This window comes from Emys orbicularis, chromosome 11 (genome assembly GCF_028017835.1).
Source record: "Emys orbicularis isolate rEmyOrb1 chromosome 11, rEmyOrb1.hap1, whole genome shotgun sequence".
Lineage (NCBI taxonomy): Eukaryota > Metazoa > Chordata > Testudines > Emydidae > Emys > Emys orbicularis.
In genome coordinates this window covers 16101624-16173712 of record NC_088693.1, presented here as the reverse complement: position 1 = coordinate 16173712, position 72089 = coordinate 16101624, and positions in this window count along the sequence as shown.

Below are 72089 nucleotides of genomic sequence, written 5' to 3'. Positions count from 1 at the left end.
AATATTTTCAAAGTTAAAAAGCAAAACCTACATATTTTCCTATAGCATGGAATACCAACATTACAAGTGAGATTAATGCATGCAAAAATTTACAAGCATTTCATAGAGTCTAAACACTAAATACGTTCTTATAAGACTAATACCTATTTTGATCAAAACTAACATACATCTGAACTGGTCTGGTCTCCATGAGTACCGCTAAGGGAAATAGCTCTGACTCTGGTGATCTGGGCATGCACACAGCTGGAGCAGAATGGACATGTGCAACACATGTCAAAGAACAATAGTTATAGAACAGGTTAGTAATCTTTTTTCCCCATTATATGAAAACAAAGATTGATTGGAAACAGAAATGAAATCTCCAAGAACAATATTAAAATAATTTGCATATCACTGCACAGACTACTTTGAATTAAAGCTATAGACTGTACGAGGACAAATATTTCTCTACAGCTGAATATTGATTTTGATTTTGGTTGGATGAGCTAACACTTTTCCATATTTTCTCAGATAAAATTACACAAGTGAAATTCTAATTTTTGAAGTGTCAACAAACACTAACTGCACTCAGTGATGTGGTTTTAGGGGTTTCACAAGAGGTTTCATTACTTGCCTTCCCATGTAAAATGAACTTATGTTTCTTTTCCTGGCAGAGAGCGGTTATTTCATACCAAATCTGATTAACCAAGCAAAGCACAGTTTTGGGCTATATTTATATAGTCCAGAGTTAATGAGAATATCCTCAAGAATTTGGGCCCAGAATGTTTTTTCCCCAAACCCAAGGGTGCATCACAATACAAATACAGAGACAGTGGGTAAACTTTTGAAAAGTGCCTAAGTAATTTAGGAGTGTACGTAAACTTAGGCCAGATTTACCAATGTGTTTAGGCAGATACAGATGTAGACAGACACCTAGTGGGATTTACAAAAGTGACTGAGTGAGGCACCTAACTCCCATTGAAAGTCAATGGCAATGAGATGCCTAACATCTTTAGGATTCGTAAATCCTATCAGGTGTCTGTCTATACCTCTAGGTATCTAAATATCTGGTAAATCTGGCCCTTAGACGTCTGAGTGATTTAGGCTCCTAAATCATTTAAGTGCTTTTGAAAATTTTACTTACTATACCTGCCCTTGAGTCTTTAGAGATTGGTTTGACCTAGGGTTAATCTGGAGTAATTCCATTGTAAATGAGATTGGACAACTGAGATGCAGATGAGGAGTTTGTAGAAAATATATGAGAGCATTGCTCCTGTTGTCGTTTGCATTTTGTCGATAAACATAAGGCTTTGTCAGATAACTTCACATAATAATATTCACAAGGAGCCATTTATCAAGTAAAGTAAGACTTGGAGGGGAAGGTTATAAATTGTTCTAAAAACACTGCAGGCACTAAGGGTGAGAACGCCACTGACATATGGTCTGAACTAGAGAAAATGGGCAAAATTTCATCTCCAATTATACCCATGCAGTTGCATGTGCCTAACTGAGGGCAGAATTTGGCTTTGTTTTATTTGGAGCATGGTGTTAGATCTAGAGCTTGGCCAGATTTACGGTCATCAGTAATCGCAGTGTAAAGCTCTACGTCGGTATCTTGGGGGTGCACAAAGGGGAAAGGGTGACCATGGGCCCTCCCTCTTTGTCCAGCATCAGATGTGAGCCCACAAGAAAGAGTGTGAACACAGTCCCATATTAAAGAAAGTCACAGCTCTGTTCTTGTGTGCACTCTGTGTCCAAACCCATGGGGGCATTGTGGCTGAGTCAGAAATAATGCCTCTGGGTACTTCTGCTGATGCAGAGTCCTGATGCATTCCTCTTACCCTACAACTTGGGCTGTGGTTTAACACTAACAAGGCAGTGTTTTCTATGGGCTATCCTGAATAGCTAAAATCTATGTTAAGCAATGCATGCAGTGATACATTGCTTTGGGATTCAGGTTTAGAGGATATTTAAGGAGATTTCTATTTATCAACAGCAGGGAAAATTGTACAGCCACCTTTGATTTTATTAGACTTTTTTATATAGTCAATATATCTTGCCTGGGTAATAGGCCCGTGCCTCATAGCACTCCACACACGAATTCCTACTAAGTCAATACTGGTTTGTCCCTCTCTCTCTCTGGTATTTCTAAGGTGTCTGTCATCTAGATATCTAGCTTACAAACACTAGTACAAGTTTCACGTGAGCAGTGCTTGCAGATTTACCAATTTACCCATACTGATTTTAGTGGTTACAAAAAGGAGGAAGTAAGTTATTTCTATAAAATCATAGAAATTACATTTCTTGAGACAAAAAGCAATGGGTCAAAACCTACATTGGAATGTGTGAAGATTAGAACCAAGACCTTAAGCAGGTATTTGAAACTGAGTGAGTTTCAGGGAGTATGGGTCTCGAACCCAGATCTACAACTCCTTACAGTGCTAGTAAGCACCCAATATCCTGCTAATGGCTACTCGGACAGAAGGACTCCAGTCCTGGAACCTTACTGGCAGAAAGCTGGGAGTCCTGATTGATCCACAGCTTCTGTATAAACCCAGAACAGGAACAGGAAGTTATCCATGCAACTGGGATCCACCTTGCCCTGAACTGTGTGTCTCCTGCAGCTTAACTTGCTGGTATCCTGACCAGTTCTGACTCTGGTTATCAAGCTGTGGTTCTGCTTTAAAGTTTGTCTCCTGCTTCTGATAACCGGTTCCTGCCTGTTGACACTCAACTCTTGGTTTTCTCTCTGGCCTGTCTCGGACTCTGACCTCCCAGTATTGGACCTGGCCTGACTCCTGCTTAGACCACTAGGTAAGACTGCCCATGTCCTGGTCCTGACACTGGGAGCCAGAGGGCAGCGCCTGTGGGTGGAGGCAGCGCACAGAGCTGCCTGCCGCGCCTCTGCCTAGGAGCAGCCGGAACCAGTTGCCACTTCCAGTGAGCCACCAAGGTGAGCGCCCCCTGGATCTAGCACCCTGCACCTCCTCCCACACCCCAACCCATTGCCCCAACCCCCTGCCAACTCCGCACCAACCAGACTATAAACCGGAATTTCAATGAAGATCAGAAATGCCGGTTTATAGAGCTTTCTGGTTGGTGAAGTGCCAGATACTGTATGATCATTATGAATTACTATTAGACATGTTCTGGGCTTGATACTGCACCCCCTGAATTCAGTGACAAATGTTGCATTTCAGTGGGAGCAGTTTTAGGCCCATTATCTGTGGTCTCATTTGGCTCTAACACATTTGCTGTCTGACTTGTATATTTCCTATTTTTACCTGATTTTACATATACTAAAACACTTGCCATTTCCCCCCTAGTCTCAAGACGCTGAGAGCTTAGAGAAGCTATTTTTCTCATTTTAGTTAACTTTATTGAGTAGAAGATGGCAGTAGTTTTGTAGCCTGATTAAGAAGAGAGATCCAGATTTTAGAGTACAAAATCAGAGTCACTTAAAAATAGCTTCAAGGTTATCCCAAGGTAGAGACATTTCAGAACATTGCACAGCTGCACTCAGGCTAAAGTTAATTACTACAAATACTTCAAGGAATTATGTTGTTTATAAAACTGGAGAGAATGCAGTCATGAGAAGCCAGCTTCAGGAGTAACAGTGCAAAACCAGGCAAGAAAATTATTAGGAAGATTGGCTTGCTTTTGTAATGCATCTTTAACTATTAGTAAAATTGTTTTCAATGATCTACAATGCAAGGCATCTTCCCCATCAACCCAGCCACTGCTTTAGAGATACATGCTCCAGTTCTGTTATTAACTATCAATAGATACGTATGGTTTTTTGTCTCATGCTACTTTTTATTGTATTTAAACAGTATATTTAGTAAATATAGGGTTTTTTTTTAAATGTATACAGTCCTGGTCCTATAAAGTTTCTCCAGTCTTATTTGGGATTTCCTGCCCTGCATCAATGCTCTTCAGACACGACAGAAGAAATTGTAAAGGGCCAGAACAGTACTCAGTAAATTCCTATGCTGTTGATAACATGAACACAGAGATTAGGAAATGAAGGCAAAGAAAACATGCCGTGTGAGCAGTGAAATGAATTGGATGCTTTATTAAGTCTATTCTATCTTTAACTTCTAATGAAAAACAAACAAACCACAAACACCAATTATAAGGTGGTGTCATGGGGTGTTCACACCACACTAGGTAGCTGGAAAGGGTCTAGTTAACTTGGAGGAGAGTCAGGGCTCTTAAGGCCTAATGGCTGATGAAGCCCAGCTGAGGGAGGAGCTGAGCTAGGTATAAAGAAAGGAAGTTGGTGGTAAGAGGGGCTGCAGTAGGGAAGGGCTGATGTCCTACTCTGGGCTTAAAAAGGGAAAGGAGGAACCAAGGAGGAGACTAGGAGCTAGGCTCTGAGGGAAGGGTCCACCCAGAGGAGGTTGGGGAAGGAGCATGTGCAACAGCAATGGAATCTGGGAGTGAGTAAACTGGGGAGGTTGCTGGATAGAGGGTCTCTGTGCTAGTGGGTGGGCCTGTGTTCCCTTACTAGCCATTGGGGGAAGTGGCACAGTGTGGGCAGTGGAATGGAAGATTGCCTGAGATAGTCTGTCCAGTGGGACTTTGATACCCTCGAAGGGAAAGATTACAATGACCTGGTTGGAGGGCCATGCTATGAAGCAGCAGCATCCTGAATGATGAAGAGCAGTAACCTGACTGAGGGAGGGAGTGTCTGACTGGTGGTGAGCTAATCCCCCAATGAGCCACAAGGGGGCATCAGGGGTAAGTAGTGAACCCCATTACAGGTGGAAAGTATTGTTTCCTACTGAACTCTCAATGAAAGAAGAAAAGCTGTTTGTCATTTAAAGCATTTACTTTGTAATATTAAGAATCTCACTTAAAAAACCAACAATCACTTTGAAAGCTGAATGGATAAAGCTTAATGCTTGAAGAAATAAGAGGGAACCATTCATGATTTAATCTAAGTAGGCTGCCCATGCTACAGTATTTGAGCAGAATATATTTCATAAACAGGGTTAGAATATTATATGGAAGCAGCCTGCTATCATCTTTACTTTCTTCCTTTAACAACTTTAAATATCATTTATATAGGCTGTAAGAAGAACTGTATTTGGGCCCTGCTGAGGAGAGAAACAGGGCTTAACCTAAGATACTGTATCCCTTTTAATAAACCTGACTGAACTTGAATGAGGGCAAGGAGATGCATTGTTTTATCACTGGGCTGTGTGGGGTATTTACAATTACAAATGAAGACATTGCATAGGACCAGAGTGTATATTTATAGTAAGTTAGAATGTTTTGTCACCTCTAAGACAGGAATTATAAAATCATATTCATACATCTCCAGGGAATAGGATTTCACAAAGTAATGTACTACTGGCTTAGAATTTTCTGGAGGAAAAAAACTTAAATATCCAAGACATGCAATAGTCAGTATGAAGATTCAAAGTGATGGGGCAGTTAAGTACCACATAAGAAAAATTGCATTTTAGTGAATTCATTCGACTAGATAAATCAACACTAACCTTATAAGAAAAAAATAAAGTTAAAATAGATGGAAAAACTAGTGCTTTTTTATTTTAAAGTCCATTTGCTGTGCATTGGATTGCTTTATTGGGTTTATAAATGTACTAATTTTTTTATTCAATCTGATTAACAGTGGTGATCACCAATAAAAGTTCATCATTACTAATAGTCACACTACTGTGATGTCTGGGGTACCACAGCATTTTCCCTCTGCTTATTCCATGTTATGGTAGTGGTGGGCAAATTGTGACCCCAGAAGATGTTTGTTGCGGCAGTCATACCCCTTGTTGCTTGAGTACCGTGATTTTGTTGGAAGTTCATCATTTTAACTTTAATGCTAAGAACAATAGCTTCTCTGGCTTGGCCAAATATCGTTTTCTCTTTTAGCCAAACCACTGACTTGAAAATACGTTAGTAATAAAACACAACAATTATTCTTCATTGGACCAAACACAGAACCTTAGATCTAAACAACTCTTCCCGTCCAGCCCTGTGTTTCTGGATAACAGGGTTCCGATTTAAATCCTCTCATCCAAAACCGTTCCTACTGTTTTCAAATCCAAAACAGGCAGGGGCCTGTGAGACTACCACTGTATCCCAGCAAATCAATCACACAAGACAAGTTGGCAGATAGATACTCATTATATATTGACAATATATATTGTCATTCTCAATATATTTCCCCTGCACTTAGAGCAACTGGCATCCGTTGGGTGGCTAATTTAATATACTTCTATTAACAGGGATGTTGACAATTTTCTTTTAAAACTAGAAAATAAAATGTTTGCCTTGCATTTCAGTTATCAGGTTCAAATCTGATTGGAGACATATTTCTACACCTGGCCTAGTAAATGGGAGGGCAAAAGCAGTTTAAATCTAACTTTGCACATGCTTCTACTGAAAGGTGTGTGTTGCTTCTCCACAGCCCTGGATTTGTTCAGTCCCTAGATTTATTTATTAAAATACAGTCAGTAGATGTATATGTCTGAACTGTTCTTTCCCATGGCTTTTCTGTACAACTCTTAACTTAGCTTTTTTGTACATTTGAAATCTTGAGGATAAGATGTAATTTTCATGACAGTCCTATGTAAGTGGCCTCAGTCATGTGAATGAAAAATCTCAATTACTCAGTGTGTGATATTGGACTAAAGGCTTTAGATTTCCTTACCCTATATCTGCTTGTAGCACTTAGTGAAACGATTAATTTCTCATGAGTGATTCTGTCAGCATCCTAGGATGTAAATATTACATTTCAAAGAGTCCTACCCACACAGCATTCTAAGTTGTAAAAACAACAAATGTTTTCCTGTGCCTAAGAATATTTGAAATGCTAAGCCACCTAAAGACTTCTTTTCTTTCTCATCATTCACGTTGTCCTTTCACAGACAGTAACACAACTGGGCTTAGAATATAACATGACGACAGGCAACAGCAATATAAAAGGTTTCTTCAGAACTGTTCCTTTTATCATGCTCTATCCTTCAGAGTGTTTCTCTAGTCTAAATTTTTTACAAGGCTCAAATTCCCCTGTGCAATTATGGAACATGAAATGTAATTCTCTTTGGAACTCTAAATCTTTTAGAGTATTTTGTCCAAAACCAATTTTTATTATCTGCCAAAACTGCAAACTGATGTGTCATAGAAAAATGTTTAGAGCATCATTAAAATAGCTGTTGAATATGAATGCCCTTAAATGGAGACTGTAACAAGCTTTAATTTAAAAGTGTAAGTATTATAGAACATATGGATTTTGGATTTCTTCTTAGACAGTATTTGGGATGATTTTTAATCAGCACTCCAAAGGAATTTTATCAATTTTCATTTGCTTTACAGAAACCAGGAACAATACTAAATTATCATATTTGTTATGTGTATCTAAAACATGTTACCATTGATGTTATAAGATACTGTTTTATCTGTATTTATCTTTACTGTATAAATATTAATATACAGTTACCATTTTACAAAGACTACAACACAGCCACATGTGTGTTTGTAAGGTGTGTACTACGTTCCTAGGAAATTTGTGCTAATTCGGTATCGAATGTGGCTCTGTATTACAATGCCATGCCATTTTTTGCCATAAGTAGTGTTGGTCTTTCTAAATAATTGGCCATAAGAACTTAATAGCTTACTATAGTCTGAAAATACACTTGCATGGGGTTTGTCTTATTGGAATTTCCAGTAGTGGATATGTGGCATACAATCGCTGGAAGCCAGATCTGGTGCAGTTTGTTTCCTTTGGCCTTTGTCTGTGCTGGCCTTGGTGAATCTCCTCCACCTTCAGGTTCTTTGCGCCCTGTTGTTGCTATTCTATGAGAGAAGCATGAAGCTGCTTTATGAGGAGCAAGGGTTTCTTTGCTCTCCTCCATCCTCTACTGATGCTGCTGCCCTTGCATGCGAAGAATTCAGGGGATTCCATTATGAGGAAAAAGAAGCTAGCATGGTAGTTCTCAGTTAGAATGATGAGGGGGCGGAAAGCAAGCACCATTCACAAAATGGAGCAGTAGGAGATGGTGCCGCCACCACCATCTTCCTTACACCCAATAGTCCAGTGATGAGGACACTCACCTGCGAGAGACCTTGCTCTGGAACAGGGACTTGAACCAGATTATTGGCTATTCTGGTGTAGGTCTTTCTTTGAAGCTATTTCACTTTGTATACGATCCTTGCATAATCACTGGGCCAGACAGAGCGAGTGAGGAAGAGTGCAAGAATGATTCTATAGCCCAGTGGATAGGGCATTCCCCTGGGAGATGGGACACCTCGGTTCCACTCCTTGCTGCACTGAATAGTTAATTATTGATAAAAAATGGAACAGCTTCAACAGGAGAGAAAGTGAGAGAGACCACCTCAAAATACTCCATAGTCTGGCACTCACATGGGATACAGAAGACCTGGATTCAAGTCCTACATCCCAGGTGAATGACATAACCACTGGGCATCTTTTATGAGGGAGTCCCCACCATCTCAGTCTTATCTCAATCTAGCTGCTCTCCTCCTCAGTTCTATGGCTCTAGCCCTTCATTTTCCCCTTCCTATTAAAAAAGGGTAAAAAATACCCCAAATGAAACAAAATGTTTCAGATCAAACTAAATGTTTTATTTGACCCAAAATTATTTTTGATCAGACTTTCAATTTTCCCAAAATACCCCCCACCCCAATCAGTTTGACCCAAACCAATTTTTTTTTTACTTTTTGGAACTGCCAATGACGAGAATATTTTTTCACATACCCACAGCCGTGGCCCAAGTATGTTTTGTGTAAACAGCCATTTGATTGTGTCAGGGTTCCCTCCACGCTCTGAACTTTGGGGTACAGATGTGGGGACCCGCATGAAAGACCCCCTAAGCTTATTTTTACCAGCTTAGGGTAAAACTTCCCCAAGGCACAAATCCTTTCCTTGTCCTTGGATGGTATTGCTGCCACCACCAAGTGATTTAGACAAAAATTCAGGAAAAAGGGCCACTTGGAGTCCCTGTTTTTCCCCAAAATATTCCCCCAATCTCCTTCACCCCCTTTCCTGGGGAGGCTTGAGAATAATACACTAACCAATTGGTTACAATAGCACAGACCAAACCCTTTGGTTTTTAGGACACTGAAAATTAATCAGGTTCATAAAAGAAGAATTTTATTTTAAAAAAAGAAAAGTAAAAATTACACCTGTGAAATCAGGATGGAAGGTAACTTTACAGGGTAAATAAAAAGATTTAGAACACAGAGGATTCCCCTCTGCCTCTGCTTTCCAGTTACAAAACAGGAATGAAATTACCTCAGCATAGGGAAAATTCACAAGCTAAAGCAAAAAATAATTTATTGCATTTCCTTGTATTAATTACAATTTTTGTAATCTTAGATGCTCATTTCAGGTATGTTTTCAAGAGATGTTTTTCCTGCCTGGTCCCTCTCTCCGTCCAGAGAGGGAACAAAGAGAGCACAAACAAAACCTTCTCCCCCGCCTCCGAGATTTGAAAGTATCTTCTTTCCCCATTGGTCCTTCTGGTCAGGTACCAACTAGGTTAATTGAACTGATTAACCCCTTAGAGGTAAGGCAGTTCAGTACAGCTGCCCTGTGTATATTTGACAGATTGTGATTAGATCGTTTTCAAGCATGCTTTAATTGTTCCTGTAGCTAAAACACATTGTATAGGGAAATTGTTTGAAAAATTCATGCATGAGTTGGTTGTTAATTTATGTCAAGACAGACTATCAGGAAATAATATGCAGCCCTGAAGTGTAAAATTTCTATCTGTCATGAAGACAGTGTCCTCTGATTACAGGAACTCCGTGCTATTCAATGGAATCTACCCTGCAGGGCAAGAAAGTACCTTCAGGGCAGGTGAAATTTTTAAAATCCAGTGTAGTATTTGAGTTCTGTTAATTTGATACACAACCCCTAGTTTGCATTAGAGTATATGAATATGTATGTCTTCATTCACCACTTGTGCTTTGCTCCATTTTATTTGCTGTCTTTATTTCCATGTCAGAGTGCATCGCAGTAGGCCAAAAATATCCGTAATTATAAGGTAAAAAGTTGCTGTTTTAAGTGTATGTGAGCAAAACTTAGGCCATTTGAAAACTTTCCACAATACAAGCAGCTGTCCTTCATGTTATTAAAGACTGATTATGCCTTTCAATTCTGCTTTTATAACATGTTTTGCTAAAATGGCAAATCCTACATCTATTGTGGGTCCCCCCCGGGTGATGTCATGCCACAGTGAGTGCTCCAGGAATAATCTAACCTGCTGCATTGTACAGCTAGGGTGAAATTCACCTCTTTGAAGGTGGTCTAAGCAAGGACCTCTGCACTGTGGAAACCCTGAATGGGGAGGGAGATGTAGATGTGGACTTTGCACCCCCTGTTTAAGGAGAAGATGTTTTTGGGTTTCTGGATGCAGTTTCTTGTGGTTTGAAGGAGCAGATTCCATGCTGCAACTCTCTGCCCTGCATATATCTGGTTTACTTTGTGCAGGAAGGTTTGAATTTCAGTCATAGCGCATGGGGAAACAGAGGGCTGTATGCACATAGGCCTTTTCCATAATGTATCTATGGAATGTATTAATGATGGAAACAATAGTGTATTATGGTAATGTAATAGGTTAATATGGAAATTCTATAAACCCATCAAATTTCATAGTGTGCCAAACTTTCTATTAGTTTTAGAATAATCCTGTAGAATTCTGTAGAACCATAGGATGGTTCAAAAGTTTTCCATAAGGAGTAGACCACAACTTAAAGTAAAAAATATAACTTTGCCTGAATTTACCCATAATTTTGTATCCTCACCAAAGAAATACAAGAAAAATGTCCCACAAAACCCAACTATAGCACTTCACAGCCCTACTGCTTTCTCAGGGGTAATCATTCAGACCTACTGAAAGCTAATTTGGCTTACGCGCTCATTTCAAAATACATTTTAAGTAAAACAGCAAATTATCTTAATTATGTTTCATATTTAACTATGTTATCATTTTCCTGGGCAAATGAAGCTAGACAATTGTTTGAAAGTCACAATAATTTGCATCTGCATTAGGAAAAGTCGAGGATATCAAATTATTGGTGACTTTAAAAAAAAAAAATAGTCTAACTCGAGTGCCCTAACCACTGAGCTAAAGGCTATAAGAAGGGCACCATCACCATTTACTCTTCCTTTTCTGGCAATTTTGTGCATTTAGACATCCTTTGCTTTTGTTAAAATGCTTGAAATGAAAATAAAAAATTGCAAGTTGGGTCAAATGAAACACTCCCTTCTATCTGACTTAAAATTTCTTCTGACACCTTGATTCACTGAAAATGTTTGAAAAAACTGGTGTTTAGTTCAACCCAAAACAAACCTTTTTTTAATTGCCAGTGAAGCAAAATATCCATTTTCCAGCTCTATCCATTAATACTCCAGTAAAGGGTTAAGATTTTAATTACTCCTGTTAAAATACACTAAATTACAAAACAGCAAGCAGACATTCAAACTTTTGTGTGTGTGGTGTTGTTTTTTTTTGGGGGGGGGGGGAGGGGGGATATCCAACTACTTAACATTTTTTATCTTAAATAAAGAACGCTTATATGGATGCATAAAATATGAAAGATTAAGTTAAGCCTGTGAGGTCCCAATACAGACCTAATGTTATGTGTACTCCACAGAAATATTCCCATTCTTCCACAGAAAATCTTGCATATTTTACTTTTGCATTCAGGAAGAAAACTCCTACTGAACCATGTCCTGGGGCAATAGATGAGTCAGAAATAAGTGCATGATTTCATGCTGAATATAGAAAATACATAAACTATAATGGACACATTTTTTCTTGCCTTCAAAGGACCCTTCACTTTGCATGAAGAATATAGACTTCAGGGGGTCCATATTTTAAAAAATATATATACTTTCCTGATTTATGGGTGTCTCTGCAAATGTCAATGTACAAAAATAACAAGCTGTTAGCATGTTCAGGGCCAGCTCTAACTTTTTTGCCACCCCAGGCAAAAAAGAAGAGCGCCGCCGTACTCCCCCCGTGAGTGCCGCGCCGCCGAACCCCCACCAGTGCCGCCGAAATCCCCGCCCCCCCGAGCGCCGCGCCGCCCGAAGCCCCGCCCCCAGAGCGCCGCGCCGCCCGAAGCCCCCGCCCCCCCTCCGAGCGCCATGCCGTGCCACGCCAAGCCCCCGCCCCCCCCTCTGAGCACCAAGCCCCCGCCCCCCCTCCGAGTGCCATGCCGTGCCAGCCCCCGCAACCCCTCCGAGAGCCGCGCCAGCCTCCGCCCCCCCAGCGCCGCGCCAAGCCCCGCCCCCCTCCGAGCGCCGCGCAGCCCGAAGCCCCGCCCCCCTCCGAGCGCCGGGCCGCCCAAAGCCTCGGCCCCCCCAAGCGCGGAAACAAAAAAAACCCCCTCCAGCGCTGCCCCGACGAACCAATAAATAAATAAATAAATAAAAACCCAAGTGCCGCCCCGCCCCAAGGTGCCGCCCCAAGCACGTGCTTGGTCGGCTGGTGCCTGGAGCCGGCTCTGAGCATGTTCATTTAATTTTAGTGTCTCATGAAAGTATAATCTAGTTCGATCTCTTACTCTACAAAAATCAGTCCATGCAAATATTCTAATACTTTTAGAAGAGCTATCAGTAGCAGAAGAAATCATAATTTAGTATTAGTGTATTAGTGCTCTGATGCCCTGATTCAGGAAGTTATTCAAATATGCATGTAATGTAACTATATAAGTAACTTTCTTGAAGGCAGTGACACTACTCACAGGGTTAAAGTTACACATGAGCTTAATTACTGTAGTGAATTGGGCCCATATTGAGCAAACTTACCCAGACTGTACAACAGACACTTGTTCCACGATCTGTTCTAGGTGGACCTCCTGGAAAAATTATATTAAAGTAGATTTTGTATTTTCATTACAGCTGTGCCTGTCTGCTTATCTGTATCCATCTCCATCCACTTTTCTTACTTTGCCCAGGGAGCTTACCATTTTAGTCACTGTCTTTTTGTTCTGTCTTGGTGCAGCACCTAGCATAATGGTGTCCTGGTCTGGCGCTGGTAGGGGCTACCCCAATACAAGTGGTAAATAATAATAGATTTGCACAGTTCTTGAGAAGCAAAACCAGCAGGTTGAATTTACCTATGCTCTTGTCACTTGAGGCTTGCTTGGAATTTTGAGATTAACAGAAACTGAAAATGTGCCCGTTTTCTACTGAAATTGTTTCATCCTCACATCCTGTCTGTCTCTCTCATATGAGTCTGCCCAGTATCTTCTCTTTAACTTGAGTTATCTTTTGGGAAGACCCTTTTAGCTCAGCCTCACCTCCAGATGTTGTTAGGTTGTCAATCTTCATTGGGAGGAGAAAATATATTAATAATAACACTACTTGATATAGCATCTTTTCTATGCAGATCCCAAAGCTTCAGACCCAGCCCTTCTGCTTATAGGAGGCAGATCAATGGTCCATCTAGCCCAGTATCCCATCTTCTGACAGTGGCCAGTGCCAGATGCTTCAGAGGGAATAAACAAGTCTGGACAATTTTGAGTGATCCATCCCCTGTTTTCTATACCCATTTTCTGGCAGTCAGAGGTTTCGGGCTACCTGGACTTTGGGATTGTTTCCATGACCATCCTGACTAATAGCCATTGATGGACCTCTCCTCCATGAACTTATCTAATTTTTTTAACTTAGTTATACTTTTGGCCTTCACAACCTCCCCCTAGCAATGAGTTCCACAGGTTGACTGTGCAAAGAAGTACTTCCTTTTGTTTGTTTAAACCTGCTGCCTGGTTCTTGTGTCATGTGAATGGGTAAATAACACTTCCTCTATACAGACGCTCCCCAACTTACGCAAGTGTTCTGGAACGGAATACTTGCGTAACTCGAATTTTGCGTAAGTTGGAAACATATCTCTGACCATTACGCGCCAAAAAAACAAAAAAAACTCCTATTTCTAGTGTATGGAGCTTTTTCCGTAAGCTTGAATTTGCATACGTCGGGTTTACATAACTCGGGGAGCGTCTGTACCTTCATGGCTTTATAGATCCCTCTTAGTACTCTTTTCAAAACTGAACAGTCCCAATCTTTGTAATCTCTCCTCCTTTAGAAGATGTTCCATACCCCTAATCATTTTTGTTGCCCTTCTCCGTCCCTTCCCAAATTCTAATATCTTTTTTGAGATGGGGCAACCAGTATTCAAGGTATGGGCATGCGATGGATTTATACAGTGGCAGTTGTTGTTGTTGTTGTTGTTTTTTAATCTTATCTATCTCTTTCCTAACAGTTCCTAACATTGTTAGATTATTTGGTTTTGGTTTTTTTGACTGCACACTGAGTGGATGTTTGGGAGAACTATCCACAGTGACACCAAGATCTTTGAGTGTTAACATCTAATTTAGACCCTATAATTTTGTATGTATAGTTGTTTTCCAATGTGCCTTACTTTGGACTGAGCAACATTGAATTTCATCTGTCAGTTTGTTGCCCAGTCATCCAGTTTTGTGAGATCCCTTGGTAACTCTTTGCAGTCAGCTTTGGACTTAACTATCATGAGTAATTCTGTATTGTCTCCAAATTTTGCCCCTTTCTGTTCGCACCCATTTCCAGATCAAAATGTTGAATAGCACAGGTTTCAGTACAGATCCTCGGGAGACCCTGCTATTTACCTCTCTCCAGTGTGAAAACTGACCATTTATTTCTATCTTTTCTTTTCTATCTTTTGAACAGTTACTGATCCACGAGAGGACCTTCCCACTTACCCCATGACTGCTTAGTTTGCTTAAGAGCCTTTGGTGAGGGACCTTGTCAAAGGTTTTCTGAAAGTCCAAGTACACTATATCAATTGTATCATACTTGTCTACACACTTTGAATTTTAATAGATTGGCTAGGCATGATTTCTCTTTACAAAAGCCGTGTTGGCTTTTTCCCAACATATTGTGTTTATCTCGGTCTGACTATTCTGTTCTTTACTATAGTCTTTAAACAATTTGCCTGGTACTGAAGTTAGGCTTGCTGGCCTGTAATTGCCAGGATCGCCTCTGGAGCCTTTTAAAAAAAAGTTAATGTTACATTAACTATCCTCCAGTGATCTGGTACAGAGGCTGATTTAAGCAATAAGTTACCACAGTTAGTCATTTTACAATTTCTTATTGGAGTTCTGATGACTTATTAAATGGATCAGTTTGTTCCAAAACCTCCTCTACTGATACCTTTGTCACCTAAAAAGAATGATTCAGGCCTGGGGCTCTCCCCCACATCCTCGGCAGTGAAGACTAATACAAAGAATTCATTTAGATTCTCTGGATTGTATTGTTTTTCTACAACTGTGAATTTGCTTGAGCAGTGTGTTTAGAACCCTCCTTGAAAGCCATCCTACTGTGGTTTGGCCTTTTTCCTTTCAAAAATGTTAAAATTTTGTGTACACTATGAATCCAATAAACATACAAATGTTAAGAGGGTTTATATTTAACATCCTGTTTTATTTGACTATCTTGTGAAAGAGCTGTTGGGTAAAATTATTCAGAGAGACAGTGGATGGCACTGTTGGTTTGCAGCTATAAAGTGGTAAAGAATGCAAGTTTGATAGGACAACATTTAAAATTATTCATAAAATATACTGATGTCTCCTTAAAACAGAGGAACTGAGCCTAAGACTATCAAATCTGTATAAGAGCTGTGGACACCAGATAGGGATTTAACTTTGAAGACTTTTCATTATCAACAGTATTCAGGCAAAAATAATGAGACTGAATTATGTTCTAAACCCCACATTTTTGATCACGCTGAGTTTATGCCTTTTAACTGTTAGTCTGATACTGTGGATTTGTCATGAAAAGAGAGACCGGCTAATGGGGGTTAATAGCAGCAAAGCAAGTTGTCCAGTGGCACTAGAATAGCAATGACATGCTATCCAAGGCAGGGCAGTGAGCATTTCTGTCTCGTATGGCTTCCTACAACAAGATCAGTTACATTGTGAAACAGAAGGGATGTGTTTGAGAACACTTGGAGGCCACTTATAGATGAGGTTTAGAAAAGATGCTGCTGCTTAGTGTTTGTATTTCCATCCCGTGTGTACACACACACACGAGTCCACTGAGTTTGCATGGTGTTGCAAAATGATGGTGACTCCCTTGTCATTATATTTGATAACCCTATTATTCCTTTCTTACCTTTTTTGGCAAGGTGAGATAGGTTGCTTAAATACATGGAAGTTTGGGGTTGGGTTTATCAAGGAGTAGGAAACTGGGATGTGTGGTGAGTATCTGCTTTAAGGCCTGATCCAAAGTCTATGAGAGTCCTTCTGCTGGCTCCAATGGGTTTTGGACCAAACAGCCAAATACATTGTATTGTTAGCCTGTTGGTTTTTGGAAAAAAGTATTGTGTATATACTCCGTGATACTGTTGTAACTTCTTCCGAGAGCTGTGAAACATGGGAATGGCTTTCTCCTCTTGAATGTATCAAAGCAAAATAATAAATACAAGCTATAAGGAAAAAAATTTAATGGGCTCAGGTCTTGTGTTATGTTACCATACATTAAAATTGGTATCTTCAATTCCTATTGTGTAACTTTCATTTCAAAGGGAGAACAAAGCAATTAAGGGAAAATATCACTCAAAAATGAACATGGTTGTCATTCTCACTAATTCATTTTTCTGAGAACAATAGTCTCCAAAGAAAGACAAGAAGTTATTTGCAAAAGTCTTATTCAATTTTAAAATTTATGGCCTTATTAATGTTACAACATTTCTACAATCCACTACATATCTGAGCCCTTGAGAATCATATAGATGTTTGATAGCTGGGAAAGCTGCAAGGTTATAAATCTCTATAGTCTTTGTGAGAACAGAATGTCCTTTGTGGTTTATAACGTGATTATAAGAGCCCATTTGAAATTATGAAAATCTATTGGTTGACTAATTAGCCACAAAAATAAACCTAATGGATGGAAAGAAAGAGGAAAGTACTCTGGTGAATATCAGATTGAATTTATGTAGGTATAAATAACACTTTAAAGAGTTTTCATACTGAATGAAAGAACAGGATATTAACTCTTAAGTTATTACTTGAATAGTTAATGCTTTATTAATTATGTAGGTTTGAATGAAGGAGGATTAGCATCAAGTCAGGTTAAGAAGAAATCCAATATTAACAAGGTCAAGTGCAACCTTTTCCTAATTTGATTGAAATCATTCTTAATATCATAGCAAAGGAAGAGACTTGAGGATGTCACAATCTAAACTGGATACTTTTTGTCCATTATACCACTAATGCAAATGAAGTGTGTGTACATACATGTGCGCGCGCACACACACACACACAGCTTCCCTGTTCAATTGAGCAGGCATCATAGTCCTGGTAACCCTTTAGTATTTAATGGATGCAAATAGGAAATATGACTTCCCTCACTTTTTTCAATATACAAGCAAGATTTTAAAATACTGATCCTTCAGTCTGATCTACATGGGTGTCCTGTGCTGAGCCTGATGAAGTCAATGGGGTTCCATGTGAGTGCAGAGGATGCTCCCTACCCCCATTAGAACTGGCCTTTGAGGTTTGGATCTGAAGTTTGTTAGCCTAACAGGGGTGTGTGTGTGTGTGTGTGTGTATTGAGGCCCCTGGATGCTACTGTTACATAAATATTAAATGTGTGCTCTGTGCTGTAAATGAAAAAAGTGCAATGCTCTTGTGAAGATAAACCAACCTCTAAACATGGGAGGATACAGTGAGCTGTTGATAGGAACAGGGTCCTTTGACCAAAACTGGGGAAGTATAGGACTTAATTATAATCTAACGGAGTGGGGATGGGGGATCTGAAAAAGGCTGGGAAAATTGGGGCAAATGAGGTAGGGATTTTTAAAAATTGCATGTGCATCATATTCTCTCTCCATTCTTTTGTCTGTGTCTCTTGTGATTTTGTTTTGGGCAAGGACTTCTTCTTAAAAACAAAACCAAACCCCCCCCCACTTTTTGGTACTAAATAAATAATAATGACTTAAAGTGAAGAACCGGAAGAAGAAGAAATTAAAGTAGGGTTGTCAATTAATCACCATTAACTCACACAATTAACTCAAAACAATTAATCACGATTAATCACAGGTTTAATTGCACTGTTATACAATAGCATACCAGTTGAAATTTATTAAATATTTTGGATGGTTTTTCTACATTTTCAAAAATATTGTCTGTGTTGTAATTGAAACGAAAGTGTATATTTTTGATTACAAATATTTGCACTGTAAAAATGATAAAAGTGCTGTAGTGCAATCTTTGTCGTGAAAGTGCAACTTACAAATGTAAACTGTTGTTGTTGCATAACTGGAGCCGGCATTGCAAGATATTTACATGCCAGATATGCTAAACATTCGTATGCCCCTTCATGGTTTGGCCACCATTCCAGAGGACATGCTTCCATGCTGATGACGCTCATTAAAAAAATAATGCGTCAATTAAATTTGTGACTGAACTCCGTGGGGGAGAATTGTATGTCCCCTGCTCTTTTACACCCACATTCTGCCATATATTTCTTGTTATAGCAGTTTCGGATGCTGACCCAACACATGTTGTTCATTTTAAGAACACTTTCACTACAGATTTGACAAAACGCAAAGAAGGTACCAATGTGAGATTTCTAAAGGTAGCTACAGCACTCAACCCAAGGTTTAGGAATATGAAATGTCTTCCAAAATCTGAGAGGGATGAGGTGTGGAGCATGTTTTCAGAAGTCTTAAAAGAGCAATACTCCAATGCGGAAACTGCAAAACCTGAACCACCAAAAAAGAAAGCCAATCTTCTGCTGGTGGCATCTAACTCACATAATGAAAATGAACATGCGTTGGTCTGTACTGCTTTGGATTGATATTGAGCAGAACCCATCATCAGCATGGACATATGACCCCTGGAATGGTGGTTGAAGCATGAAGGGACATATGAATCTTTAGCACATCTGGCACATAAATACCTTGCAATGCCGGCTCCAAAAGTGCCATGAGAACACCTGTTCTCACTTCCAGGTGACATTGTAAACCAGAAGCGGGCAGCATTATCTCCTGCAAATACAAACAAGTTTGTCTGCCTGAGTGATTGACTGAACAAGAAGTAGGACTGAGTGGACTTGCAGGCTCTAAAATTTTACATTGTTTTATTTTTGAATGCAGTTTTTTGTGCGTAATTCTACATTTGTAAGTTCAACTTCCATGGTAAAGAGATTGCCCTATCGTTCTTTTATAAGGTGAGCTGAAAAATACTATTTCTTATCATTTTTATAGTGCAAATACTTGTAATAAAAAATAAAGTGAGCATTGTACACTTTGTATTCTGTAAAAGCAGCAAAGAGTCCTGTGGCACCTTATAGACTACCAGATGTATAGGAGCATGAGCTTTCGTGGCTGAAAACCCACTTCTTCGCATGTATTCTGTGTAACTGAAATCAATATATTTGAAAATGTAGAAAACATCCAAAAATATTTAAATAAATGGTATTCTCTTATTGTTTAAAAGTGCAATTAATCATGATGAATTTTTTTAATCCTTGACAACCCTAAAATAAAGTTTTTACTTATATTTTGAATCTATAATCGAATGCTGCTCTAATATCACATTATCGTAGGAATGGAGGGCTCTTCTTTCACCCTAATCTCAGGTACTAACATGCAGGAAGATAGAGTAGTTACTGTTGAGTCATGGTGACTGGTGAATCTTGGTAGCTCCAACCAATGTGTAAGAGGAATTGGCATTCCTCTCTTGGGCAAAAGGAACAACAGGCTGGGCTAGAGGAGGTCCTATAGAGGACAATCCTAGGAATAGCAAAGATTGGGGAGATTTTAACATGAAGTTTATATTTTGTTTAAGCTATCGGTGAATCCAATCTCCAGGAAGGGCGTAGATTTGGACAATAAATGGTATTTGTTACACTCTTTAGTTTTGTGTCGCAACTTCACAGAGATGCATGTGGCTTTGTTTCTAGAAGAGAAAACAAAAGGCTTTTTATGGGCAGAGGTGACACTTCTTCTTAGACCCTCACCACTTGAGAGGATGTAGATCATCCTCACTGTTCTGAAAAGCTGACAGGCAGGTTAGTGGGCACAGACTAAAATAAAACAGTGCTGTCTGGGACAAAACAAGGGAATGGGCACTGGTGCCATCTTAGAAGGAAAAAAAATGAAATATCTATATGAAACCAACTTCAAAATGTAAAGAGAACACAAAGCCACAACCAGTCCCCACTCAAAGTCCCTTCCAAGAGAAAACTGAAAGCAGCCTTTTGAAATACCAGGGGAAATAGGATGTGTTAACAGAAAAATCTCAACACTGATATCTGGCAGCAGCGAAGCAGAAATCTATAGGCTCGTGCCAAAACATTGTGTTGTAGAAATTTAGCAATAGTAATTAAAAATGTTTCAGCAGTGAAAAAAGTCAGCTCCAAAGTGACTCTAGTCCCAATTGAAGACCTAAGTGAATCATTTGTCTAAACCAGACTCCCCTCTCCATCTGTTTACAAATATGATTATTTGTTTGTTTATTTCAATAGCCCAAGATTTGGGGGAAATTGCAATATGGACCAAGGTAGGAAAACTAAAAAAACTGGGTAGAGAGTAGCCTGAGGAGTTAAGGGAACTTATCTAGCACATAAAATGTCATTAGACAAAAAAAGAAGAATAAACACAATTAGGCTTTAAGATTCCTAGATAGATGGCACTTCCATGGCAAATTCCTGGGGAAGAATCCATTTGAAAGCATCAAATTCCTCCAGACCACCAGCTGAGTAAAATTCTAGCTATCGCTTTAAACAAAATGAGCATTTGGGAATTTTAATTGAGAGAGAATGGAAGTATTAAATATTAAACATATGCTAAGGAATTGTTTGAAAAACAAACGTATGTATTAAGGATAACCCTCTTAAAACATACTGGGCTAGATCCTCAGATGTAAATTGACATAGTTCCATTGAAGTCAATGGAGTTACTCCTCTTTAAATCTCTGAGCAACTGGCCTATAGTACATAGTGGTGGACTACACCTTATGGATGCAGTGTGCATTAACCTGTTTGGACCAAATGCTTGTTCAGCATAACTTTGTTGACTTTAGCGAAGCTGAAACAAAGTACACATCTTGTACAATGAAAACAATCAATCACTGGAACAACTTACCTAGGGATGTGGAAGATTCTCCATCACTTGAAGTCCTTAACACATCCAATTTTCATTTATCTTTTTATTTAAAAAAAAATGTTCAAGCTCAATCAGAATTGTTCTGCCAAAAGCCCACCAGTTGGTGAAATTCTATGGCCTGTGTAAGGCAGGAAGCCAGACCATAGGATCAATAATGGTCTCTTTTGGTCTTAAGTTATGAATATAAAAGAGATTAAATACCATTTATTGGAGCAATTTAAATAGCATACAAAAACTTTCAGATTAAATATAAATCCCTGGGGATATGTAAATTTGGATTGAGTGTATGAAAACATGGCATAAATCTCTGATTTTTAAATTGTAAGAGAGGAAAGCAGGTTCTGTTGACTTCTTTCCTTCAGAGCCATTGTAGATTCCCTGGCCTGGATGTTTCCTTACCATATCCAAAAACATAATAGATCATCTATCCACCAAATGCTTCTCACATTAAGCTCTTTGAATTCTTTGGATGGAAGGTGTTACATAAATAACAAGTAGCGTATTAGTAGATATCAGTATTGTTAGTTATTCATGTGAGTTAATGGGACTTTTCATTTGGCCAGCATATACCATATATGTATTATATGCACCCTATATATATATAAGCATTAAGCACCAATAATTTTAAACACAAACATTGTAACAGTGGTGTAGCCTAAACTGGTTTATACCATAATCTATTCCATTTATGCTAAGTGCACAATACCTTGCATTTGCTGGAGTAAGCATTTGGCATAAGCAGATCTAGGGAAGTTCCTTCCAGGACCAGTATCTAGAATACTAGTATCCAAAGCAAAGATAGGGAAAGAACAGAACAAGAAGTTAGGGAACTGGGACAAACTGATGGGTTGGATTTTAGTGATGTGTAACTTGTAAAATCATCATATAAACACTAGCAGCTGAAACGTGTAACTTTGGGAGCGCACCTTCTGTGTAAGGTGAATTGCTGCACAAGACGGCTTCCTGGAGACCGGTATCATATAGACCCTTTTTTGTGTACTATATCTTTCATTTAGAGCAATAACTCTGATTGACACTGGTTATTTGCCCTTTTCAATATATTTCATAAGGAACCAAAGTGTGGTCAAACAATTGACTATAAAATATATCAAAACAACTGGCTCTCAGTGCTTTTCATTTAAGGTGAGCAGGATTTGGTGATATGGATTCAGTAATTGTAAAGCCTTTGAGACATTCAGATATTTCCTTAAAATCTGGAAAGAAATCAAAAAGTTCCTGAGAATCAGATGTAGGGCTTGATCTTCACTTGGTGTAAATCAAGTAACTCCATTTACTTCAATGTAGTTACACCAATTTACACAGGCTGAAGAGCAGGCCCAGGATTCCTGTGCATTTGCTTTGTGGGACTACCATGCTCATAAGTAATTTCAAGAACTTTTGGATAGAGTTTTACTGAAAATATCTGACCACTTAAACTTGTATGCAATCCTTCTGAAATATTAGCAATACCTACAAATCGGACACTGAAGTACAATAACCTTTGCAAAAGTCTTCCACTCTACTTCTTGTAATCCAAAGAAATTATTCTTCAAGATGGTGATAATTTAGTAAAAATAATTACTTGAAGATACAAATCTCTGCAAAACATTTTAGCTAGGCTATTCAAAAGCATCACTTCATAAATGAGAACCTAATTGAGTGTCTAACTTCCCCCAAAAAAGTAGGTCAAAATTTTGAGAAATATCTACAGTGTTTGGGTGCCCAGTTTGAGACACTTGGGACCAAACTTTTTGAAGTGATGATCACTCACAGCTTCTACTCACTTCATCTGGAATTGTGATTACACCACACCTCCAGAACTCAGGTCCTAGATCTCTCAAGCTGGGCACTCAAATTGATAAGCTCCATATTTGTGGCTATTTTTGAAAATTGAGACAGTGAATGGTCAATCTCTGCAAAATATTAACTCTGTGGTGGGCCCTCAGGCTGGCTACACAACAGCTTACTCACTTATTTCTACACCTTCAAATCATTTACTAAATGCAAGTCAAATTAAAACAATTTGAAACCCTATCTGTCAGTAGCTTAGAGCTGTACAAAGGCAGAACTCTTTACTTTCTGTAATTAATTGCCTAGGTGAAATGGTAAATGAAAATATAGAATCATAGAGCTGTAGGGCTCAAAGGGACCTTGAAGTCATCAAGTCCAGCCCCCTGCACTGAGGCAGGACAAATAAACCTTGATCATCTCTGACAGGGGTTTGTCCAACTTGTTCTTAAAAACTCTAATGCCTGGGATTCCGCAGTTTCCCTTGGAAGTCTATTCCAGAGTTTAGCTACACTTATAGTTAGAAATTTTTTAAATATCTAACCTAAATCTCCTTGCTGCAGATTAAACCCATTATTACTTGTCCTGCCTTCAGTGGATATGGAGATCAATTGATCATTGACCTCTTTATAACAGCCCTTAATATATTTGAAGGCTGTTATCAGGTCCCCCCTCGGTCTTTCTTTTCTCAAGACTAAATATTCCCAGTTTTTAACCCTTTCCTCATCTGTCAGATTTTCAAAAGTTTTTTTCCCCTTTCTTTCTTTCCTCTCTCCAATATGTCCACATCTTTCATGAAGCGTGCTAGCCACCCGTCCTCCAAGAGTTCTCAAAGATAATTATTAACAGTTCCAAAATTGCTTTGGTTAGTTCCTTAAGCACCCTAAGACGAATTTCATCAGGCTCTGCTAACTTGAATATATCTAACTTATCTAAATATTCTTTAACCTCTTTTTCCTCTGTTTTGGCTGGTCACCCTTCACCATTTTAGTGAACACTGAAGCAAAATAGGCTATTAAATACTTCCGCTTTCTTGATATCTTCAGTTATTAGCTCTCCTTCCCTGCTAAGTAGAGGACCTACATTTTCCTTCATCTTTCTCTTGCTTCTTATGTATTTAAAGAACCTCTTATTGCCTTTTATATCTCTTGCTAGGTGTAACTCATTTTGTGCCTTGGCCTTTCTGATTTTGTCCCTATATGCTTGTGCTATTCTTTTGTACTCATCCTTAGCAATTTATCTGTTTTCACTTTTTGTAGGATTCCTTTTTGATTTTCAGTTATTAAAGAGGTCCTGATGGAGCCATATTGGCCTCTTTCTATCTTTCCTTTGCAGCAGGATTGTTTGCAGTTGTGCCTTTAATTTTGTCTCTTTGAGAAACTGCCAGCTCTCCTGAACTCCTGTTTTCCTTAGATTTTCATCCCATAGAATCTTACCTACCAGTTCTGAATTTATCTGTAACTCCTTACTTAGGCTGTTGAGTGTATATCATCACAAATTCTAATTTTAGTAGATATTCTGTACTAATAGAATTTATTTTGGCATATGCCAGAAATTGTGTAGCAGGCATCACTTGGGGGCCAGCAGTAGGGTTGCTAGATGTCTGGTTTTCAACCAGAATGTTCGGTCGAAAAGGGACTCTGGCTACTCCGGTCAGCACAACTGACCGGGCTGTTAAAAGTCTGGTTGGTGCCGTAGCAGCTAAGGCAGGCTCCCTACCTGCCCTGGCTCCACGCAGCTCCTGGAAGCAGCAGCATGTCCCCGCTCCAGCTCCTAGGCATGGGGGCAGCCAGGGGGCACCAAGCGCCATCCCTGCAGCTCCCATTGGCTGGGAATGTGGGGCAGCTCGCAGAGCCGCCTGGTTATGCCTCCATGTAGGAGCCAGTGGGGGGACATGCCGCTGCTTCCAGAAGCTGCTTGAGGTAAGCGCTGCTCGGAGCCTGCGCCCTGACCTCCTCCTGCACCCCAACCCCCTGCCACAGCCCTGATCCCCTTCCTTCCCTCTGAACCCCTTGGTCCCAGCCCAGAGCACCCTCCTGCACCCCAATCCCCTCATCCCCACCCCAGAGCCCACACCCCCTGCTGGAGCCCTCACCCCCTCCCACATCCCAACCCACTGCCTCAGCCCAATTAAAGTGAGTGAGTGGGGGGGGAGAGCGAGTGACAGAGGGAGGGGCCTTGGAGGAGGGGCAGGGGATGGGACAAGGGTGTTCGGTTTTGTGCGAGCAGAAAGTTGGCAACATTAGCCAGCAGGCCATGGCTCATCAGGGTCACAGACTTCTGTGATGGCTTTGCTGGGCAATCTGAGGACCTGGCAATTGTCCCTTGATGTTCTCCTGGTCAGGCAAAGGGGGAAGGAATGTCTCAGTTTTGTTTAGCTGATATATTTGACCACCGCCCTGGGCCACTTCCTACCTCCCCCATTCTTTCTTCAGTTTGGGGATTGATCAGAGCACTTTGATTCCCCCCCTCTCCCATAGAGGGTTACTCACACATTCTCTGTAATTCAGATAGTCAGTTCAGGCTTCCCAGCTCACTTGTCAGTGTCCAATTATTCCCGTTTGTCAGGGAGAAATGGGGAGGAGAAAGTGGCAGGTCCCTGGTCTCCCAATCAGGTCTTACCCACAGTCCAGACTCTTCCTCTAGATCTCTGTCCAAGAAGCTAGAAACTGGCTTCCTTTCTGCAGGGAGAGTCTCCATTCTCCCCTCCCCATGCTGACTGTGAGTGCCCCTTTTAAAGAGTGCCTCCATTTGGACCATGCTATAAAGCTGCTGAGGGGTGGGGACTTCTTGACAGTACTGCTCCACTACTCCCTTAGGGCACGTCTTCACAACCCGCCGGATCGGCGGGTAGCAATCGATCTATTGGGGATCGACTTATCGCGTCTAGTGAAGACGCGATAAAATCGATCCCTGATAGCTCTGCCGTCGACTCCGGAAATCCACCGCGGCAAGAGGCGGCAGCGGAGTCGACGGCGGCGCAGCAGTGGTTGACTTGCTGCTATCCTCACAGCCAGGTAAGTCGACCTAAAATACGCAACTTCAGCTACGCTATTCACGTAGCTGAAGTTGCGTATCTTAGGTCGACCCCCCCGCTGTAGTGTAGACCTAGCCTTAGACTTGGGGTGGGGGTCTGTAAACCCCATCACGCCTTGGCAAAACATTAACCCCAAACTTAAACTGTCTTTAAGAATCCAGCCACAATTTGAAACAAAAAACCCATACAGAGGTAAAGACCATATGACCCATTTAATTTAGATGATTTTGCCACCATTATGGGACAGAAGAACTCTTGGTCCATATATTTGGATTCTGTAGCACTGGCAGCTACAGAGCAATGCTATTACCCTTTTTTTATCCTATTGTACTGTTAAGTTCTGATACCAATATATAATACTCTGTGCCATATTCAGACATGCTTGTTGTTTTTTATTCATGGACTTAGTTTTACTGCTGCCTGCTTTAAAAGATAACAGCAATTCAAGAAACTTGGCAACAACTACTTTATTTTTTTTATTTTTTTTTTGAGTTATGGAGTAGATAAAACACTAAAAAAATTGTAACAAGCAATGCTGTGCTGACAGTGGGATGGACTAAATGACATTAGGTCTTTTGCAACTCTAATTTCTGTGGACCTGATTCTACTTGCACTAGTGTAAATCAGGAGTAATGTTACTAAAATCCAATTATGCTGGTGTAAAATCAGAATGAGCAAGATTGAACCCTATGCTTCGAGGATTAAATGTATGTGCTTTGCCAATATGTGGGTGTGATCGAAGGTCTTGATCCTGCAAAGGGCTCAGCACTATAATCGGATCCAGCAAGAACATAAGCGTGTACTTAATTTTAAGTCAATGGGACTAGTCACGTTTACAGTGAACCACATGCTTAAGTGCTTTTCTGGATTAGGTTAGTGTGCTTAGCACTTTCCAGGATTGAGTCCTAGGAGAGGAGTATGTAAAAAATCTTCCTCTACTTGTGTGACCTACATAAAAGTCAGGCTGAATTCTAGTCCTGTAGCTCAAGAGGGGCTGTTCCCTCCCTGATGGATGCCAGGTGCCTTAAAATGAGGAGGCAGGTCCTATGTCTTTTCCCCCTATTGGTTGGTCACACAGTGGGCAGAAAACTGCATCCTACAAAGGTAGGTAATTAGTGTTCATGGGAGCTCCAGGGGACCTTATTTCTGAATGCAGAGTGCCTCCAGATGCTGCTCCCAGGGTGGTGTGCTCTACCCTGCCCTTCACTCTGGCCTGTGCCTAAATATCTCAATCTTGCCCCCCCCCCCCATTCTTTTTTACCTGTCTTCCATTCACGATTATGGCTGCATGAACAGATCAGCTTTCTTATCAAAGACTGTATTGGAGAAGAGTATTGATTTCTTCTTCTAGTACCAAATCAATTCTTCTTTTTCTACAAGTGAATTCTCTTCAATAAGTTCTATTACAAGGGTGTTATTGAGGGGAGAAAATCCTGTATGGCCAGAGATAAAACTGGGTGTCCTACAAATATATTCACATCTGGTGCTAGAACTAATGCTTTGGGGAAAAAACAATTCTGAAACAAGTGAGAAGTCTTTGGGGCTGATTTTCTCACTCACTTCCACCAGGTTTCCTCTGGTGAACTCCACTGACTTTGGAGGAGTTACTCCCAATTTACATGGGTGTAAATGAGTGGAAAATTAGGCCCATCACCTTTTGATTATTATTTTTTGGCTGCATTATTCAAGCACATAAACACTTTTAACCTGTTATAAAGCCTGATTCTTCTCTCCTTAACACTAGAATAAACCAGCAGTGACTTCCACTGAAGTCAGTGGAATTACACTGGTCATAAATTGGCATTATGTGAATGGAGAGTCTGACCTATAGAATTTAAAGCATGCTTCATGGCAATAATAAAAGTAGTATATAGTTTAAAAACATTCTAAACAGAGCAAATATTATATCTTCACAAAAGTGAAATCCGTGTTTGAAAAATGGATTTCAAAAAGGCTAATAACATATTGTATGTGAAGTTTTCTAGAGACTTAATAGTGAACCTTTTCTACAAAACCAAAATATATATTTTTATATACAGCGGAACATCAGCAGATGGCAGTAGTGTTTGCTGAGTTGGATGATATGAATGTTGGGGGTGTGGGGGAGGAATGTTAGAAATAAAAACAAGCCATTTTGCATGTTTGCCAAACCAGATAACATTCTAATTTATAAAGACTATAAACAATCATCCCACTTTAATTGTGAGCTTTATTGATTATTTGGTATGATAGTAAATAATTTACTATTTTAATTCAAGAACATTGAAAGCCACATGGTATATCTATTGGTAATGTATTAACAGCAGTGCTCTGAAAGATTTTTTTTTTTTTCATCACAACTGTCTAATTTCATCTTTGACCAAATTTCTCATCCATGCCTCTGAATGGTTGAAATCTAGGTCCAATTCAGCCTTCATGCTTTTACTAGATTCCACGTGAATGAATCCAAACTGCTAAATGTGCAAATCCAGAGAAATCAGTGTGTGATTGTTATGTGCTGTCATTTTAACTTGACCAATATTGAGTGTGTATAGGAAGAAAGTGACAAATTTTATTAATATTTTTGCTAAATCAAAAATCTATTTTCTTGCTCTCTTTCTGTAAAATAGTGAAAAGGGAAGCCTTGAAATGTCTGTGTTCAAAGTATCCAGGGCTGATCTTTGCACTGTGAAGCATCTCAAGCTTAATTCAAACTGTATCTAGTTTCTAAAACAGATGAAATTTCTTATGGAAGCTTGGCACCAATTATACTTTAAATGCTTTGAAATAACTCAGAAGTATAATTTTTATCATGTTAAAGGAAGTTAAGTCCAGAAAGGTTGAGCCATGTTTTATTAATGAACTGTGTAATTGCACAATAGATGTTTATGTACTTTAGCATATAATGTGGTGCTAATGAAGATATCCTGGTCTTTTATAACTATTAAAAGAAAGTATTAAAATGCAGTGGCACAAAATGCTGTAACACTGGGCAGGAATGAAGTATGTAGTTTTCCTTAATTACTAATTATTGTCCTAGACATGTGGGAAGAAAGAAAAGATGCAAAGGATGTAGTTTAATTAGGTTGTCACTTGAACTTAATTGATCTAGGAACTCTCTCAATAACTCATAGCACAGGTCATGAGTCCTTCCTTAATCTTTTCTACCTCTTTCCTACCACCAACCCATTGCTGGGATCTCACCACCCTTACCTCGTATGGAACTAGGTTCTTTCATCACTGTACAGACATCCACATCTACTTCAGGGGATGTCTTTCCCCTAAGTCCACTTCCAATTCCAGTTTACAGGACACTGGACGCTTTACGGAACAAGTACCTGAACTGGGCACCTGCTAAAAGGAAGCAGTGGCAAACAGTTTGGCTGCCTTCCCCGACCCTCAGCCAGGTTTCCAGATAGTTAACAATGCCCGCCCTCCCTCCCTCTCTCTCAAATGGCCAAAAATACATCCGCCGTCTTGTTGGAGAGTGGTACCCCATGTTCCGTGAATAAGTGAGGTACTGACTATACCGTGTTTGGTGGGTGATTACTGATCCTTCCTGTTCACAATGATTCAAACATCTTCTGGTTTTGTCAACCCATGGAGGCCTGGTGGTTCCTTGCCAAACCCTCCTCTTCAGCATACCAGTTTACTGTCGCCTCCAGGGAAAGGTCCTGCTCTGCCCTAAATTTCTTTGTTCTAATGATTAAAACAACCACCTTATAAATCCAAGTAGTTTTCTCTCAGCTATACAACAATCTTTAGGTAGCTGCTTCCTGATTGCCCCTCTTGCTACGAAGGAACCACTGCTCAGTTTCCAACCAGTCCCAAACAAAAATCCCTGCCTGTAAGGCTGTAGTTGTTACATTTTAAGAGCGTTGGCCTTATTCTTAACAGCACAAATTACAAGCTATCAAGGGTTTTTTACATGTATTCACCTCACTGCCAGTTAATTAATACTACTACCAAATAGTCAATACAAATGTGCCTTGCTGTCCCTGTGCAGGAATCATAACACTCTCAAATTACTCAGTTCCTTCTCTTGAATAGTTTGTTTGTTTATTTATTTTATTTTATTTATTTATTAATTAAGGTAAAGGCCAACAACATATACAAGACAAACTTGTACTTCTGTTTCAGTGAAAATACCTCTGCAGTAATTTGGTTACTTCATGGACAGCTGCTACTAACCTAAACATTGAAGTGCTAAGCCATTAAACTGGAATTGATAATGATCACTATGATGGATGAAGAAAGCATTTCTGATCCTGGCACCAAGTTGGGGCTCATGACCAAGGGCTGGTCTTCACTACGGGAGATCAACACAGCTTCAATTGCTGCAGCAGGGATCGATTTTAACAGGTCTAGTGAAGACCCATTAAATTGACGGCAGAGCACTCTCCAGTCAACCCTGGTACTCCAGCTCTCCGAGAAGATTAAGGTAAGTCGATGGGAGAGCATCTCCCATCAATGCAGTGTGGTGAAGACACCAGGGTAAGTCTAAGCCATGTCAACTCCAGCTACGTTATTCATGTTGCTAGAGTAGTATAACTTAGGTCGACTTACCCCCATAGTGAAGACCAGGCCTAGGGCTAGTTACCATTGGCTGTCCATTCAGCCAATCGACTCTGGTGCTCGAGGAGGTCCCATCATGGCAGAGGATGTGCTTCATTGGGCCTGCCAAGGAGTCTGAAGAAATTCTTTTACTAAGTTGGGCCCATTACTCCTCTTGAGTGAATCATGTTCTCTGCCCTGATGGAGTAATTGCTTTTTGACCTTAATAGCCAAGGACAAAATTATCATGTCCTACCACACCATCAACAGTGAGCCTGCAGGGTATTTTGTCCATGTCTATCAAGATCAAACATCCTCTCCCTCTTTTCATCCTTTAATATATAGAATATCTGCAACAGATGTAATCTATGTGAAGGAGATTAGAGAATGGATGGCAGCAGCTGTGTTTTGAGTCAGATTTGTTTGTGGTAGAGTTTTTTTTTTAATGTGCTGCACTAGAGGTGAATAAAGTGTACTACCCCTCCCTGCCCCATATGGCATCCATCAAGTCATATGTGGCTAAATAACTGTCAGCCTCCCAAATCTTGATGCCTCCACTTGGAAACAGGCTGTGAGGAATTTTCTACCTACTTCATAGGAAGGATTGATTAGTTTTGGAATGCATCGGCTGCCACAGTGGCAGCAGACCTTGTCTGAATACAACAGGAAAATGCATGTTTTTCTCATTGTATTTCAGCCAGTTTCACCCATGAGGTTTTAGAGATATTAAGGGAACTCTGGCCTGCAATTAGGACCCTTGCCCTTTATGGCTTGTTAAAGCAAGTGGGCAATATACCGGCTCTATTGACAGTGGAAATTATTAATGCCTTCCTGTGGGAAAGTAAAGTTACAGCTTCCATCAAATGAGCAATTGTTAGACTCTTAAAGAAATTATCACTTGATGCTGGCAATCCCCTCACATAGTGCCCTGTCTCCAAGGTGATGTCTATACTGGCAACTGAACGACACACCTTTTATCTTTCAGAGGTGTTAAAAAAAAAACCTCCCCTCCCCCCCCCGAAAGACGACAAACATTTTTCTGACGACAAGCACTGGTGTGAACAGCTCTTTATCGGCAGGAGAGTGCTCCTGCCACTAACGGCGCTCGTTGGGGGTGGACTTTTTTTTGTTGGCAGGAGAGCTGACAAACAGCAGCTACACGGCGCGCCTTTTAGTGGCACGGCTGTATCAACACAGCCCTGTCGCTAAAAGCTGCGTAGTGTAGACATAGACTAATCTTCCTTTTTTGGGAAGGTTATTGAAAAAGTTGTGACAAGATATTACCCAAAGGGTGCTTATTTCCTAGATCCCTTTCAGTCTGATTTCAGATTCATTTGTATTATACTTTGGTGAGAGTTGATCTCCTAAAGATGATGGGCAATACCAGTTGTTTTTGTTAATTAACTAACAGCGGTTGATACCATTGAGCAGGATGTTCTGTTAACTGACAGGTCACTAGCTAGGTAAATGGTTCTCTTTAGACTGCTTCCTTTCCTTCCTCCCTGAGAGGTTAGTTTAGGGTCATTTATCTTAAGGAGAATCTTTTGCAAGGTTCCACAGGCTCTGTTTTATCAACCCAAAGTTGTTTGTACATTAAGTGATTTGGGCTCAAGTGTATGCACACATTTTTATCAGATCTGGCTGCTATAAGTGTCTCTGCTTTCCCAGTGTCTGACAGTTACTGAGCCTTGCATGAGAGCAAGCTGTTAGAGAAAAAAGAAGCAATATATAATGGAAGCTGATGGAAAGGGTATCGGAGGGTTATGAGCAAAATCACAGAATAGTGGGTCAGTTAGGGAGAAAGTGGAACAAGAAGTGAGACAGGAGATGAGAGGAGAAAGAAGTACTTGGAGAAAGGGAGAGAGTCAAAAAAGGAGGAAAAACAAAATGGGAAAGTGAGAAAACAGAAAAGAAAATAAATGCAGAGAGAAATCTGAAAGAGGCAACACAAAAGAGGGGACTCACTGGTTCTGCACTCAGATTAAATATACAGCTTTCCCCTAAGTAAATATCTCTCAGGTTTCCTTTATTGCTACTCATAACCCTTCTGATTCAGAACTGCCACCTCTTAAAAAGATCTGTGCTCTCATTCCTTGGTTCCCTCCCTGTTCTGTCCCCCTCCCCCGCCCCCTTCAATCTCTCAGTACTCACTGATCCAAACAGTAGGCATGGCAGATGATAGATTTGTCTACAGAAGATGCAATACTTAGCAGCGTAGTACTAGTATGTTCTCACTTCAGACCTTGACTGGATCAGCCCTGATTCCTTAAAAAACCAATACAGATAGCAAGGGCAACATATTTTCTTAATGGGCACCACTTGGGGTAGTAGAGGACTCCTTTTATTAGTTAGACAAATCAGGACCTGCTCATTCTGTACCAATGCCAAGTACCTTTTAGAGTGGTCATTTTGCTGATCTGACCTGATTGGAAGGCTTTTTTTCTTTCCCTTGTGAAGATGAATCCATTCATTCTACAATTTTAAAAAGTAGCTTATAAAGATATATAAAAGGACATTCTCTGGGCAACAAAGAAAATGTTAAATTAGGCTTTGATGATAGAGCATTTCACTCCAGGTAGATTAGAAAATTGAATTGCAAATAGCTCATACAAAATTCCTAGTTCTATTTCACATCTTATTGTGGTACATGCAAAATGCTAGTGCATTGAATTCACATCCAGCATAGACTGACTGCAGTCTGTGGAGATCTGACACTTTCTCATATTATTTTTCATACATGTGATGAGAAGGAGATTAATTTCAAACCGGAACAGGAGTAGGATGCAATGTGAATGCTGGAACTTTTGTCAAACTGACTAAAACCTGTTTTTGAATATATTTATTTGATTGGCAAATAACCATGATGCCTCTCTTCCCCCCCCCCCCCCCCTCTCACTCCCCGATCCCATTATTTTTGGTGGATAAACACTCTGGACTACAGGAGAATTTATTTTTACACCTCAATGAAAGAGAACCAAGGCACAGTGTTCGCCAGGGCTAAACGGATACATGAATAATGAATGAGCCACAAACAATACTGTATAATATGTATAAGGATTTTTTTATCACATCTAAGATTAGAATGACATTATGGAGTCTAAATGGCAACACCGAACTGCACATTGACATTTGGCACTGAAGTGAAGCTTAAAGCTAAAATTTGAACTTTAGCCAAACCATCAAATGCACACATGAATGGACCAATTGCAAGCTTCATTATGGGCTAAATTAACTGCTTTACATTCTCTCCCTGAACTGCAGTTAACAGAAAAGGAAAGTCTCTTTTTTTTCTTTTCTTTTTAGTTCTGACTAAATTAGAAAAAAAAATAGCTGGAATATTAGTGACAAGAAGAGGTGGTTTGAATGGCAAGTCTCCAGGCTGTATAGATGTTAGTCACCTGTTAGGATACATTTTCTCTGACTTTACCTTTAAAAATAGTAACACATGTCTTTCATATATTACTTTTGCTTCATTCTGCAGAAGATTTCGGCCTAATCAGTTGTGCTCTCACAATGAGGTTTCGTTGGCATATAAAGCTTAGATGGATTTCTTAGTTTTAGCTCTGAATAAAATGCAAATTAAACTTTAAAAAAATCACCATGAAGTATTTAGGAGTTGATCCTGTGCCTATTGAAGTCAATGGGGGATTATCAGACACCTAAAGAGAAACAACATATTTTTCATTAATAAATAGCCTGGTATAATGACTATCACATTTGGTCATTTTTCCCCATGTATTATTGTTTTGTGTGTGTGTGAATTCTCTTTGATTTTGAACTTGGTTAGCTCAGCCAATATAGTTCAGTTTCATTCAGTCTCTTCCCATCTTATTAAGTGTTATTTCTATGACCACTACGTAGACATTAATAATGCAATAGCAGTTTCAATAACAAAGCTAGGTTTCTGAATCAGTAATAAAAACAGATCTGATTAACATGAGTCTTAAATTCAGATCCTCACAATAGCAATAATATGCTATATTTAATATTCTTTTTTGGATCCTAGCCTTTAAGATGTCAGTTAAAGTCATCTAAGCATTCAGAGCATTAAAAGTTAATTCTTTTAATGAGATAAAGCAAAGATCTGGCAGCTAGAAAGAATGATTTCTTTGGGGTATACTGAGCTTAGTCTGTCTCAAACCTCTTGAAAATGTTAATTGGCACCAAATAAAGAACAATGTCTGAGTTCTTCCTTAGAGACTTCGATTTGAGACAAGTCATTTTGCACGTGAATGGAATATGTAAGTGTAAAGAGATTTAAATATCTGATTTTAATAGGTTTCATCCCACTGGGAGAGACACTTTTGATTATCTATGACCTATACCAATTATCGTGATTCTCCCCGTAGGCCAACCATAATTTTAATAACTAATCAAACTAAGCCTGAAGGTTCTGTAAAATGCCAAATATGTACTTGCACTTTTGCTAGTTCCGGAACTAGTACTTGCTACCTGACCTTCCTTCAGTTTTCTTTCTTATTCTCAGCCCATTACAATCCTTAACTTTTTAGCAAAGGATTTTTCAAAAATGAAATGAAATGAATTGATAACTACAATCCCCCTTTTGATGTTGGCTTCTGAACAAGCAATGGCATGTGTTTTGGAAGCAGCCTTATATTGGGTTTAAAATAATGCTAACTTCGGACTCTGTTTAAATGAAATTAGATCCATGGGTGCTGAGCCACAAAGCATATAAGAATCAGTAGAGTGGGAATTTAATGGTGTAAATTAAGCTGCTTCTATGGCAGTAGCCCCATTAAAATCAGCATGTGGTTGATTGTACCAGCCTCACCTTACACATGTTAGGTCAGTACCATGTCTTTTCTATTATCATGTATACTGAGGAGTTTTTCATTAACTGTAGGAGTCCAGGAAGTCCCCTGAAATCAGAGAATAGAGGAGTGCTCTTCCAAGGTGACAGTCAGGCCATCTCATCTAGAGTATCTTGAGGGAACTGAAGTGGGAGACTTCTTTTAGTCTTCAGAATGGTTTATTCACACCACTGAGCAACATAAGTTATGCTGACATAAGCTGTAGTGTAGACATAGCCTATTATAAATCTGGAGTAACTGAGATCAGAATCTGACTTGATGTCCCCCTCAAAGGTGTAATTGGGGGTTTTCTATCAGTGCTGTTTTGTTACATTCTGACTGATCTCTGAGGTGGAGTTAAAATGTAAAACTCAGCTGGGGGTGGGAAGGTCTGGGGGGGAAAAAACAGAAGTATTTATAGCTTATACCACAAATTAAACAACTCATGTGCACCTTAACAATATCTCTAGACTACCCCTCATTTGTGCCTGTGGAACTAGGAACAGTAGCAATGAGGAGGACTGATACCTAACTAAACATACTAGGATTCTTTTCTTCCATTGTGCTGTTGCCTCATTCCTCTCTAATTTTCTACATTTTCTCCCAGGAGATTGGTTCCCATTCTACTGAGGTGGAGCCCATCCAGACTATATTATCCCCTCTCACCATAGAAGGTGGACCAATATTCCACAAAACCAAACTTGGCTGTCTAGGTTCCCAGCCTCTCTTATTCTCAGTAGTGTCTGTACTTGCCCCTCCGATCCAAGAAACTTTTCCTCCAGCACAGCCACCAACTTGCACTTCATGCACAGGAAGTCCCCTCTGGTTTCAGGGAAAAAAGAAAATGTGGCACTTCCATTGCAGGTCACCCCCACTGTTCTAGTGCTCACCATCTTGAAATTGCACATAGAGCTGAACCTAGAAGGAAAGCCTTTCACGCTCCCTCTCCAAACTCCCTCTAAAACTCTCCTGTTAGTTGCCTCTGTTCATGCATCTCAAATTTGTGTTGGGCATCCCCCTCCATATTTGATCTCTGCCTATGTCTGGACCCCTTTGGGCTGCCTGAGTGACACATAGTGGTGGGAACCTGGCCATAGCTGCTAATTTAAGAATTCATTCATCTACATTAATTCTCAACACTTGTGTGTGTTCCTTAGGGATCAGAGCCATCTGTTATAAATGTAAGACAGTCCCTAGGTTGTGCCAGCTTAAGTTGAAGTTGAGGTTTGGGGTTGATCGAGAATCAGGGAGCTGTAACTAGCTTCCTGACAACTCCCCTCTACCAAGCAGCTCTTGGTGCAAGAGACAATATGGTCTGCAGTAACCCACACTGCTGTGGGAACTTTTCCAACTTTGTAAGCTCTTTATACTTTCAGGATCCCATTCTATCCTTACTTACTACTTCTGCCAAGTTCCAGGACCTTTTCTCAGCTTAAATATTGGGGTCCTCTTTTCTCCTCACTCTTCTCTAGCTTCTGTCTCTTCTATATACTTTTCCTCCTGCTGATAGTGCCCTCTTTCGCTCTAGCTATCCCTGTACATAGTGCTGTTCTTCCTTCTGCTCATTAGCTTTCTTCCCCTGCTCTTGTCTCTCATCAAGTTTCTTCCTCGTGGCAATACAAAACCCAGCACATTTTTATGGCTGGCTTTATCTGAATGATTTCTTGGCCATCTTTTAAACCTCTGTATGTTCCCATTTTTCTGCACTTCATCAAGCTGAAGTATGTCATAGTCCATTCTGCATGCTGCTATGGAAAATTACAACAAAGATGGGCAGTCTTTTTGCAACACCTGTACTTCCAGAAATGCACGTGACTGCACTCAGAGAACACAGTCCTGAATGATTTGATTCAATAAAGTCCATAAAGTTTTACAGGTTTCAAATTTACTCACACAAGCTCAAATCCATAAAAAGTAACACTTCCATCTCAAACCAATTAGAGACATCTAGGAGCCTAACATTTTAAAATATTAGTTTTTGATATTTATGGGTAATTTTATGGGTACAATAGCTATTTTTTGCTACTGTGTGGCATATCTTGGTATGCTGTACCCCGGGTCAGCCTTGGGATGTGCGGAAGAGCCATCCAGAGGGCTTATTTTTCTTCTCCACCATTCTTAACTGACACACAAGAAAAAAGGGCTTGCATAGCGATTTCAGGTGACTGTGCTGTCAGCCTCCTCTACTGCCAAAGTGGTGTCTTCAGTTCATGCTGGGGTACATGAATAGCTGCTCATATTTGAGATTCATTAGTGAAGGACAGTAGGAACCCTGTCGATAAACTGGGGATCTGAGGGATTATCATTCTTCCCCCCCCCCCATATTATGAACACTTCCATCCACTGGCAGTTCTTATGTTCTTTCTGGTAACTTTTAGTCTCTCTCTCTCTCCATTTCTCCTGTTACTCACCTATAGAGCCTGTGTCTCCCATCACCCCAGAGTGACTCCATTAAATTCCAAGCAGTTACTTCTGATTTACCCCAGTGTGAGAAGGAGGAGTAGCCCCACAGAATCCTCGGAACAGGGAACCCTCCCCTTCTTTTCCACAGATGCAGAGTGTATCTGCTAGGGTGATGCAATAAAATAACAGAACATAATTAAGGTATATCACTAACCTATTTATACTTTGGTATTACCTAGAAATTGTTTGTCTTTCTTTTCCTTCTTTCTTTGCATTTCTTTCTTTTATTTTCTCCCTTTTGTCCAGGTCATTCTGTTGCATTTGGAGCTTAAATATTTTTACAAATATATTTAAAAACACACCCACAGATGAGATCAGCAGCAAATACTCTTTTGATGACTTGTGAATATACAAAGAGACCAACCTAAGAGAGGCTGTGGAATGAGGAACTTGTATTTTGTAAGACTTGACATAGATCACTGTAGTCAATCTATTTCCAGACACTTTCTCTCTCATTTGTCTATAGTTTGCATTCTCTTTAAAATTCATTCTTTTGCATTCCCTTTTCTTTCATTGAAAGGCAGTGTCCGCTTTCCTCATCCTTTTTTAAAAATTTTCATATTCCCCATTCCTCCCTTGCTCACCCTCCGTGCTCTCCAATTGTATACAACCTTTGCTCACCTTTTCTGCTTTCACTGTTCCCTAAATTCTCTCTCCACATTTCTCCATCTCTTCCTCCTCCGACCCCTTAACCCAAGAGCCTCATCATTACCTCTCCCTTTTATTTTCAATTTCTTCCTCTGAGATTTCTCCAGAAAAATCCTCTCTTCCTGTCTCTTCACATCATTCCTCCCCCTCGAGAGGCAGCCTAAATGAAACAGTCCTCTCTTTCTTCTGCTTTTGGCATATACCAGTACCCTGCAGCTCAGTGGGCTCTTCCTTTGAACTGGCTCTTCATTCTATGGCAAGAGGCCACATTGGCAGCTCTGCAGGCATCTGGTCAGTGGTGGGAACAGAGCTCTTGGCCATCGTTGTCAGTGGTGGCTCCCCCACAAACTTAGAAATGTCAGTTACTACACAGCTTGCACTGGCATCCTGTAACTGCTTGAGGCGGGAGAGATACGGTTGTAGTCATAGCTATTTCCTACCCAAAACCATCAATTTAGTCTATCCCCACCTCCTCTTTAGCTCAAGAAGCACAGGCAACCACATTATAATTGATGGCTGTACAGGAGCGTTAGGGAAGAAAAGGGTTCCCAGCTTCTTCCCCTTCACCCAGTACAACTGTACTTGGGTAAATCATAGTTTGTTCACTGGAGTTTGTTCACCTGGAAGCTGATGAGAGGTTCTCAAAATGCACATGTAACCCACTGGTTAGTGTGTGTTATGCCTTCCAGAGGCGGTATGTAACCCTCTGGTCAGTACATTCCAGATCCCTCTCTGTGCTGCTCTACAGAGGATATGTGTTGTTACAACTGCAGCTAGGGAGTTCTAGCTCAGGCTACAGGAGCTCATGCTTTAGCTCTAGATGTCTCTGGTTCACATCCCAGTTGTGTCAGCCAAGGTGGTGGCTCTTACACAGATACTCATCTCTCCGCCACTGATCTAAAAGTCCAAATGCATGCCCACAATTAATAATAAGCTTGCTGTATTGTTAAATCACTGGGCCAAATCCTGAAGTCTTTGCTCATTATTGCCTGAAGGATGACCTCCAAATTTACCCATTGATTTGAATGTCCAGTCAGCTATCAAAGAAAAGGCAAAAAAGCAGCTTAAAACAATGGTGCACAGTAGATCATTAAATTACCATTTTGTTTGTTTATATTTACTTTTCTTTAATGTACAATGGGGAGTTTTTTCACTTAGGTAATGGTGATTTAAAATGGCTTTGCTAATTATGATTATAGCTCAATTAGCACTAGTAATTTTCCATACACTTTGGATAGCATTTTACATTAACTAATTTCTTTTGGTACTAAAGGCTTTCAGCAAAATGCATGTCCAGTAAAGTGACACTTGGATAGCTTTACAGTACACGCAGAGATTCAAGCTGCTGCTTTAAAAAAAAAAAAAAAAAAAAAAAGTAATAGATTCCTATTAAAGTGCTGCATTTCCTTACCAACATAATTATTTACCAAGAAGCTTATCTGATTTCTATAGGATCCAGTACAATAGACATTTTGGTAACTGTGTCAAAGAGTGTGGCATTGTAGAAAGTTGGTGGAAGGTGATATCACATGTATTATCTACAGGCTCCAACTGAGATTGAGGCCCCATAATTGTGCATATATTGAGAAACAGTCCTTGCTCTGGCGAGCTAGTTGTACTGAAGTTGCTTTGTAGCCATATCTGCCTGTAAACCCATAGCTTTAGTGGTGGTTTTGAGTTGTGCATTGTAAAATTGTCTTCCCAGACTTAGACTGAGAAAGCTAAGGCCTAAAAATTTAGAAGTATAAGCAATACATCCAATGCGCGCATACACCAATTTTGCTCATACCTTTGTACACGAAGATCCAAAACTTGTCCTCTGCAAACACACACATGATGCAGGCCCAGATGGGTTAAAAAATTGTAATGGGTCTAATTTTGCTCTTATTAGTTGTACACTGATAACACCACTTACTTCAGTAGAGTGATGCCTGATTTACCCTTGATTAAGCAAGAGGAGAATATGGCTAATGAGGCTTGGATTTTTGGTGGAAACTGCTCTAGCTACATGAAAAGGATGAAGGAAAAGAACCAGAATATGCTGACACGAATAAACGTCCAAATGTATCATGTATTCTGATGTAATTTACTTTCACATCAGCATATGTACCCTTTCAAGAGACTATAGTAACAGCTGTATTCCCCTGCATTCTAAAAGGCTGTAATAGAGCATGCTGGCCCCTATAATAGAAGGTGTTGCCGAATGGCATATTGCTGGAGTTCAGCCTTTTAAGACAAGGTATAATAGTCCTCGGTGGGTTAGTTGGCCTAGTGGTAAGCACACCCATGTATAAGACATTATCAATAGGGGACTCTCTGTGCAAGTAGCCAAAACCCAATATGCAAAGAGCTGCCCACACAATTAGAGGTGGTCTTAGAGATGTGCCATGGGGAGTTGGACTAATAAGTATGTCTGGATAACACAATTCAATTGATTTTACTTATTAGGACTTCTGTACAGCCACACTACCATACAGTCCAAGAACCATATTCTGATGCCCTTTTTTATGTTGAGTAGTATCTTAACCTACACATAGTCCCATTGGTGGGATTCGGTATCAGAATCTGGTCATCGGTGCCTGTCTTTGGTACAGAGGTTTAGTTTCAGGGGGAAAAAAAAAGTGGGAGTTGAGCCTAAATCTGGCATTATCCACAGTATATTCTGGCAATGATTCGCGTCAGTTCAATTGTGTCCAGTTGTGCCCAGTGATGATTGTACCCCCTTTTCTTTGTCAGTGACTAGAGAACCCTGAAAAACCCTATTAATTCTATATAAGATATGCTTACCACAGAATTTGTACTATTCTATTGTACTTTCCTATATTACTGGAGGGAACATATTAAATAATGAAGTTTCTAATTGCAAATCATTATTTTAAATAATTATCATGTATTCCTTTTAAACAAAGACAATTCATTTCTCTTAGTGGCATATCAGAAGCTTTGCAAACTTTGTAACACTTTGTCAGTGTTTGGGTGCATGTTATTGTTTTTACATGCTTTCTGGTATAAAGGTTTTTCAGCGTAGTTTCCAGTAGTGATCGCAGTGTTCAAATCCTAACCACGAAGGCGTGTGTGCTACTTCACCCTGAAATTGGCCCTGCATACTATTGCCTGCAGCATAACCGAAGGCAAGAAATATTTTGATTATCTATGGAGACTATCCTTAATCTTGTTTTATATTAGAGGTAAAGGTTGCTGCTTATGCAAGTTGTTTTGGTGAATGCTATTTTAAAAGTGCTTTTGGTGAGTTAAACTGCCTCATATGATGTTCTCTCTGAAAACAATTTAACTTGTGAACGATCCTTCATTTAACTTAAAAAGATGCATATTTCCATATTATTTCCACTATGGGGCTTGAAATATCTTGTTGTTTTTTCATTTCCGTGCAAGTGGCAGTCTCTCTTGGATTACTTTTTTCAAATTTTCAGCTGCCTATGAGGGCTCCCTTGGCCTGCTCATCCTGCAGTTGTGAATATTCTTGGCTCTGAGAAACAAAGCTTTTAGTTTCACTATTTTAAAACACCCCCCCCCCTCCCCCCACACACACACACATACACACTCTTTCAACTTTGACACCTGCAACAAGTCAGAATCTCTGCAGATTTATTGCATTCTATGCTTTCATGGCACCTTCCATCCAACAAAAGCAGCATTATTTGATTAAAGTGAAATGTTTAATAACAAAATTTCACTTTAATCTGGAGTTCTCATAGTTAAAGTTGTATTGTCTTTCAAAACTAAGGAGGAGAAGGTTCCCTTATACCCAATAACCGAGTGGTTAGAGCACTCAAGCAGGATGGGGGAGACCCAGATTCAAGTCCCCCCTCTGCTTGATTCAGAGCAAGAACTTGAACCCAGGTCCCGCACCTCCTACCTGACTGGGATTAGGGAAGTCTCTGAGCCCTGTGAGTGCTGTAAAACTTGTGTGGAATGGGGAATCCCCAAAGAGTGGACACTCAAGCAGTCACACACTGTACTTGCACTTAATGTTGGTACTATGCCTTGAATCCATAATTCATTGTGTATAAGCTTGATGGCTGAAATACACTGGCCCTTTATTGCTAATTCATTGTCTAATTGAGATCTAACATTATCAATCATATATCTTTTTTGTAAATTATAATCAAGTCATATTACTTCTATAGCACAGGGGGTGTTGGACAGTGATTTAAATGTGTGCAACACAATGTAATCTGAGAAGGGATCGATGAAATATACTGGTGTCTAGTATAAGAATCTGAACTGAGTAGGATGAAAGGAGAGCTGAGAATGGTCCAAAGTGGCTGAAGGAACTGAGAAAGTAGATTAGAATGTCAAGGAAAGGAGAATAGAATGGATCAAGCTTCTATTGGTTACCTTTTTATTAACTGCATTGTAGGAGCTGAGATGGGATTGTAGCTGTGAAGGGGCTTTTGTAGGCCCAAGAGTCCTTGATACCAAAATGTGGCTCCAAACTATGGGAGCTGAGAGGCAGAGGAGCATATATTCATCGTGTACCCATTTGGTAGGAATAGTACATTCCCTCCTACCATAGGCTTGGGTTGGTTTCCTTACATATGCCAATCTCCCAGCACCATCACTTTTCTTTTTTGGCTTCTTACAGCTGATCACTCCTACTTACAGGTGTTTTTGGATATACAAATATGCTTTCTAGCCTATAGTAAACAGTAGAAGGAGTTTCAGTAGACAGAAAAGCTGTGATTAATGGAGAGAGAGTTTCACCATGGCTCCAGAGAGCCTATCTGCCATTCTGTATTGTAAAATTTAAGCTGTAACAACTCCTTGGACACCTAGAAGTTGATGGTTGTTACTTTGTTGTCCAGCGTGGTTAAATAGAACTTCATGGCAAGGGCAGGAATAAAAGCCAGAGTTTGCAGTTCAAAAGTATAATCCTTTGCCAATTGAGTTACGTTACCACTACAGAGCATATGGAACACATTTGAGCAGGTCTGAGTATATCCACAAGAGGGTAATTTAATTGAGAGGGCAGTAGAGGGCATGTGTTTCCCACAATGCCCCTTACCCATATTTCTTCTTGCTAGCCAGCATATTATCAAAATAAATGTTCAATAAATAAAAGGAAGCAATGCTTAAATAACTGTAGTTCTTCAACATTGGTGTACACGTGAGTATGTATCATTCCCAACCTTCGCACGATATGCAGAGTCCAAACTCACCCCTTCCTGGGATTTTTTTTTAAACACAGAAATTAACAGTAAGATAAATTTCAGCTCAAGTTTTCTGTTGAGGATTGGCTCCTCCTAGAGTCTTTCTTTCTCTCTCTCTCCAGACTGCTTAGCTCACACCTTAGATCCTCTGTTTCTACAGGACAGCTCCCACATCCCTTAGGCTACATCTACACTACCCGCCTGAATCGGTTGGTAGAAATCGATCTCTCGGGGATCGAATTATCGCGTCTCGTGGGGACGCAACAATCGATCCCCGAATCGACGCTTGTACTCCACCAGCGCAGGTAGGAGTAAGCGCCGTCGACGGGGGAGCCGCGGAGGTCGATTTGCCGCCGTCCTCACAGCGGGGTAAGTCGGCTCGGATACATCGAATTCAGCTTCGCTATTCGCGTAGCTGAATTTGCGTATCTTAAATCGACCCCCCCCCCCAGTGAGGACGTCACCTTATATGTGAGTGGAATAATAACTTCAGTGAGTCAGCAAACTCCATACAACATTTCCCAGCAGTCTCAATAGCTGCTGAGAGGGTGGGGAGCTTCAGGCAAGAAATAAAGAGATTAACATCAAATTTCTTTATTTTCCTCTCTAATCAGTGGCAGCTTTAGTGGGGCTTCATGGGTTCAATTGCACCCACAGAAATCATGACACCAAGGATGCAAAAAACCAGACAAACATACTGTGACAAATGCACCCCTGTTTTCATACCCTATACACTATTGTAATATCTTTGTACAAAATATGCCTTGTAAAGTATCATTTGACCAGCAAGTTATTAGTTATCAATAATATCATGGTGAAATGTGTGTAGCAACATTTTATGTAAAGTTATGAACATAAGCAGAGATCATGACTGAAGTCTGTTTACCAGTCAAGTCTGGGGAGTGGGTGAGCCTGTTTCTCAAAGATAAAGAACAAATTGATGCCTCTGGCCAGGTGTCATCAAAGCTGGTGAGCATCAACTATCAAGTGGCCATTCTTTGGCAAGGAATGGGGGGTAGGATCAAACAGATCTATATAGAATCATAGAATATTAGGGTTGGAAGAGACATCAGGAGGTCATCTAGTCCAATCCCCTGCTCAAAGCAGGACCAACACCAACTAAATCATCCCAGCCAAGGCTTTGTCAAGCCAGGCCTTAAAAACTTCTAAGGATGGAGATTCCACCACCTCCCTAGGTAACCCATTCCAGTGCTTCACCACCCTCCTAGAGAAATAGTGTTTCCTAATATCCAACCTAGACCTCCCCCTCTGCAACTTGAGACCATTGCTTCTTGTTCTGTCATCTGCCACCACTGAAAATAGCGGAGCTCCATCCTCTTTGGAACCCCCCCCTTCAGGTATTTGAAGGCTGCTATCAAATCCCCCCTCACTCTTCTCTTCTGCAGACTAAATAACCCCAGTTCACCCAGCCTCTCCTCGTAAGTCATGTGCCCCATCCCCCTAATCATTTTCGTTGCCCTATTCTGGATTCTCTCCAATTTGTCTGTAGTGGGGGGACCAAAACTGGATGCAATACTCCAGATGTCGCCTCACCAGTGTTGAATCGAGGGGAACAATCACTTCCCTTGATCTGCTGGCAATGCTCCTACTAATACAGCCTAATATGCTGTTGGCCTTCTTGGCAACGAGGGCACACTGCTGACTCATATCCAGCTTCTCATCCACTGTAATCCCCAGGTCCTTTTCTGCAGAACTGCTGCTTAGCCAGTCAGTCCCCAGCCTGTAGCGGTGCATGGGATTCTTTCTTCCGAAGTGCAGGACTCTGCACTTGTCCTTGTTGAACCTCATCAGATTTCTTTTGGCCCAATCCTCCAATTTGTGTAGGTCACTCTGGACCTTATCCCTACCCTCCAGCGTATCTACCTCTCCCCCCAGCTTAGTGTCTTAGTGAACAACAGCATGAAACCTCTTCCCCACCAGAATCCATGTCTCCTTTCTCTCCTCTGGACAGAAATTTATCTAGGGGTTACTCTTAGAAAATTATTACAAGGTGTGACTGAACTATAAAAGTGAGGGGCAAAACCACAACAAGTTCTCTCTCCCTACCTGTCTCTCGTCGCCTAACAAGACAAAAGAAACACTAGTTGGACTTTGGGAGCCGATCCTGGCCTGAGAGTTTGGTCAGCAATGTTACTGAAAATATGTGGTAAGGGACTTCACCTTAAACCAAGTTAGTTTAAGTTTAGAAAACATTTTATCTTTTATTTTTCTTGTAACCATTTTTTATTTTAATGCCTCATTACTTGTACTCACTTAACCAACTATCTCTGTAAGTAAATAAACTTATTTTATTTTTTGATCCAGTGTTGCGAATTGTTTGGATAACTCAAACACCCTGCCCCAACCCTGAGCCCCTTCCTGCACCCAAATCCCCAACCCCATCCTGGTGAAAGTGAGGGAGGGTGTGGGAGAGTGAGCGATGGAGGGAGGGGCCGCATAGAAGCGGCGGGGCCTCGGGGAAGGGGTGTTTGGTTTAGTGCAATTAGAAAGTTGGCAACCCTACAGCAACAAAGCATTGTGAGGCACCCCAGGCTGCAAGGCAGGTGGTGACACAGCCCCTCACTGGTCTGGATTGCACCCCACAATGTCATATGTACACTTGTCCTGGTCTGGTGTGAAGGGTGGTTAGAGAGCAAGCCTGCCCTGCGCTCACCCAGCAGCAGTGGTTCCTGTCCTGCAGGGCTGGGCCCAGCTCCCCACTCCAGGCATTGTAATCTGATGGATTGTGTCACAAGGCCACTCAAGTTTGGCTCAGTTACCCTTTGTGATGGGGCAATGTCCGGAGTAATGCCTGGGTCCAATTCTGCAGCACAGGAGCCACCACTTTTGGGTGAGTCCAGTTTCCCCTCCTCACTGATTCAGAATTAGGGTTCTGGTGCCAGGGTGGAAGGTGCTGCTGCAGATGATTGGTGAGTGCACCTACTCAGTTGGGTGGCATGTTAATGCTGTCCCTTCTTCCCAACATGTTAATACTGTCCCTTCTTCCATAACTCAGGATTTTGTCTTTTTGGTTTTATTTCTCCATAATGGAATCAGTTGAGGTCTGAGGTCAAAACATTTCTGTCAGTTAACATGTAGGCAACTAAGAGACTACACCAAGATTATAATATCTAGGAAGTACAACCAAGAGAATACGGTCTAGGAGTTTAACTTTATATTTTCTGTTTTTTATTAAGTTTGTGTCACATATTAATAGGATTTCTGCATAGCTTTTCAATTTAGTTTATATATAAACATAAAAATATGGAAGTACTACATTTTTAGTACAGTCTTGGATACTGTGATAAAGTGGAATCTTCTGACACTTTTGCTGCTTTCAAATATGCACAGAGATACAAAATACAGTGCAGTACAAATGCATTATTAACACCCCATACAGTACCTCTTTTACTATGATCTATTTCCTGCTATACTGGCCTTTAAATCCATTGAAGATCTACATGGTTTTCTTTTTCTCAAGCTCTCCGGAGAAGTTGTATAAAGGAGAAGTGCTGATTTATATGCTGCTTTAGTCATACTGTGAGAGTTTGTTTGTTATACAATAGCTAGTGTTCGCCCAGTTTGGGTATTATATTGGAAGTACAATTCCTTAAACATGGAAAGTACTATAAAATTACTAATTATTATTTTCCCCCACCCCTGTGTGTCTGTGTATTGGCTGACTTGTACATCCAGTTGTGCAACCTCCGTTTTTTTTTTTAAATGACTCAAGACCCATGGTGCTTCATTTTATAGGACCTCATTAATCAAGATAGAATTTGTACATTCATATCTCCTTGCTTGTTTGTGGATATGTAAGCAATAAAGTAATGCGATATATCAAGTGTATATGTACTTTAAACTCAAATAGCATATAATGTAATATAAGAGTGGAAGTTTATCAATGTTGTCTTGGGTTCTTTTGCTGAAGGGTAATGGGCAGATCTTCAGCTGGTGTGTACTGTCATAGTTCCATTGACTTCATTGGAGCTATAAGAATGTACGCTAGTTGAGGATCTGCACCCTAGTGTCTGGTGACTATTTATGATATACTGCATGTAGCTGGGTGGAAATGCAGTGAAAGACATCAATGCAAAAAAGTCACAAGAAGAACTGGGAACTTTAGAAGGAGAAGCCTGGTTATGTTTGTATTAGCATAAGGATGTATGACATGGCACATTATACATAGGTTTCAGTAATAAGTGATTTATTATAGTTGAATTGCTATTGAAAAGAACTCGCAGATTTCATTCTGCAGTAGGTCTTTATCCTACAGTGGCCCGAATGAGACTGTGATAGTGTTAATGAGTTAATAACAGGAGTCCAATAGATGGACAGCAATGCATATAGACTGAAGTTTTGGATAACAGCAACATAAACTCTCATAATATAAACATGTATGTAAGCCAGTTGAAAAATATGAATGTTTTGCTTCTTTCTGCATATCTCATAGGTCCCTCAGTGCAGAAACATTGTCAGGAATGCTTCCCTTGATTCTTTGCAGGATTTTACAGACTCTGTTGAGGCCCCCAAGGGGAAATGTACTTTCCAATATCTCTATTGTATATACCAGAAAATACCAAGCAACATTTCATTGCACTACTGCATATTACAAAATTCAAAAAAACTTCTCTATTCCTCAGCTACATATCATTATTGCCTATAGCAATATGCCAATGGTTGCAATATAAAATGAAAATGTATGACTGCAGGGGGAAAGTTTTTATATCAATTCAGATATACTAAATTGCCCAGATATGAGAGGTATAATGTGCACTTCTGCCCAAATGCTTACAAAATATACTATGATTATGGTCAGTAAATGCCATTCTGCAGAGCTAATTCATTTAGAATAGTTTGGAAGAAAAGCAATAACAGAGGATTATTGAACTTCTATAAAAAGATGGACTCTCGAAGAAATTTATGTTAACTGAGTGAATGCTGGCAATTTTGAATACCTCCGAAGATTGTCTTGTCACTTTGGATGATAATATGTGAAATAAATAAGAATGCTTGTAATATGATGGGTGTTTGATTTATGCTACATTCAGATGTGTGCATCAGTCACTTTCAGTAAGTGGATGCTGGGCTCTCTTGGGATTTTCATGGCAGTGAAGGATATCTGACTATAGCTCATTGTTTTGCTCATCAGGTTCTCTGTTGCTGCTTTCAGATTCACTGGCAAGAATCCTCTTAGGATAGTCCATCATCATCATAACAAATGACTAGATAAGGAAGACAAAGACAATTTGTAGCTTCATCCTACCTCACAAGACAATGGCCTAAAATTAAAATGCTGATTCAATAAGTTAAATAGAATTATTTTGCAGGATGTGTGTGTGATTTTTTATATATGCCTGTGTGTGTAGGTGAATATAAAACAAAATGAGAATATTTACACTCAGCTCAACTTGACCCTGAAAAGTGATATAAACCCACGTGCCCTGGCAAAACGGCATCAGAATACGAACACCAGCCTTTTGTTTGGGGTTCACATCTTTTCAGTATTGCATGTGGGATCAATACTGTATGGGAATTCTCCTTAAATCTTTCACTGGCCTGGTGAACTATTTATGCCTCCTAGAAAACTATGCAGCAAATTAAACCATTTTTTATTTTCAAAGGGAATTGGATGCCTAGGCATTTTTGAAGCTCCAACTAGGCATATTTAGGGACCTAAATGCCTTTAAAGATCTCACCCAAACTGTCCTTAGCATATTCTTCCTTAAGGTGTTGATGGCCATTTGTTTCAATACCACTAAAACAGTATACTGGTGGCTGGTTTGTAACGTCTCCCACAATGCGACTAGATACTAGAAAACTTGTCACCATTCCTGGAGGTTTGATTATCACTGTGCACATATACCTCTTACACCAGAATAATACAGCTCATCCATAATTGTGATCAATAAAATTACTGGTTAATAATAAAAAGAAAATGCACTGAGGAAAAAGGCAGTTGACTTATTTGCAATTTAAGAAATTTGTTTTCTGTATGAAATCACTTTATGATGATGCTTCAAAGGTGAATAGAATGCATCAAGTAAAATCTGCTTTCATTGTATTAGGTTTTGGTAATAAAGGGGTTTAGTACAGTAAATATTTAATTGACTTCTCTATCTAATATATGTAATGCAGAGACTTGCTGTACAGAGTGATATCAGTTCAAAGAAACACTCAAGGATTTTTACAAAGACTTTATGATGAGAGAAATTTCAATACAGAATTTATATCTACCAACTATAGCAAGTTAAGTATTCAAACTATCAATTTTCAAATATTTAGAGAGAGTAAATCAAGCCAGGCTACTCACCATATAGACACACTAGGCTTGATTCATCAAAGGAGTAGGGAGGAAATATTTCTAGTAATGTTTCTAGTCTGTAAAACTTTGAGTGAGCTACCTACTTACCACTAGGGGCCAAATCTTCAGGTCAAGCTCTTCAGACACTATTGGTGAAGTACGACCGGGGATCTTGCACTGTCACTCTCTTTGAACTGTACATGCTCTCTGGATATCGAGAGAACTTTAGTCTCCCCTGTCACCTTTCACAAGTAGTAAATTCTTTCTCACTCACACAAATATTAAACGTACACTTCTACCTTGATATAACACTGTCCTCGGGAGCCAAAAAATCTTACCGCGTTATAGGTGAAACCGTGTTATATCGAACTTGCTTTGATCCGCCGGAGTGCACAGCCTCCCTTCCCCCCCCCCCCCCCCCCGGAGCCCTGCTTTACCGCGTTATATCAGAATTCGTCTTATATCGGGTCGCGTTATATCGAGGTAGAGGTGTATATGAAATGAGATTTTATTAGTAAGGATACGATTCTGTAACAGAGGTCATGGATTTCATGACTTTCCGGGACCTCTGACACTTCTTCTGGGGCAGGGCTGGAGCAGTTGTCAGTTCCAGGGCCACCAGACCCGTGGCCCTGGGGCTGGAGCAGCGGCTGAGGTTGGGTCAGTACCCCTTGGGCTGGAGCAGCGGTGGTTAGTCCCTGCCGCAGGAGCAGCAGTAGGGCAGGAGCAGTTGCAAGCCCCTATCTGTTCTCACTTAGTAAAAGTCAGGGACAGGTTGCAGGTGTCCATTAATTTTTATTTACTGCCCATGACCTGTTTCAAGTTTCAAAATTCCAAAATGAATATTTTCCAAAAGGAAATAAAAATAAAAATATTTTTTTTTGTCTGTGGGAATTTTTGTTAAAAAAAATAAACAAAATGTTTCCAGCCAGCTCTAGCGCCAAGTGCTTAACAGGAAGATTAGTCTGCAGAAGAGAAGAATGAGGGGGGATTTGATAGCTGCTTTCAACTACCTGAAAGGGGGTTCCAAAGAGGATGGATCTAGACTGTTCTCAGTGGTACCTGATGGCAGAACAAGGAGTAATGGTCTCAAGTTGCAGTTGGGGAGGTTTAGGTTGGATATTAGGAAAAACTTTTTCACTAGGAGGGTGGTGAAGCACTGGAATGGGTTACCTAGGGAGGTGGTGGAATCTCCTTCCTTAGAGGTTTTTAAGGTCAGGCTTGACAAAGCCCTGGCTGGGATGATTTAGTTGGGAATTGGTCCTGCTTTGAGCAGATGGTTGAACTAGATGACCTCCTGAGATCCCTTCCAACCCTGATATTCTATGATTCTAAGATAAAAAGGACACACTGTCTATTAGAGTTGCAGTGAAAAGATAACCGGAAACAAGAGTGTAGAAATAGGAGGAAGGAAGGATAAGCATTATAAAGATGAGGTCCTTTGGCTACTTAGGGTTAAATGCACAGCTTGATGGTTTAGTTTGGCTTATGTAATTACATGCACAATTTTTCAGTATTTGCATAGTTTGTACACTAATGGTGACAAATAGGGACACAGGCAAAATGATCAGTTAGATGCCCAATTTCAATACAGGTTATATCTACAGTTGGAGCTAGGGATGTGAGTCCCAGCTTGCATACACATACTCACGCTACCTCTTAATCAAATTAGTGTGCTAAAATTAATAGTGTAGCCAGGGTAACCACCCGTGTTACCCTGGCTACACTACAGTACTGGGTGTTTTTTTGGTTGCTTTTTTTTTTTCATAGATTCCAAAGTGAGAAGGAATCATTATGATCATCTAGTTTGACCTCCTGTATAACACAGGCCATAGAACTTCTCCAAAATAATTCCTAGAAAATACCTTTTATAAAAACATCTGATCTTGATTTAAAAATTCAGTGATGAAGAAATTCACCACAACTCTTGGTAAGTTGTTCCAGAGGTTAACTACGCTCACTGAAAAATGTGTTCCTTATTTCCAGTCTGAATTTGTCTAGCCTCAACTTTCGTTCTCTAGCTCAATGAGAGCTAACACGATTATGTCTAACTCAAGCTCAGAACCACACACCCTAGCTCCAAGTGTAGATGTAGCCTAAAAGTCAGAGGAAGTTGGTCACCTAATGCCCCTTTGTGCCTTTGAAAATCTTTCCCCTAAATGAACACATAACTAATTCCAACAATGTTAGGAATTACTGTTTATCAGTTTTCCCACAACAGTTCATCTACATGAAAGAAGCACATATATAAATAACAGGCTAACTTGATATTTATTCAGTACTCTAAATCAAATGAAATTCTGTTTTTAAAAAAATAAAAGCCAGAGAGACTGCTTAGTTGTCTTTGTCAGGTTTTGAATTTCTAAGAACCCTAGCATCATCATTACTTATTCTAGCAAAGCTGAGTCATTCTTCTGATGTCCATGAATCAAGAGAATGATACGGTTTACTGTGTGTGGGACTTTCAGATGAAACTTTAAAACCCATGGTCCTTCTTTTCTGCATTTTGTAAGAGTCACAGTTAAACTTAAGAGAAATTCTGACCAAGGATACTTTCTCCACTTTTGTTCAGTGTGCTGAGCTCCATTTGGATGCAACTCTAACATCAAAGAAGTGGTTGTAATTCCATGGTGCTTTTTGTATAGTATATGGTCCTGACCCTTCTTCAGGACTTCATTTAGTCAGACTGAAAAATGCTCTGTAGATATTCAGTAACATATTACATTTTACATATTTTTTTAAAATTACTTACTACGGGTAAGTCACTGTTCCACTGTCTGAATGTTATTCATAGACGGTTAGGGTTGGAAGAGACCTCAGGAGGTCATCTAGTCCAACCCCCTGCTCAAAGCAAGACCAACCCCAACTAAATCATTACAGCCAGGGCTTTGTCAAGCCAGGCCTTAAAAACCTCTAAGGAAGGAGATTCCACCACCTCCCTAGGTAACCCATTCCAGTGCTTCACCACCCTCCTAGTGAAATAGTTTTTCCTAATATCCAACCTAGACCTCCCCCACTGCAACCTGAGACCATTGCTCTTTGTTCTGTCATCTGCCACCACTTTGAACAGCCTTGCTCCATCCTCTTTGGAACCCCCCTTCAGGTATTTGAAGGCTGCTATCGAATCCCCCCATCACTCTTCTCTTCTGCAGACTAAATAACCCCAGTTCCCTCAGCCTCTCCTCGTAAGTCATAAGCCTCCCTATTCATCCATTTCTGTTTCACAAATTAGGAATTCCATTTATTTGTTGAAATGTGACAACGCTTCTTATTATCCTTCATAATTGTGGGTATATGACACTAAAACTTAGAAAATTCTGTTGCCTGGGAAAAAAGTGGACACTGGGGCTTCCATTTGGGGATGGTTAGTGATGATTCTGGCTGCTCAAGAGTAGAATGGTTTGATACTCATTTCCAGGGACAGCCTGAAAAATATAGAGAAATATTTTGGGGTTATTGGTGGGGAGGTTGTGTGGGCCATTGCCAAGGTTTGTGGTGGAAGGTGAAAAAACCATCAGTCTGGAGACTGTATGTCCACAATACTCTTAGAGTTATTGTATTTGGCCATGTGTGTGGTGTGGATTGGAATTCTAATTCCACCCTCAGTTCTCATCCATGGTATCCAAATATGGTCTTGGAACGTAAATGAGTTTGGTGCACTCAGTGTTAGTGGCGATTTTAGAATATCATTACAACATGGCCCTTTAAAGTGGTTAAATGACTGTTTTGTGATTTAGTGTCTCTCATAGACAAGAGCCAGAACTCTGGTTTAATAAGCACAGAGGAAATCATTTACTTGGGATGATGGATGCCCACAGATTGTGTAACTCACTGGCTCTGTAACATGTAGACTGAGATAAAGGATTTAGGCTGCACAGTGTGACACACAGGACATGTGTAAATCCTGATTTAGATTAAGCAATCATGGAATGGATTGCTGGCATTGCTACAATACTCCTGAAGGCCAAAACAAGTAAGGACGGACTTGTTCTACAGAGGTGCAGAAAGGTTTTGGCAGAGGGTAGACATAGTGTCCTACACAGCTCTTTATTTATTTATTTATTTATTTATTTAGCAGAAGTGTTTGTGTGTGCTACAGCTACTGTTTAGCCTTATGAAAGGAGCATGTGGTCTAAAAAAATGGACAAAATGGCAGCTCATTAAGGAGCTGAATTTACTGTGACAGGCAGGAAGCTTTTCCTAACTCTGCTCTGGGAGGGGAAAATTCCCCTGGCATAAAACTTCATTTTGAGGTCAGAAGGTGAAAAAACCAATACTACTAGCCAAGGCGAAACAGAAAATCAAATCAGTTTCAGGCTGTGGATTTTTTTTCCCTTTGAAAAGTCATTGAAAATGAGGATCTAATTTGGACTTGCCTTGTGCATATTTCAAAGACTCACTTTTAAAGCAATAGGGACTTGATAAATTACAAAGTTTAGTCTGTGGAGTCACTTCATTTATTATCTAGTTTTGCCACTGAGAAACTAGAAGGTTGGTTTAATTACTTGAATTATGCCAAGCTCAAATCTTCACCCAAAAAATCAAAATCAATTTCTCCAACATCCCCTGGGGAACTAGAAAGAAGAAATTTTTATGCCAGTCTGACTAAAAGAAATGATATTTAAATACTGAGCATCGTTTTAGTCAGTTGATTATCATAAAATGTCACTCTGTTAGTAGACCAATGTATGAAATATTCAGTTACATAACACATCCGTCGAGATAATGTAGTCAAGAATCATTAACTCATTTATTTTGATGCCATATTCCATTGGCTGTGAGAGTTTCACGAGTCACATTTTTTTAAAAATAGGAATGTGCAATCTGTGAACAGAGAAATGGGTAAGGATTATGCATACAGAGATTGCAGCTGTTTGCACCCAGGAGTGCATATTTTGCATGCCTATTTTTGAAAATATGGCCTACTAGCTGTCAATGATTAATAACCAAGTACAATTAAAATATGATGTGCTCTGAATCAGAAAAGCTTGCATGTTGATGATGGGATGAAACTTATCATGATGTAAGCTCTGATCTTCATAAGTATCCATCTGTTTGGATGATAAGGATCCATATCCACTTTGGTGTGAGAATCAGATGGAAAATGTTGCAAGATCTAGCTCCCTTCTGACGTTTCTATAAAGTTCTAGGTGTTGGCTAAGATGGCGGTACCATGAGAGCAGCTTTTCTTGGGCTATTTCAGTGCTTTTACTTTTGGCTTATGTTGTAATTTTCAGAAGGGCATGACATTTATTAAAAAACAGAACCCCTTGGATTTATACAACTTGAAATGTTGGTTGGCTTGAGATCTGTTGGGGAGGGGGGAGAGGATTGAACTAGGAAATACCAAATTAATGAAACTTCGTGTTTGTTTGTTTTTAAACACTATTTAGTGCAAATTCTGCTCTTGGTTTAATTACTGTAATCTCATGTTTTTGAGGCTGCAAGGGTGAATTTGAGGTTGATTAATATTTTTCTCTCTCAACAGTACTCCACAGAGCTATGTAGCATGAGATGGAAATAGGGCTGATTCAAACAGAAGAAGTTATAAAGTCAAAAGACAAACCACTGAAAAGATTCCCAAACCGAGCAGTTAGACTGTTCCAAACTGAGTCAGGAGGAGTTTTACATATGCTTTGGCTTTTATACTCCATTAAATAAATAAATCTGCAGATTAGAAGAGATTATGCTGGAAAAGTATCATATTGTATGTATAAAATGACCCAAACTTGATCATGTAAAAAGTAGTTACTTTTTATAGTGAAAAGCATACATAAGTTCATCAAAACTTTGAGGAGCATTTTAGTGGAGCTTTTTCAGTCATGTCATCATCTTTTTTTTCATATGGCATTAGCAGATTTTGGTCGCACCAGATTATTGTTTTTTTATCCTAATGCAGTAAGATAGAAGGATCATAATTCAGGATATATTAGCAAAAATTAATGAAAGTACTTACATGATATGACATTAATGTTGTGGAAAGATGATAATGCAATAGGACTGTTAGTTGGAATAGAGAGATAATTCTGCCTTTCCCATTTTATATTCTGTTTACCTGTTGCTATAGCAATGATCAGTTTGAAAGGTGGTATGCCCTTGATCCACTTGTGTAGCTTCCATTGACATCTCTGGAAATTGCTTGTGGGGATCAAAGGTAATTGTATCTAAAGAAGGCCCTATGCTTATTCCACATAAAAAAATGCTCCTTCGTGCTCATGAAAAGAAATAAAAAAATAGCAATGGAGTTGTTATAGGTTTCACCCCCACTCTGAACTTTAGGGTACAGATGTGGGGACCTACATGAGATCACCCCCTAAGCTTATACCAGCTTAGTCTAGTTGCTGCCACCACCAAATCGTTTAAACAACCGTTTGAGTCATTTGGAAACTCTGTCTTCCCCCCAAAATATCTCCCTCCTAAGTAATATAACCCTTCCCTGGGTAGCCTTGAGAGACTTCTCCACCAATTTCCTGGCGAACGCTGATCCAAACCCCTTGGATCTTAAAACAAGGAAAAATCAATCAGGTTTTTTAAAAGAAGACTTTTAATTAAAGAAAAGGGGTAAAAGGAATACCTCTGTGAGATTAGCATGCAAACTACTCTCACAAACAACAGTTTCAAAACAAAGAGGATGTCCCTCTGGGCAAAAAACCTTAGTTACACAAAAGAAAACCCAATTTAATTCTCCCTCTATGCAAAAAGAAAGTCACAAAAGAAAATAAACATAACCTAATACATTCCTTATTTAATACTCACTACCCTGTTTGATTCCTGGATCTTTTCACTCCGGCACACACTTACAGAACAGAACAGACAAAGGACTGAATTCCCTCCTTCCTCTTGAAACATCTTGTCCCCCCATTGGTTCCTCTGGTCAGGTGTCAGCTAGGCTATATGAACTTTTTAACCCTTTACAGGTAAAAGAGGAATTAACCCTTAACTGTCTGTTTATGATAGGAGTACAGGAAAGACTGAGTTCCACCAATGACTGTTCTCCTGCAGTCACAAGAAATCAGTCGTGGAATACACTTAAGAGCTCCAGCAGAAGGTGAAAAAAACCCAAGTAGTTCAACTCTGTGCACGTGAACAAAGCTCTCTGTATAAGTATTTAATCACAGTTATACTCTGCAATACTGTTAATAGGCAGACAATTGTCTTTCCCCCCACCCCCTGGAATCCCAGTAACATGGATTCTTTCAGTGCTTTCTGGAACTAACAATGGACCAGGTCCTCAGCTGCTGTAAACTTAGCTTCAGTGGAGCTGTGTTGATTTACACCATCTACAGTCTGAACCAATATATCTAGCAGGGGCGGCACTAGGAGGAGACTTGTGGGGGCTGTAGCCACCCCATAGCTGCTGCTGCTGCTCTGCGGCTGCCCAACTCTGAAGGCAGAGCGAAGAGAGTGGCAGCTGCTGGCTGGGCACCCAGCTCCAGCAACAGAGAAGTAAGCCTGGGCAGAGGTTAGGGATGCCTGAGAGCAGCCCTGGCCCATGTCCCCACCCGCTAGGGCACGTCGAGGGTCCGGGTCTCCACACAGTGGTCCAGACTGACCTTCTCCACCAAGGCTCCTGTACCCACCCACCCCCACGGTTGCTGCTCCCCAAGCACTGCCAAGGACTCTGCCAACCCTGAAGCTGGGTCCCTTGCCTGGGTGTCTCTTTCTGCACTGCCCGGCTCTGGCTTCCAGAATCTGATGGGGTCATGGAGAAGGGTCTTGGAGGAGGAGGAGAACCAGGGGGCAGGGCCACAAAGAGGGGTGGGACCTCATGGTGAAGGGGGGCTCAGCCCCACCATCAGGAAGAGTCTGGTGACACCCCTGATATCTAGTCAGCATAAATCTGTGCTTTAGTCTTATATTTACCATCAATGAACAAATCTTTGCAACAGACATATTTTTACTTATAATATATAAGGCCATGTCTATTCTACAAAATTATGTTGACCTACTTTATATCAGCATACAGCTGCCACAGTTATTACATGGCTTGTGCATGTGCACATTACGCTCCGTGTATTGGTGGTTCATGTCCTCATCAAAGCACTTGTATCGATGCAGAGTGCAGTGCACCACGGGTAGATATCTCATTGTGCAACTTGCCACCATCCAGCATAGGGTGTTTTGGGAAGTTTTTGCAATGCCTTGTGGGGCTGAAACGAGTCACACAGGGGTAAATGGGAGCATGGGGTCAACTTCTCCTAATGCCTTGTTCTCCATAATTTCATCTGCATCCCATAATATTTTGCACTTTCTCAAAATCTCCACATCCCTCCTTGCTGTCTGCCATCTCTGACAGAAGCATGGAATCTCTGTACAGCTCTGAACTATTGTCATGACCATTGCAAGCAGTATTTGCAGAGCCACAAGGAGAGCCCTGGGGAACATGACCATTTCTTGGAGTCTAGCTTGTTGTGGGACATAGAAACAATTCAAGGTTGCTGGTGGCATTCATGGAGCAACTGGGATTGGTGGAGTGCTAGTTCTGGGCCAGAGAAACGAGCACTGACTGGTGGGATCATTGTCCTGCAGGTTTGGGATGATGAGCAGTGGCTGCAGAACTTTTGGATGCACAAGGCCACATTACCAGATCTGCATGCCAAACTCGCCCCTGTCCTCCAGCTCATTTGATGCTTCTCAACTGTCAGTGAGACAGAGTGGTGGTTGCACTGTGGAAACTTGCAACCCAAGTCGGGAATCAACTTAGATTCGGGAAATCCACCACACAGGCTGTTGTCATGCAAGTGTGCAAGGCCATTAATCGTCTCTACTACTCAGGACTGTGACTCTGGGCAATATGCAGGACATAGTGGATGGTTTTTCAGCAAGGGGCTTCCTGAACTGCTGTGGGGCAATAGATGGTACTCATATCCCTAGTTTAGCACCAGACCACCCCGCCGCAGAGTGCATCAACTGAAAGGGCTACTTTTCTATGGTAATGCAAGCACTGGGGACGCTTTACTGACATCCGTGTGGGCTGGTCAGGAAAGGTGCATGACGTGCGCATCTTTAAGAACATAGGAATATTCAGAGAGCTATAAGCCGGAACTTTCTTTCCCAACCAGTGGATTACCATTGGGAGTGTTGATATACCAATAGTGATCCTGGGAACCCAGCTTACCCTTTGCTCCCATGACTCATGAAGCTGCACACCAGCCACCTCAACAGCACCAAGGAGTGTTTCAAGTACAGGCTCACCAGGATGTAGTTCAATGTGTCTTTGGTCATTTTGAAGGGTCTCTGGAGTTGTTTACTTAGGAGATTGGACCTCAATGAGAAAAATATCCCAACGGGTATAGCTGCCTGCTGTGTTCTGCATAATATCTGTGAAGCAAAGGGGGGAAAGTTTCTGCCAGGGTGGAGGTCAGAGGTGGAGCGGCTCTCTGCTGAATTGGAACAGCCAGATACAATGGTTATTAGAAGAGCTCAGTGTGGAGCTATATAGCTCAGGGAGGCTTTGAAAGAACATTTTAATAGTGAGCCAGAGTAGTATGTGTTGCTGTAGTGTGCTCTACATGGCCTTGCTCTTTTGTAGCCCAGTACGATTCTTGTAGTGATTGCTGTGTCTGTAGGAATATCACATTGTCAATGCACCGATTAATATTGTCTGTGAATGATGATATGGGCTCTGTGACAAAATGAAGTAACAGAAAATTGGTGCATGTCAGGCCTGCTCAGCACCATACATTGTGAACTAATAAAGATGACTCTTGAGCCAAAATATAGAATTTTATTTAGTAACATGAACCAGGAAATTAAAAAAATATTTAAAACTTAATAAATTAAGAACCTAAGAAGGGGAAAGAACATTCATGTCCATTTCTGCTACACATACATCCACCATGGCTTTCACAAGTCCGTGTATGTGAAGCTATGATTGTATTTAATGTGCCCCAGATTGGAGTGGCAGGAGTAGTACAGCGACCACTGACACCACATGAAAAGTTGAAGGGGGGGGGGTGTAGGAAGGTGCCGATTATTGAGTTCTCTACAGGCTACAGAGGGAGGTGAACATGGGATTGTTGACCCTGCAGGTCTACCAGAATCTGCTGCATCTTTGTTTGCTCCCTGTTTATGTCCTTGTGCATCTCCTCCTTTTCCTGCATGGACAATTCCTCTCTACTCTTTCCTTCTGTGTGCTGTGTGCAAGGGTGATCCTCCAGGCCCTGGTCCCATTCTCTGATGCAGCCCAGGCTTGCAGGATCTCTTGGAACATGTCCTCCCGAGTCCTCTTCTTTTTCCTCCTTATCTGGCTCAGGTGTTACACAGGTGTGGAGGGGGAGACCCTGAAGGCCACAATGGCAACAGCTGCAGATATAACACAAAGGTACCATTGTCAGTGTATTCATGACAGAAATTGAAACTTAGAATACTGAACTCTTGATCCCCAAAGGGTGTAAGCACTTCTCCTTGGGATTGGTGCAGCACCGTGCCAGCACCACCCATAGTGCATATGGGCCTCAGGGGGGGAGGGGGAGGGGTTGGGGAAATGAGGGGAAATAGCTCAAAGGCATGAGTATATTTATATAGGGAAATGGAACTGAATACTAGCACCATTTCCCACTGGGAGTGGTGATTTTATCTGATCCCCACTCCTGAGGGTAACAGTGGTGGAGAAAGCACAGCTGCTGCTGGTGTTCCAGTGCCACCCGGGCTGTATGCTGCTAGCCTCTGTACTGCACTGGTGCCTGCTGAAGTAATTGCTGAGTGGCGTGGGAAAGTGTCACGGTGGAAGAAATAAGGCAGCCCTCCCCAGAAATCTTTGGCAGAGGATTACAGAGTACCTCCATGAAAGTTTAATCAAGCTCTCTATGGAAGATTCATGGGACATGCCAGTGCGCATAAATAAACTGCTCCACGTGTCTCTCTCTGCCTAACTCTAGAGCGGAATGAAAAGCAGATAGCAACTCTACCTCTCTTGGTTGTTTCACTACCTCTTCTAGCACATGTAAAAAAAGAGTAAATCAACAAATGTGTCCTGTTACTCTGAGGATTTCAAAGCAAACTCTATACTTACCAGAGGTTCTTTTTCCTGCATCAGACTCGCCCGTGCTTGACTGTTGGGACTGACTGGACAGCAAGTGGAGTCAAAAACATGTCCTGGCTCGCTGCACACCTGGATCCTCTGGTCAACTGTTCCCCCATATTTCTCCTCCTCTTCCACTTCTTCCTCCTCGCTGTTCACAGCAGGAGTCTGTGACTTGGACACCTCTGAAGTATCCACAGCCTTCTTGGGAGTGGTGGCAGGGTCTCCACTGAGGATGGCATGCAGCTCTTAGCAAAAGTGGCAGAGCTGCGACTCCACACCAGATCAATTGTTGGCCACCCGTGCCTTCCAGTATGCCTGCCACAGCTCCTTGGCTTTCACATGGCACTGCTGCTGGTCCTTGTTTTAGCCGGTCTCCTGGATCCCCCTGAGCCATCTGCTCATAGATGCCCATGTTTCTATGGCTGGATTGGAGCTGTGCCTATACAGCCTCTTCTCTTCACAGGCCCAGGAAATCCAATATCTCCTGTGTACTCCAGAGAGGAGTGCATCTACGTGGTGTAGATGGCATAGTCAGCTGGGCAGCTGTACTCACAATGGAGAGCTGCTAGGTGTGCTGGGCAACTAGTAATTGAAATTTGAAAAATGTGCAGGGCTTTAAAGAGGAACAGAAATCCTCTTTAGGGGGAGCAGCTTCCTGTCTACCTGATCCCTGGGCAGTGGAGTTCACATTTGTGATCAGAGCAGTCAGTGTGGGGCACTGTGGGACAGCTTCTGGAGGCCAGTAAGAGTCAACGTAAGTAACCCAGTGTCTACACTGACACTGCGTCAACATAATTACATCAACTCTGACCCTACATCATCAGGGGTGAAATTTAAGTGTAGACACATCCACAGTTAGGTTGATGTAAGCTGCCTTGAGTCGACCTAACCGTGGAGTGTAGACCAGGCCTAAGTCTATTTCTTACATAGGGTCTTATGTGCTGTTAGTACTGGTAATTCTTTTCTTATGTTTGATTTTAATGAATTGTAGAATAGTTTAAAGGCTCTAGTATGTAAAATCTCATTCCTTCCCCCAAATTATCCTAATTCATTACCTTCTTGCTATGATAGTTTAATTGAGTGTAGGGTTTAAAGCTAATGTTTCTCTCTCTTTTTTTTCTTAATGGTTTTTACTTTCTTTATTGAAAAAGTAATTACCAAATTCCAATACAATAACTGAGAAATGACATTTTCTAATAACTCAAATTATCCCATCACCACCATCATAGTAAAAATCATTGGTGCACCAAAAAGAGGATTCTGAGACTTCAGATTAGTTTAAAATTGCTAGTATGATTATAAAAATGTTAGGATTTCTGTTCTGTCACCATTTAACCTTCTGCACTAGGGACTTCACTGTTGTGGACAGATGGTCATAACCCTGGGAAATGTTGTGGAGTTCACTTCTCTGTTTCAAAATTTCTACAAGGGTAAAAAAGACAAATGATACTTCTGTGCATAGGGAATGTATCTAACAGCTTCTGCCTATATTTGCTGCTTCTCCCACCATCTACCCCTTCTTTAGATTGTACCATTCAGAGATCCTAAAAGGAAAAAAATTATTTAGCTTTATAACATAATGCAGGATTCTTTTGAAATTACATCAGTATATGCCATAAAAGAAGGCTTAAGGGTAGGAACGAACAATGCTGAGTTGATAACTTAATGAGATTATGCAAGATGTATGTTGCAATAGCGATGCAATTTCCCACAATATCCTTGAAAGACATTATGGTATTGAGTTTATGCAGTATTCTGGGCCTGGATTGTATGTAACTTCCTTATGTGGGGGATGTGACAAATATTGAAACCCTCTGCAGAATCTTTGGGGTCCATTGCTTTAAATAAATGGTTTATGTATGATTATGTTCTAATTCATGGGGTAGGGCTACCACAACTCCTTCAGGAACTAAAAACAGTATGTGGTGATTAAGGCAAATCAACCAGTTTATAATCCCCCAGAGAGGTACCACCTCCCGGAGCAGCTCACATATATTAGTGCAAACTAGATTCTCCAGAGAACCACAGACAAATAAACCTACTTTTGAATAAATAGCCTGAGTTTAAACTGATCCAGGGTCTTATTTCTGACCCATGAAAGAAAACCTTTTGTCAAAAGGGGTCCCCCAGTCCTTAGGGGAGGGTTGGAAGGACTAGCACCCGCCAGAGCCAAGGATAGAGTTGGGGTGACCTCTGGAAAGCTTTTTACCATGCCGGTAGGTTCTTTTATGGTTTTAAATATGTTCTCTTCTTAAGGTGAAAGCATTACAGAGAAATGTGCTTTCTTATAAGGAGCTGTGTTGTAACTTGTGACTCATAGAATTTAAGGCTAGAAGGGACCATCATGATCATCTAGTCTGACCTTTTGCACATAGCAGACCACAGAACCTCACCCACCTACTCTTGTAATAGGTCCATAACCTCTGGCTGACTTATGAAGTCCTCAAATCTTGATTTAAAGACGTCAAGTAACAGAGAATACACTATTTACTTTACTTCAAACCAGCAAGTGACCCATGCCCCAGGCTGCTGGCAATTACAGCTGTTCACAAGCTTTCAAAGTGAAAGCTAAGTTCAGATGCTGGCCTATTTACACAGTTTGGCTTGCTGATTATATCACAATGTAAGGAGGGAACTCTGCAGGTGGAAAAAACCCCAATCAGGAAGGGGAGAGAGACGGGTCTCTACCCAAGAGCAGTAATGGCTGAGGAGTCTGTAGTGTGGAGTGAGTTTCATCGAGGGACCATGGAGGGTAGGGTGACCAGATGTCCTGATTTTATAGGGACAGTCCCGATATTTGAGCCTTTTTCTTATATAGAAGCCTATTACTCCCCTCCCCCTGTCCCGAATTTTCACACTTGCTGTTTGGTCACCCTAATGGAGGGGGAATAAAGGTCCAGTTGCCTGGGAATATGACACATGTTAGTTACTTACTTTAAACAATGAGAAAGTTGACTGCTAAAATGTGTAGCAAAACAAACACATCAGCCCTTAGATATTCGATAAGTGAGCAATTGAAGCTGATACAAGCTTTTGCAAATTGAATGAATAATAAATAACATGGAAAATAAAATGGTTACTTCTAATATGTATAGCATTAAAAGCAAATCTTCATGTAATACTTGCATAATTAGGTAATTTATTGTAATGCATGTTGTATTAATTAAGGCAAATATACCATGGATTGCTTTATTCCCTTCTCCTTCATTTTCTGGGGTCATTATTTTGCATTGCAATTTAGTCACTTTCAATAGAATTTCTGTATGTTTTTGGGTGAACTGGAGACAGCCATTACATTGCTAAAAGGCAGAGTACAGCACTGAGTTGGTGGAGGGTGAATGGATCTGCATAAGTGTCAGCCCTGTGAAACATTTATTACTCTCCTATACTCCACAGTAGACATAAGAAACTAGAAAGCAATAAAAATGTATAAGCCTTAAAAAGAGCATCTAGTTCTATAACTAAACTTCTTTTAGATTCAGGGCCAGAGCCAATGCACTTTGAAGTCAACGAGAGTTCTTCCATTGATTCCACTGGGCACTGGATTGAGTCCTTATGAGTATGGTGTAGTAGAACAGGAGCAAATCCATCGTCATGTGACTAATGAAATATTTCTTAAATATGGAGGGGGTGTGAACACAGCTGTGACTCTTCACAGGACATGTGTGGGTCAGTGCCATTTCAGTCAGGTAATTATAGACTATTATTCGTTTTGTTGACAAGTGTCTTTTTCTATCATGTAGTATATTGGGGATCCGGTCTGATTGGGGCCTGTAGGTGCTACCATAACACACACAATTAATAATAAGTGATGTAGCTCAAGCAGCCAGTTTAGGATGATGCGCTGTTCAAAATAAATGGCTTCTTTTTGAAGCCAATCATAATTTAAAATAACAAAAAACCCTAGAATTTAGAGGTGATCAAAAATGGTAAACATTTTCCATAAACGATATTTACAGTTCTTCATGGAAAAAAACCCCAACATTTTCTGAAGCCTCTGAACAGCTTTATAAACTGGTTGAAAAACAGCAAAAAAAAAAAATTATTTAAATTTCAAAAATTCAAAACATTTCAGCCAGCTATAATTATTAACGGTGTCTTTTTTTACATGAAGCTTCTATGCACCAAATCATAGAAGGTACAGGTGGAAAAGACCTACTAAATCATCTACTCCAGCCCACTTCCCATGCAAAATAATACTCTCAAATATATTTGCTAGTGCACTACCCACTCTGGTTCTAAACATGCCAAGCAATGAGGCTTCCACCATGCCCACAGAGTGAATAGTCACATTTTACTATGAATGTCTCTATTGTAAAAGATAGAATTAACCTGTGTTTGTTTTAGCATCACATCCAATTTCACTCAGTATAAGTTAGCTGCTTTACCCCTGAAATGTATTCCTTTTGAAACCAGAATCTTCTCTTGGGTATCTCAGTATAATTCTGTAGCCGTGTCTATAACCCCTTGTGCTGCTGTCTTGTCAGCTTTTTCAAGCCAGACAGGTGGCTGGCTCAGTACAGGTCTTGGATAGGAGGCTTCCAACTAACATCCATTAAAGGTCTTGCAGGAGGAAGAGTTAACACTTCAAAGTAGATGGCATTCTTTTCTCTCAGTCTGTACTGAACCAGTGCCTCCATGTCTATTTCATGTGGCAGAGATGTGAAACTTAGGTCCTGACCACATATGGCTATCAAAGCTCCTACAGTGCTTTCCACTCAGGTATTAAGATTCTGACCCTGGTGTCCTGGACTACTGGCCAAATTCCAACCTCAGTAATTGTATTTTACCCTAACTAGATTATGCTAGCAGCTTCAGTTGGAGGCGGTATTCTTTACTGCTGTTCTTAACCTGCTGTTCAGTATTAAGCAGTTGCTGTGTTTCACCTCAAAATTGGCTGGGTTTCAGTGATGGATGAACTGATCCCTGTAAAGCACTTTGAGACAAAAGGCGATGTGAAGGTAGGATTATTCTAAATTTGATATTTAAGTGTAGTAAAAATAAAATTCCCCACATTGTATCTTGCATTGTATTATACATCCTAAACTAGATTTTCATGTTGTGGATTAACATAACTAGGCAAAATATATAATTTGTATGAGTTTGTATCCATATAAATGATTATACAGCAGTTTGAGTAATTGTTACGTGTCTGCTCATAGATCACGTTTCTATACATTACAATATATATATGTGACCTCCCAGCAAAATGTTAACCTGCAGTTTTTAATTACCTTCTTATTGCCAACAGGAACCATTATTTGGCTTTTTATTGCAATCATGAACCCTTACTTGGGCTTGTAGGGCTCATTCTAATGTTCTATAAGTAGCATTACTGCAGCCTAGCGAGGGGGGTGGGCTTCAGAGCATGAGCTCCAGCTGGAGCCAGGACTTCAAAGCTCTGTCTACACAGCCTTTTTAGAGCACTAGCATGATCCCCAAGAGCCCAAGTCTGTTGACCCAGGCTGGGAGACTCTTGGCTGCAGGCTGTGCAGGCTCATCTTCAGAGACAAAACTGTTTAGCGATATGACTTACAATTATATTGTGACTTGTAAGTACACTGCTCAAGGCTTAAATGGTTGTTAGTTTTGCACTGGCCTTTAATTATTCCTCACTTTGCTTGTGATGTAACTTTGAACAATGCAATATACCTGTAATTATTGTTTCGTCCCATCTTCTCTTTTTTTCCCCCCTTAAAGCCCTGTCTTTTTCTATCCTTCTGTCCCTCTTCCTTTTGCTGCCTTCATAGTATCAGTGCCCACATCAGTGCCAGTGGTAGAATAAAATTACAATGCTACCACATGCTTCCCTGGAGTTTTTTCTTAGTTAATGCCAGAAGTGTATTTCTATTCAGCTGTGCAAGGTCATTCAGAGCTGCTGCTTATTTTAGTGGTAAAATACACCAAAGTACTGTGTCACTCTTTGCCTAGTATATCTGTTAGGAAAAATGACATTTATTATATGCACCGCAGTTCACAACTGGCCAGCAATAATATCTGAAATAAGCAGCAAACTATATGTTGTCAGTGTTAAAAAAGTGAAGAAAATGGCAACACCTTTGAATCAAAGATATTGCAAACATATGGGCCTTTCCCTAGAGAAATATCTATCCAAGTGTTCTAAAATGGATTGGAAAAGGACCGTAAAGAGAGAGAGTTCAATCTGGAACATTCTGTAATGAACATAGTTTGCCCCTCTGTAGAGCATTGTGCTACGTGTCTAAGAGGCAAACCAAACTCTTCTATTGTAATTAAATTGTAAAATATTATAGGTCAAATTAACGCCTGGTGTAACTCTCTTCTCTGTAATGGCCTCATGTATTTCACACCAAATCTCAAACAGGTACGCTTTACTTAAACTTTCACAGAACATATTGTGGTGATTGTTATTTCAGTATAATACTAGCTTGCTAAATTCAAGGAGTATTGGTTAGAATCAAACCGAGAAACTTCACTTGATATGGTTCATTACACATAGAAGACTAAGGCAAAACAATTGACCATGCAATTTACATGAATCTAGATTGATATGCACAATATCATTCCAATTAAGATAAGATTTTGCTTTCAAGAACATTTATAACTTTATTAGGAGCTTCAAACAATAGGTATCTGAAATTATTTGATTGCTGTCCATTCATTTCAGTGTCTGCGCTGAGGACAGTTTAAGTGTCAACATTGTTAGCAATCTATTTTGCAGGCAAAGGCTTTGTGAAGACAAAAGCCTAGCCTTCAAATCCCCAGAGGCATGAAAAATGAGAAACCCCTCGGATTTACAGAGATGCCAGGGCTCAATGTTTAAGTGCCTGATGTACATTGGCTTCCATTCACTTCAGTGGGTGTCAGAATAGGCCCGAATAGTAAAATTTGGCCCTTGGTGATTATTTTTTGAACCTAACTGTACCTAAAACTTTTTGATCCTTATATATTGGATGTTGTTGTTGTTCCATCATGGGTAGATAAGATCCCTGCTTTTATATGAGAATTGTGGAAAATAAAAACATAAAGAGCCATTTTTTCCTGAGATGGCTGAATGGAAACATCCACAAAAATGCTCTTGTTTTTCAGTTGAAACCCTTGTTTCGTCTCCCAGGTAATTATGTCCTTCTCTACTACCCTGCATTGATGCCTATTTACATGTACCCCAATGGTTTTGTGGGACCCACCTTTGAAATTTTGGTCTTAAATAGGGTGACCAGATGTCCCGATTTTATAGGGACAGTCCCGATTTTTGGGTCTTTTTCTTATATAGGTTCCTATTACCCCCCACCCCCATCCTGATTTTTCACATTTGCTGTCTGGTCACCCTAGTCTTAAATGAACAAGAATGATTTTTTTAGAACAGGTGTCTGATAACAAATGTTGATTAATTACAACATACATTTTGTTTTATTGTTTTTATTTATTTGTATTGTGGTAGCAGCCAGATGGACCAAACAAGATTGGATCCCATTGTGCTAAATCTTGTACGTACACACACACACACACACTCAGAGAGAGAGAGATGGTCCCCATCTGGAAGGATTTACAATTTAAATAGGCAAGGCATACCAAGTGTGAGAGGGGAAACTGAGGTTTGGAGAGCTGAAGTGACTTGCCTGAGATCACCTGTGTCCTAGACTGTGCCCATCCACTAGCCAGTTCGGCCTGTATTTGGTAATCTTCCAGATTGCTTATTGATCAGTGAAGTTTAAACCCGTTGCTTTACTAGGAAACCCTTTTTTGTTTCTCTTAACATCAGATTTAGTCATTTAGTTGTTTACTGTTGAATATTTTACCACTTAGCACCTGGGTTTTTATTGAGTTAACAGTTCTGATCTCTTGATCAAGTTTTTGTTTTAAAGATTTTCCTTGTAACAGATGTATATAAATGAGCCCAAAGTGAATAGCCATGGTTTATACTTTAGAATACAAAAATATTTGATTTTCTTTTTGTAGAGGGGAGGACTGTTAAAAATAAGCTGGACGAATGGGGAAATCTGAGGACAGATTAATCCAATATCAGCGAGTAAGACTGAAAGCTGGGATTTTCAAAAGCGCTCACTATTGGCCTGACTGTGCTCACATTGATCCCATTAACTTGGGTTTGAATAGAGACTGGGAGTGGCTGGGTCATTACACATATTGAATCTATTTCCCCATGTTAAGTATCCTCACACCTTCTTGTCAACTGTCTAAAATGGGCCATCTTGATTATCATTACAAAAGTATTTTTTGTCTCCTGCTGATAATAGCTCATCTTAATTAATTAGCCTCTTACAGTTGGTATGGCTACTTCCACCTTTTCATGTTCTCTGTGTGTATATATATTTTTTACTATATGTTCCATTCTATGCATCTGATGAAGTGGGCTGTAGCCCATGAAAGTTTATACTCAAATAAATTTGTTAGTCTATAAGGTGCCATAAGTACTCCTGTTCTTACTGAAGTCAATAGGAATTTTACCATTGACTGCAATGGGAGCTGAGTTATGCCAATGCACTTTTGTCCAGTGTTGTCAACTTTTGCAATTTTATCACAAGTTTCACAATATTTGGTGGGTTTTTTTACCTTCAAGCTCTGGTTCCTGGAGTGTTGTTATTTAATGAGAATATCAGCTTTTAGAGAGAATCCAATCTCATAATTTTTAAGCCAATTTTGTGATGTTTTGAAGCCTGATTTTTTTATATATTTTATTTTTGAATGCTTGGAGTTAACAGTACTGAAAATCCTACCTACAAATTTCATCATCAATTAGTTCTGTCGGGCTTCCCAAAGAGGGATGTTTTGACTAACCAGGAGGTGGAAGACGTTTCACACAGCTCTGCCTGTAGTACTGACGCATTCACCATGGAAGGAAGGAATATAGAGGGTGCTTTCGGACTGAAGATGGGCCTGAACCAAAGTCAGGGCTCTGAGCAGGGATTTTGGGTAATTTACTCTACACAGAAGGAGCAGTTGAAACTTTTAGGAAGGATGTTCACTGCTCCGAGGAGCTCACAGTCTATAAGGACAGACACGTAGACAGAGGTTAGGGGCAAGGGAGGAGGTACAACAGTAGATAATTTATATAAAAGTTAACTGGATACATTGTGGACAGCCTGGCACATAAGAAGAACATAAATATAGACCGTGTAGGAGCCCTTTGAGAGGTCATGCTATGTGTGCAAGGATACATGAAAGAAGTCCTAGAAGTGACTGTGAGAAGCTGAGAGGGCAGGGCACACAGGAGGAGCAGATGGGAAATTTTTAGGAAAGACAAGACCTGGTGTTCATGCTGCTTGTTTTTTCTGACATTAGAACTGATTTTAACAGGTTTCTCTTCATATATTTTATGAAGTTTTATTTGGAAGGAATTTTTTCCATATATCACTAAAATGTTGGATGTTAAAGTGACACAGAAGAGAAAGATCTGACAATACAGTAATTGTACAATATATATTGAATGGGTGTATATTCAGTGTATCTCACTGGTAATCTCATGCATGATAAATGTACTTGGCAAACTGGGATTAAAAGAATGTGGACCAAAGAGTTGATTTTAATATTTTATAGCTTACTCAGTGACCTGCTAATAACAGTCTGCAGTAATGTGGGAGACCTAGATATTATCTGTCTAGTTTTGGTAAAGTCTATCCATGAGGAAGTTTGTGTGGAAGGTTGGTTTTTTATGAGAGTATCCAGTTTTGAGAGCTCATTCTTAATCTTTCCCTGTTTGCTGTATAGGATGTTGATCAGGTGGTTTCGCAGTGTCTTTGAGAGTGTGTGGCACAGTCTCTCAGCATAGTCTGTGTGATATGTAGATTGTAATGGATTTTTTACCTTTAGTCCTTTTGGTATGATGTCCATCTGTTTGCATTTGGAGAGGAAGATGATGTCTGTCTGTAACTGTACGAGTTTTTTCATGAAGTTGATGGATTACCATTCCATACGGCTAGATATTATTCTCATTACTATTTTCCCTGGAGCTACAATGAATGCAGCTATAAAAATATGAAGTCACTAGCCATATTACAATGGGCTGTGGTCTTGCTGGCTTTCATCAGCTGAATAAAACTGGCCCAGAACTTGGACAGGAGACCTCCAAGAAAAATGAATCCATGGAACACATACTAACAAGGCTTCCTGGCTAGACTACATCTCCGATGATGCAACATGGTTGAACATGGTTGAACTGATGCAGTCTGTCATGGGAGTCATATGACTGTGGTGGATTATGGGAGATGTAGCCTCCAGAGCCTGGCCAATGTCTTTTTAGGAGACAGTGTTTTCTAGGCAGTGTTTTAAAGCAGAGGGCTTGTCATTAGGAATCCTAGATTCTAGTTGTGCTCTACCATTCTGTGTGACCTTAGACCAGTCTTTCTCTACTTCAGTTTCCCTATCTGTAAATTGAATCTAACAATACTCCTCTTATAGGGCTCTCATGAGGCAGGTCGCAGAATCTGTGCCTGAAGAGATGGGAGAGGACTTGTTAGGAGCAGAGTTTGTAGGGATGTGCATCATTCTTGCCAGGGGCTAAATGCCCATAGCTTCCATTGATGTCTTGTAATAATATATCTTGAAATCCTGGGGAAATTCCAGAAGACAAGAAAAGTGCTACTATTTTGGCAATATTCAAAAAGGCAAAAGAGAGGACCCATGTAACCTGATACCAAGCTTAGGCAAAACAATGGAAAAGCTAAAACAGGATTCAATTGATAAAGATTAAATGATAGGAATATAACTAACGACAGTCACCATGATTTTAAGGAAGATAGGTCTTGTCAAACAAACCTGATTTCATTCTTTGAAATTACAAATTTTGGTGATAAAAAGGTACATCTATAAAGTTAGTACTGCATATCTGCTGATTAAAAAATTTAGCATGATATAATTTCAATAGAGCACACATTAAAAGGATTAAGACCTGGCTAACTGACAGATCTCAAAAGTAATTGTCAATGGGAAATCATGGCTGGAAGCTGAAGCCAAACAAATTCCAGCTAGAAATTAGGCACAATTTTTAACAGCAAGGACAACCAGCCATTTGGAGGGGGGGGGGGAACTAACAGGGGATTTGGTGAATTCTCCACCTCTTGATGTCATCAAATCAAGACTGGATGCATTTCTGGAAAATATGCTTTAGCCAAACACAAGTTATTAGCACAATACTGTTGTAACTGGGTGAAATGTAATGCCCTGTGATATACAGGAGGTAAGACTAG